At 43.5% G+C, this 72,089-nt stretch overlaps 3 protein-coding genes across 10 annotated transcripts in view; 2 read left to right on the top strand and 1 right to left on the bottom strand.

The window, feature by feature from the left end:
• Nucleotides 1-1,578, top strand: part of sash1a (SAM and SH3 domain containing 1a) — a 179,118-nt gene extending 177,540 nt beyond the window's left edge. For all 7 annotated transcript variants that reach the window (XM_056582070.1, XM_056582071.1, XM_056582072.1 and 4 more), the window contains one exon: nt 1-1,578. This exon is cut by the window's left edge and continues 1,363 nt beyond it. The gene's annotated coding sequence lies outside the window, so the exon portion shown is untranslated.
• A 14,767-nt stretch (nt 1,579-16,345) lies between these two features.
• On the top strand, nt 16,346-58,788 carry LOC130374966 (uronyl 2-sulfotransferase-like). 2 transcript variants are annotated; one of them, XM_056581947.1, is made up of 9 exons: nt 16,346-16,880; nt 31,159-31,254; nt 37,947-37,990; nt 41,699-41,854; nt 47,752-47,831; nt 48,566-48,719; nt 57,412-57,509; nt 57,748-57,905; nt 58,217-58,788. In XM_056581947.1, exons 1-9 carry the CDS (start codon nt 16,646-16,648, stop codon nt 58,540-58,542), a joined length of 1,347 nt encoding a protein of 448 aa, XP_056437922.1. In that variant the 5' UTR covers nt 16,346-16,645; the 3' UTR covers nt 58,543-58,788. The 2 variants fall into 2 exon arrangements, with proteins under 2 accessions (XP_056437922.1, XP_056437923.1); XM_056581948.1 differs by lacking the exon at nt 31,159-31,254 and having other exon boundaries at nt 58,217-58,782.
• Nucleotides 58,789-63,191: 4,403 nt separating this feature from the next.
• Nucleotides 63,192-72,089, bottom strand: part of LOC130374967 (solute carrier family 22 member 16-like) — a 9,991-nt gene continuing 1,093 nt past the window's right edge. Inside the window, exons 2-8 of the mRNA XM_056581949.1 lie at nt 72,005-72,089; nt 71,142-71,259; nt 69,302-69,914; nt 68,278-68,405; nt 66,907-67,016; nt 66,423-66,522; nt 63,192-64,381 (exon numbers count right to left, since the gene is read on the bottom strand). The exon at nt 72,005-72,089 is cut by the window's right edge and continues 395 nt beyond it. Of these exons, the coding sequence (XP_056437924.1) occupies nt 64,193-64,381; nt 66,423-66,522; nt 66,907-67,016; nt 68,278-68,405; nt 69,302-69,914; nt 71,142-71,259; nt 72,005-72,089 (1,343 nt within the window). The 3' untranslated portion in view covers nt 63,192-64,192. The remainder of the gene's footprint in view (nt 64,382-66,422; nt 66,523-66,906; nt 67,017-68,277; nt 68,406-69,301; nt 69,915-71,141; nt 71,260-72,004) is intronic.

Consider the following 72,089-nt stretch of genomic DNA (forward strand, 5'->3'; position numbering starts at 1 on the left):
ATCTCCACGGGTCTTCAGCTTCTTTCTTCTTCTATTTAAATCCAGGATATTAAATATTGTGTTCTAACACTAAGTCGCCTGACCGTTACATTACAAAAGAAAACGACATTTGTAGCCCAGTTCAGATCAAACGTTTGCAACGGGAGATTGGCATCACATCAAATTTCCGTCACAACCCTCCCCCCACGCCCACGAGTCGGGGGGAGGGTCATAGGGATGTCCACAATTAATATATATTGCATAAGTGACCACAACAATTATTCCACTTCAAAACATCCAGAGTAGAACTGACTCAACAAATGTCGGTCTTGTGCGTACAGTACAGAGGACATAGTCTACCGTGTACAATAAAGACAGTCTACCGTGTACAGCCCACATTCTACCGTGTACAGTACAGACTGTCTGCTCAAGGATTTGTGCTCGCACACACACAAACACAATGTTTATGATCATGGATAATGGTAAGAAATGATTGGAACCTTGTGGAAAAGCCTGCCAACATTTCTAAACACTTGCCTAAAAAAGAAAGAATACTTTTGGTTACTTTTTGGACATTCCTTTCAAATAATCTTTGCATCGACGTATCGAAGTATAGAAATACAAAACATCCTGACGATTCTTACCTTAGTGAGTCCTTATGTTTAACACAGCCAGGTCGTCTTAAGTCTTATTATTTTTCATAATCTCAATCTATCTCATGACACATGAGACAAATGTATTTATACAAGTTGTCTCTGTTGACGTTTCGTAAAATTCTATTATAAGTTTGTACTATCTTTAAATAATCTTTGTTGCAGTGTTTTTGAAGGTGGGGAAAACCCTCCATGAATCTTACTGAACTTGAAGAGGGTATTCTTTGGTGGACACACACAGATGTTTGATGCCTTTTGTCCCTCCTCAATCAAAGTGGTGCTCGGGGGTAGCTAGAATGACAGTAACTTCAACTAAAAGCCCAACCTGAAAAAATGTATTTTGTAAAGAACAGAGAAAGAAAAATGTATAGACACTGTACATGCACTTTAGAAGGTAAACCTAGCTGATTTATTGGCAAAATTGGCTACATTTTGGTCAGATGCCAATAAAAGAAATTGTGTCAGGTATTGTAAAGTGAAAGGTCTTGAGTGGGTGTTTCTGAGTGATACTTTAGTACTGACTTTTCAATTCCAAGTCGATGTACACATGTTGATAGTCACTCTCAAATTAACCCCCTTCAAGATTTGTTTGCAGTTTTACAAAGAAAAGTTTGATTACATATATGAAATGCTTAACACCATGTTTCACATTCTGTATATGTAATTGATATTTAAATAACTTATTTTCTTTTTTGATGCTTATCTTCCCCCTATCAACTGTAAGTAGCTGTACTATAAAAAAAAACATAGCAATACCTTCCTGCATAATGCTTATTGCTTTCGTCAGTAAAAGCTACATTATGTATTGTAAAATATAAGTGTACAAATTATTTTATTTCGTTTCATCTATCTAACGATTGTCCATAAAAATTTGCTTGTGTATTGAAACAAAAAAAGTTAATGTCCATAACTATTTGTCATTCTGAAATATAATAAAAACCTTTTCCTTGCCACATGCTGCCCCCTCTATCTCACACACACACACACACACACACACACACACACACACACACACACACACACACACACACACACACACACACACACACACAAAATAACTCTTCTGGCTGTCCTCAAATATATAATACTACTATACGATAATACAATAATACGACTACTATAATACCCACCACCTCCCCAAAAAATGTTTTGGCTAATTTCATGAGTCATGAATAAATGTTGTGAACCTCTGTCTCTTGGACTTAGTCATGGAGATGGACTTATTAACTATTTAAGTTATGTAATTATTAATCCCAGACAGGAAATTAAGAAAGAGCCTTATCTTATTGCCGCATGTATCAGATTCCCTGAGGGCCACTGGAGAGCTGACTGCTGACACAGACTTTTAGCTACTATGAACACTTACAATTGGAGCTCACAACATGATCACTCACTTGGCCTATCTCAATGGAACAGGCTAATCAAAACAGGTTGTGACAGTGAATAGCAGACATGATGGACGACAGGTGTGGAGGAAGAAGATAGAACCATGAGAGCTGTTCAGAATTAAAAAAGCACCACAGGGAATTTCAAAATAAATAGTCCAAAAAGTGTGGAAAAACAGAACCCGGATTAATCATGATTCATGAAATGAACAAAGAGAGACTTTGCAAAGAGAATTTGGAATTGAGAAAAGCAGGACGATCTTTATTTCCAACCGTAACCATTAAACCTTTCCCGAGGTTTTGCAGCGTCTGAAAACTAACTCATTAAAAGGTTGTTTTCAAAAGACTCAACACCTCTAAGATGGGAAACCAATGCAGCCGACATCTTCTTCTTATAGACAGACAGACAGACAGACAGACAGACAGACAGACAGACAGACAGACAGACAGACAGACATACATGTGGACAGACAGACAGGCAGACAGGTAGACAGACATGTGGACAGACAGACAGGCAGGCAGGTAGACAGACAGACAGACAGGTTCAGACCAATGGCATAGAACCCTGCAGGACAGACAGACGTGGAGACAGACGTGGAGACAAACTTACTGGATAAACATAGCGATAGACAGACAGACAAACGGACAAAACACTGGCATAGAACTATGCTGGAAAGAGACAGACAGACAGACTGGTAGAATAGACGGTATGGAAATCAAAACTCACCGGCTCTTCCTTTAGATTTATATTCCTCCAGGCAACAAATCACCTTTTAGTGGTTAGAGCTGATTGCACAGACACACACACACACGCGCACGCACGCACACACACACACACACACACACACACACACACACACACACACACACACACACACACACACACACACACACACACACACACACACACACACACACACACACACACACACACACACACATATGCCCTTCATCACACATTGGCATTTCAGTCTGGACATTATTAATTCCCTCTTAAAAACAGATGACAATTTAATTATTTTTCCAATAAAATGCATAATGTTAACAGATTAGATATGATTAATGCCGCACTGCATCATATCGTTTCATTCAACCCGCCGCCATGCGTGGAAACGCAAGCTGATAAACGGCACTGATAAAAATTGGGGTCACAGGTTGACGTTAATAAAAGTTGCTATGGCGATCAGAATATTGTTGAGTGGTTTGACAGACACAGAGCCCAGACACAACAGACAGAGAGAGACACACACACAACTCCACGACACATTCTGCTTTATTCCAATATCATCCCACTGCAGACGCAAATGGGCGTTCTCGTGTGGTGGGGGTTCCCGTTTACGCAGACTGGAACGCCCCCTTCTTATTCTTCGTCGCCTTTCTCGCTGAACTGTATTAAAATGTCAAATTGTACTACTCCGAAACCATGTGAATAGTGTTGTAAATAAACTTCCAAAGCTTTTCAAATCTTATTTGGAAAATAACTTCACATGGTGTGTCTTTTTACAATTTATTCGTTACCAGCATTCGTAGTGTTGTTTTAAGACGTTGACGTCGCTTAGCAACCGAAGACGCTGGAGTTGACAAGTTACCGGACTACTACCCATGCAAGTGAATGGAGCGTTCCACGTCATTGAGAAGACTTGTGTAATAAAGGCCTATAAAATGTCTGTTTATGGCATAGATTTCTCCTCAAATTAGGCCAATAAAGCAATAATAACAAAAACAAAAAAAACACAAACGCTCGATCAAAGGCCCGGCCCGCAAAACCCTCATTGTTTAACATGAATAGGCTAAACAAATGACTACTGAAGCATATTTAAACACAATTCAAATTGTGCAGAGAATTATTTCCATTGGTCATTCTCAGTGGCGGCTGGCGATCAAACATGTTGGTGGGGCACAGTAAGACAGGGGGTCTGGGGTCTGCCATATATATATATATTTTTAATTGAATAGATTTGATTTCCTGTATTCTGGTGCATTTTGGGGATGGCCACTACCTATTTACCTACTTTTCATTCAGATTCATAGCCTACATCCTGACTTGCAGGGCCTGGACAAGCTTACCCTGCATATACAGACCTACTTCATGGCCATTCCACCAGCCATTGCAATTTGACCCATTGTTGTTATTCTGATATTGAGACAAATCATGATCACTGTCCTATAGCATCCATTTTTTGTGAGTCTCAATGTCTACTTCAAATGCAGTTAGAAATATGGGACAGTTGCTTCATTTTGTTTATATGCTACAGGCCGAAAGACTAAATTAATATGTAACTTACTTGCTCCTTTTAAGTATAACATTGCTTGGGGAGTCCAATTCCTCCACTGAAAAGGGTGGAAAGTGCTTACAACTCTCTGCTAGTTAGCGTTCTATGACACTGTTGTTTTTTATGGGTTGTCATGAAAAAAAACATAAGGGGTAACAGTGTTGTTTTTTATTGGTTGTCATGAAAAAAACAAAAGGGGTAACACTGTTGATATTTATCAAATGAGACATGAGGGGTAACACTGTCATTTTTCTTTGGTTGCCATGAAAAAACCCATAAGGGGCAACACTGTTGTTTTTTATTGGTCGTCATGAAGAAAAACATAAGGGGTAACACTGTTGTCTTTGTCAAATAAAATATAAGGGGTAACAGTGTCGTTTTTTATCAGTCGTCATGAAAAAAACATAAGGGAAATAATAGAAATACACACATACATTTTAATGTCATGTATATCCTCTTTATTGATGATTGATTATTGGGTTTTGTCATCGCCTCAGTGGTGCAGTGGTGTGCACTCTGCCTAACCCACTGGAGACCGTGGCTCAATTTCTGTGGAAAACACAATATCTTTAATTTTAAACGTAATGCTATCATGTCTATTGCACTGCCATATATGATCTCGGACATAATTATATTATGTCTTTTTAGTTTTTTATTGGTCGTCATGAAAAAAAACATAAGGGGTAACACTGTTGTTTTTTATTGGTCGTCATGAAAAGAAACACAAGGGGTAACACTGTTGTTTTTTATTGGTCGTCATGAAAAAAAACATAAAGGGTAACACTGTTGTCTTTGTCAAATAAAATATAAGGGGTAACAGTGTCGTTTTTTATTGGTCGTCATGAAAAAAAACTAAAGGGAAATAATAGAAATACACACATACATTTTAATGTCATGTATATCCTCTTTATTGATGATTGATTATTGTGTATTTTCATCGCCTCAGTGGTGCAGTGGTGTGCACTCTGCCTAACCCACTGGAGACCATGGCTCAATATCTGAGGAAGACACAATATCTTTAATTTTAAACATACTGCTATCATGTCTATTGCACTGCCATATATAATCTCGGACATTATTATATTAAAAATCTCATTGGGAAGTGGAGAGCGCTGTGAGCTAACCCCCTGGAGACCGGGGTTCAAGTCCGGTTGATGTCCTCTGTTGGAAGTCTCTTATTTCTATTTCATGCGAATTATAAAGTCAAGTATAACCATTGTGATGACTTTATTCGGTGTCTTGTTGGTGCATTGATAAGTTCGGAGGTTATTACTCTAAACAGCTCAGGTTCGGATCCCCGCAAAAATGTCGACAGGCGTACCGCTGTTTGTTATTGGTCAACATGGAAAAAACATGAGGGGTATCTCTGTCGTTTTTTATCGGCCGTCATGGAATGAACATAAGGGGTAACACTGTCGATATTTATCAAATAAAACATAGGGGGTAACACTGTTGTTTTTCTTTGGTCATCATGAAAAAAAACACAAGGGGTAACACTGTCGACATTTATCCATTAAAACATATGGGGTAACACTGTCGTTTTTATCAAATGAAACATGAGGGGTGACACTGTCGTTTTTCTTTGGTCGTCATGAAAAAACCATAAGGGGTAACACTGTTGTTTTTTATTGGTCGTCATGAAAAAAAACATAAGGTGTAACACTGTCATTTTTTATTGGTCGTCATGAAAAAAAACATAAGGGGTAACACTGTCGATATTTATCAATTAGTACATAGGGGGTAACACTGTCGTTTTTATGAAATGAAACATGAGGGGTGACACTGTCGTTTTTCTTTGGTCGTCATGAAAAAAACCATAAGGGGTAACACTGTTGTTTTTTATTGGTCGTCATGAAAAAAAACATAAGGGGTAACACTGTTGTTTTTTTATTGGTCGTCGTGATAAAAAACATAAGGGGTAACACTGTCATATTTTATTGGTCGTCATGATAAAAAACATATATAAAAAAAAAAAAGATTGTCCTTGTCAAATAAAATATAAGGGGTAACACTGTTGTTTTTATCAAAAGATACGTAAAGGGTAACACTGTCGTTCTTTATCTGTCGTCATGAAAAACCCATAAGGGGTAACACTGTCGAAATGTATTGAATAAAACATAGGGGGTAACACTGTCGTTTTTATCAAATGAAACATGAGGGGTGACACTGTTGTTTTTTATTGGTCTAAATTAAAAAAAGAATAAGGGGTAACACTGTTGTTTTCTATTGGTCGTCATGAAAAAAAACATAAAGGGTAACACTGTTGTCTGTCAAATAAAATATAAGGGGTAACACTGTCGTTTTTTATTGGTCGTCATGAAAAAAAACATAAGGGGTAACACTGTCGATATTTATCAATTAGTACATAGGGGGTAACACTGTCGTTTTTATGAAATGAAACATGAGGGGTGACACTGTCGTTTTTCTTTGGTCGTCATGAAAAAAACCATAAGGGGTAACACTGTTGTTTTTTATTGGTCGTCATGAAAAAAAACATAAGGGGTAACACTGTTGTTTTTTTATTGGTCGTCGTGATAAAAAACATAAGGGGTAACACTGTCGTATTTTATTGGTCGTCATGATAAAAAACATATAAAAAAAAAAAGATTGTCCTTGTCAAATAAAATATAAGGGGTAACACTGTTGTTTTTATCAAAAGATACGTAAAGGGTAACACTGTCGTTCTTTATCTGTCGTCATGAAAAACCCATAAGGGGTAACACTGTCGAAATGTATTGAATAAAACATAGGGGGTAACACTGTCGTTTTATCAAATGAAACATGAGGGGTGACACTGTTGTTTTTTATTGGTCTCAATGAAAAAAAACATAAGGGGTGACCCTGTTGTTTTTTATTGGTCGTCATGAAAAACACATAGGGGGTAACACTGTTGTTTTTCTTTGGTCATCATGAAAAAAAACACAAGGGGTAACACTGTCGACATTTATCCATTAAAACATATGGGGTAACACTGTCGTTTTTATCAAATGAAACATGAGGGGTGACACTGTCGTTTTTCTTTGGTCGTCATGAAAAAACCATAAGGGGTAACACTGTTGTTTTTTATTGGTCATCATGAAAGAAAACATAAGGTGTAACACTGTCATTTTTTATTGGTCGTCATGAAAAAAAACATAAGGGGTAACACTGTCGATATTTATCAATTAGTACATAGGGGGTAACACTGTCGTTTTTATGAAATGAAACATGAGGGGTGACACTGTCGTTTTTCTTTGGTCGTCATGAAAAAAACCATAAGGGGTAACACTGTTGTTTTTTATTGGTCGTCATGAAAAAAAACATAAGGGGTAACACTGTTGTTTTTTTATTGGTCGTCGTGATAAAAAACATAAGGGATAACACTGTCGTATTTTATTGGTCGTCATGATAAAAAACATATAAAAAAAAAAAAGATTGTCCTTGTCAAATAAAATATAAGGGGTAACACTGTTGTTTTTATCAAAAGATACGTAAAGGGTAACACTGTCGTTCTTTATCTGTCGTCATGAAAAACCCATAAGGGGTAACACTGTCGAAATGTATTGATTAAAACATAGGGGGTAACACTGTCGTTTTTATCAAATGAAACATGAGGGGTGACACTGTTGTTTTTTATTGGTCTAAATGAAAAAAAACATAAGGGGTGACCCTGTTGTTTTTTATTGGTCGTCATGAAAAAGACATAAGGGGTAACACTGTTGTTTTCTATTGGTCGTCATGAAAAAAAACATAAAGGGTAACACTGTTGTCTGTCAAATAAAATATAAGGGGTAACACTGTCGTTTTTTATTGGTCGTCATGAAAAAAAACATAAGGGGTAACACTGTCGATATTTATCAATTAGTACATAGGGGGTAACACTGTCGTTTTTATGAAATGAAACATGAGGGGTGACACTGTCGTTTTTCTTTGGTCGTCATGAAAAAAACCATAAGGGGTAACACTGTTGTTTTTTATTGGTCGTCATGAAAAAAAACATAAGGGGTAACACTGTTGTTTTTTTATTGGTCGTCGTGATAAAAAACATAAGGGGTAACACTGTCGTATTTTATTGGTCGTCATGATAAAAAACATATAAAAAAAAAAAAGATTGTCCTTGTCAAATAAAATATAAGGGGTAACACTGTTGTTTTTATCAAAAGATACGTAAAGGGTAACACTGTCGTTCTTTATCTGTCGTCATGAAAAACCCATAAGGGGTAACACTGTCGAAATGTATTGAATAAAACATAGGGGGTAACACTGTCGTTTTATCAAATGAAACATGAGGGGTGACACTGTTGTTTTTTATTGGTCTAAATGAAAAAAAACATAAGGGGTGACCCTGTTGTTTTCTATTGGTCGTCATGAAAAACACATAGGGGGTAACACTGTTGTTTTTCTTTGGTCATCATGAAAAAAAACACAAGGGGTAACACTGTCGACATTTATCCATCAAAACATATGGGGTAACACTGTCGTTTTTATGAAATGAAACATGAGGGGTGACACTGTCGTTTTTCTTTGATCGTCATTAAAAAAACCATAAGGGGTAACACTGTTGTTTTTTATTTGTCGTCATGAAAAAAAACATAAGGGGTAACACTGTTGTTTTTTTATTGGTCGTCGTGATAAAAAACATAAGGGGTAACACTGTCGTATTTTATTGGTCGTCATGATAAAAAACATATAAAAAAAAAAAGATTGTCCTTGTCAAATAAATATAAGGGGTAACACTGTTGTTTTTATCAAAAGATACGTAAAGGGTAACACTGTCGTTCTTTATCTGTCGTCATGAAAAACCCATAAGGGGTAACACTGTCGAAATGTATTGAATAAAACATAGGGGGTAACACTGTCGTTTTTATCAAATGAACCATGAGGGGTGACACTGTTGTTTTTTATTGGTCTAAATGAAAAAAAACATAAGGGGTGACCCTGTTGTTTTTTATTGGTCGTCATGAAAAACACATAAGGGGTAACACTGTTGTTTTCTATTGGTCGTCATGAAAAAAAACATAGAGGGTAACACTGTTGTCTGCCAAATAAAATATAAGGGGTAACACTGTCGTTTTTTATTGGTCGTCATGAAAAAAAACATAAGGGGTAACACTGTCGATATTTATCAATTAGTACATAGGGGGTAACACTGTCGTTTTTATGAAATGAAACATGAGGGGTGACACTGTCGTTTTTCTTTGGTCGTCATGAAAAAAAACATAAGGGGTAACACTGTTGTTTTTATTGGTCGTCATGAAAAAAAACATAAGGGGTAACACTGTTGTTTTTTTATTGGTCGTCGTGATAAAAAACATAAGGGGTAACACTGTCATATTTTATTGGTCGTCATGATAAAAAACATATAAAAAAAAAAAGATTGTCCTTGTCAAATAAAATATAAGGGGTAACACTGTTGTTTTTATCAAAAGATACGTAAAGGGTAACACTGTCGTTCTTTATCTGTCGTCATGAAAAACCCATAAGGGGTAACACTGTCGAAATGTATTGAATAAAACATAGGGGGTAACACTGTCGTTTTATCAAATGAAACATGAGGGGTGACACTGTTGTTTTTTATTGGTCTAAATGAAAAAAAACATAAGGGGTGACCCTGTTGTTTTTTATTGGTCGTCATGAAAAACACATAAGGGGTAACACTGTTGTTTTCTATTGGTCGTCATGAAAAAAACCATAAAGGGTAACACTGTTGTCTTTGTCAAATAAAATATAAGGGGTAACACTGTCGTTTTTTATTGGTCGTCATGAAAAAAGACATGAGGGAAATAATGGAAATACACACATACATTTTAATGTCATGTATATCCTCTTTATTGATGATTGATGATTGTGTATTGTCATCGCCTCAGTGGTGCAGTGGAGTGCACTCTGCCTAACCCACTGGAGACCGTGGCTCAATTTCTGTGGAAAACGCAATATCTTTAATTTTAAACGTAATGCTATCATGTCTATTGCACTGTCATATATAACCTCAGACATAATTAAAATAAAAATCTCAGTGGGAAGTGGAGAAAGCTGTGAGCTAACCCCCTGGAGACCGTGGTTCAAGTCCGGTTGAGGTACTCTGTTGGAAGGCTCTTATTTCTATTTCATGCGAATTATAAAGTCAAGTATAACCATTGTGTTGACTTTATTCGGTGTCTTGATGGTGCATTGATAAGTTTGGAGGTTAATACTCTAAACAGCTCAGGTTCGGATCCCCGCAAAAACGTTGACAGGGGTACCACTGAGCTATTCTTTTATCTGCTGGTTTCACAGCCTCACAGTAAAAGACAGAAACAGTATAGTCAACATCTGTTCTAAGATCACCAGAGTTAAACAAAGGGACTTGAGTTCTTTTTGCAATCGGCAAATCGTTAAGAAAGCAGCATGTATTTTGGCTTCTTCTGGTCATGTTCTTAAAAGTGAATTCTCTGTGTTGCCATCAGGGCGTCGCTACGCTTTACCTGCTTGCAGAACAAACCGCCATTCCAAGTCGTTCATCCCCTCTGCAATTCGACTACTAAATGCTCCGTAGTTGTGTATTTGTTGTTTGATTGTTACTGTGTCTGTATACAAGCTGCTCAAACTAATTGCCCCTAGTGGGATTAATAAAGTTGTATTGTATTGTAATGTATACCACTGTTGTCATTTATTGGTCGTCATGAAAAAAAACACAAGGGGTAACACTGTTGTTTTCTATTGGTCGTCATGAAAAAACATAAGGGGTAACAGTGTCCCTTTTTTATTGGACGTCAGGAAAAAAAAGTATAAGGGGTAAAACTGTTGTTTTTCATCAGTCATCATGGGAAAATAACATAAGGGGTAACACTGTCGTTTTTATCAAATGAAACGTAAAGGGTAACACTGTCGTTCTTTATCTGTCGTCATGAAAAACCCATAAGGGGTAACACTGTCGAAATGTATCGAATAAAACATAGGGGGTAACGCTGTCGTTTTTACCAAATTAAACATGAGGGGTGACACTGTCGTCTTTCTTTGGTCGTCATGAAAAAAAACATAAGGGGTAACACTGTCGTTTTTTATTGGTCGTCATGAAAAACACATAAGGGGTAACACTGTTGTTTTTTTATTGGTCGTCAAGAAAAAAAACATAAGGGGTAACACTTGTTTTCTATTGGTCGTCATGAAATAAAACACAAGGGGTAACACTGTCGTTTTTTATTGGTCGTCATGAAAAAAAATATAAGGGGTAACACTGTTGTTTTTCATCAGTCATCATGGGAAAATAACATAAGGGGTAACACTTTCGTTTTTATCAAATGAAACGTAAAGGGTAACACTGTTGTTTTTTATCTGTCGTCATGAAAAACCCATAAGGGGTAACACTGTCGAAATGTATCGAATAAAACATAGGGGGTAACACTGTCGTTTTCACCAAATGAAACATGAGGGGTGACACTGTCGTTTTAATTGGTCGCCATAAAAAAAACCACAAGGGGTAACACTGTTGTTTTTTATTTGTCGTCATGAAAAAAACATAAGGGGTAACACTGTCGTTTTTTATTGGTCGTCATGAAAAACACATAAGGGGTAACACTGTTGTTTTTTTATTGGTCGTCAAGAAAAAAAAACATAAGGGATAACACTTGATTTCTATTGGTCGTCATGAAAAAAAAAACAAGGGGTAACACTGTCGTTTTTTATTGGTCGTCAAAAAAAAATATATAAGGGGTAACACTGTTGTTTTTCATCAGTCATCATGGGAAAATAACATAAGGGGTAACACTTTCGTTTTTATCAAATGAAACGTAAAGGGTAACACTGTCGTTTTTTATCTGTCGTCATGAAAAACCCATAAGGGGTAACACTGTCGAAATGTATCGAATAAAACATAGGGGGTAACACTGTCGTTTTCACCAAATGAAACATGAGGGGTGACACTGTCGTTTTTAATTGGTCGCCATAAAAAAAAACACAAGGGGTAACACTGTTGTTTTTTATTTGTCGTCATGAAAAAAACATAAGGGGTAACACTGTCGTTTTTTATTGGTCGTCATGAAAAACACATAAGGGGTAACACTGTTGTTTTTTTATTGGTCGTCAAGAAAAAAAACATAAGGGATAACACTTGATTTCTATTGGTCGTCATGAAAAAAAACACAAGGGGTAACACTGTCGTTTTTTATTGGTCGTCAAAAAAAATATATAAGGGGTAACACTGTTGTTTTTCATCAGTCATCATGGGAAAATAACATAAGGGGTAACACTTTCGTTTTTATCAAATGAAAGGTAAAGGGTAACACTGTCGTTTTTAATCTGTCGTCATGAAAAACCCATAAGGGGTAACACTGTCGAAATGTATCGGATAAAACATAGGGGGTAACACTGTCGTTTTCGCCAAATGAAACATGAGGGGTGACACTGTCGTTTTTATTGGTCGCCATGAAAAAAAACATAACGGGTAACACTGTTGTTTTTTATTGGTCGTCATGAAAAAAAACACAAGGGGTAAAACTGTTGTTTTTTATTGGTCGTCATGAAAAAAAAGTATAAGGGGTAAAACTGTTGTTTTTCATCAGTCATCATGGGAAAATAACATAAGGGGTAACACTGTCGTTTTTATCACATGAAACGTAAAGGGTAACACTGCCGTTCTTTATCTGTCGTCATGAAAAACCCATAAGGGGTAACACTGTCGAAATGTATCGAATAAAACATAGGGGGTAACGCTGTCGTTTTTACCAAATGAAACATGAGAGGTCAGAGGTGACACTGTCGTCTTTCTTTGGTCGTTATGAAAAAAAACATAAGGGGTAACACTGATGTTTTTTATTGGTCGTCATGAAAAAAAACATAAGGGGTAACACTGTCGTTTTTTATTGGTCGTCATAAAAAAAAACATAAGGGGTAACACTGTAGTTTTTTATTGGTCGTCAAGAAAAAAAACATAAGGGGCAACACTTGTTTTTTATTGGTCGTCATGAAAAAAAACACAAGGGGTACCACTGTCGTTTTTCATTGGTCGTCATGAAAAAAAATATAAGGGGTAAAACTTTCGTTTTTATCAAATGAAACGTAAAGGGTAAAACTGTCGTTTTTTATCTGTCGTCATGAAAAACCCATAAGGGGTAACACTGTCGAAATGTATCAAATAAAACATAGGGGTAACACTGTCGTTTTCACCAAATGAAACATGAGGGGTGACACTGTCGTTTTTCTTTGGTCGTCATGAAAAAAAACATAAGGGGTAACACTGTCGTTTTTTATTGGTCTTCATGAAAAAGAAAATAAGGGGTAACACTGTTGTTTTTTATTGGTCGTCATAAAAAAAAACACAAGGGGTAACACTGTTGTTTTTTATTTTTATTTTTATTTTTTTTATTTATTGGGCTGGTGGGGCTAGAGCCCCTCTTGCCCCTCCAGACGAACTCAGCCGTAAGAAGCAAGCCAGGGTCGACTAAAAATTAAATAAAAGCGCCAAACTTATTATTTTATAGTACTTTCTGGGGAGATTCTTTTTTAAAAATATATATATATATAAAAATATATATATATTCTATTTTTTTAATATATTTCCTTTTTTTCATTTTCTTTTTTTCTTGTGAGAGTATAGCGACTTGCCCCTAATGACCAGTCGCCAGCCACTGGTCATTCTGACCTGGGACATTTAGAATAGTCGGTCCTCCTCATTTTTTTCCGGTCATTAACCGGTAATAACCGAAAACTGAAAACCGGCCTAACTTTCACCGTCAACACCGAATCCCTTCTTCTTCGCACGGCTGTCAACATCCGAAACATACGCTAGTTAGATTTTCTCAAACAGCAGTTTCAAGTACGGGAAGCATAGAACTAACGTTAGCCAAGTGGGGGCTCCATGATTGCTAAATCTAATGAGAGAGGTAAAATTGCCATTAAGGAAGGAAAGCATAGTAGGCTATGCCTTGCGACTGTGCTTCGTAGTATGCCTTTGCGTAACCCAGTATGCCTTTCGAAACACCTCGTGACTGGTCGATGAAACGCTACCAGGAACGCCTAAAGGGCGTTCTTGTGTCATGACCGAAACGCCCAAGCCTGCAGCTGGAAAAAAATGTGCTTATACACATCTCAAGCCTGTTGACTGATTCATCCCCCTAGCATCCTTCTCCTCTTCTGCTGTTAATAAATGCCATTCAGGTGCGTTTCTGACACAGCTGTAGTTGTTGTTTTCTTTAACAACTGTTCTGAATGTAGGTTAACTGTTTTCTCTATGAAACACCGACACACAAACACACATGCGAGCCACAGGGTCTAAGAGGAGAGGCTACCTTGAACAGCTTAGGCCTACTGTGCCTTTCACAATATTATTTTTAACTGTGCTGTTCGTTTCTCCAAAGCTCTCTATGGTTAGACCCCCTTAAGGGAAAACAAACATAGTATTGACGTTTATTTTCATATAATTATGCATCTGTCCATATTTTTACTATCCTTATTACACTGAGCATAATACTCTGTATAATGACTGGTGGGAATAAGATGTTACGTGTTTCTCATCTTCCATTGTGTAACTAAATCCAACTTTTTGAGGTTGACTTAGTCTTGAGGACGAATCCAGTGTAAACGTTCCCCTTGCGCCACACGTTTACTCTCACTCTCCTGAGCAAATGCACTCCGTTGTCCTTCATTCTTGAGGGGCATTGCGTGTCCAAACACTGCGGGACCTTAGGAGCGGTTTGTCAAATAAAAGTGAAACCTGCCGATGGTTTGCCCTCTAAACGAGAGCTGTCATCATCGCTGTCTGTCCTCGCCCGATGTTGACAGGAGCCTCACTGAAGAAGGCCAACTCGTGCTCTGATGATGAGTTTTTTTATTTTTGGGGAATGCGTGAATCGTTTCAGTATGAGGCAGATTTGACCACATGGTGGTGGTTAACAGCCAATCAGACGCTGAGTCATGTCTAGAAGGGGATATGTAATGATTGGCTGTGCTGGGCTCAGCGTTCAGGCTGGTGGATAGTTATGTGGTAGGGCTGTCATATCAGGATCTGAAATGCCTCTGATCAAGGCTGGATTAGCCTCACTAGAACAGGTGCCCATCAGAGGGCCTGGTCCACAGGGGGGCCAGTTAAGCCCCTCTGGGGGGGGCTTAGCTGGGGGCTTTTTTACTGTATTTGTTTATAAAGTTGTTGATGACTTCAGCAGGAGTGATTCCCTTCCCAGGTCGTTCTGTTTTGAGTGAAGCTCTAGACGAGGTGCCCTGGTAATACATACTTGATGCTTCTGAAAATCTCTGTTTATAACCAACACCCTGTGACGCTACAACAGCAATAACAATAATAATAATAGTAATAAAAAATAATAATGCTACATTAAAAGACTAAACATGGACATCATCAAATCAGTGTTGTGATGGGGTGATTCTCAATGTAATTAAGGTAAGAGCAACAGCTTTGAAATAGAGAACAAGCTGCCATTATCAACTGCTGGGGAGAAGAAGATAACTACCCTCCACAGGCCTGTATTTTGTGAGCTAATTAATGTTTTGTTTAACACGATTGTGATTTTCAGGTTGAATACTTTGTTGACCAAGTACTTAGAGAAAAAGGAAAGCCCCTGTGTAGGGCTTGAAAGGATTTAGGGACTTCATGGACGGACTGAGTGCAGCAGGCCTCCTTCAATTGTAGGGTTGAGTCTGATTTAGCGACATGAAGATAAAATGCACACTTAAGGGCGTATAGAAAGTAAAAGGCATCCTCAAATGCAAACTTTTTTGTGGGACAACCTACCGGGGACCCAACATTTTAGTCCATAATAAAAAAAGTAGCCATCAATGTAGTTTGTATCTGTAATAGAGATGATGATGATCCAGAATAAGGATGAGGTTGAACAGACCTGGCCGATGCCACACTGCAAACAACTACAAATGTACTAATTTGTAGTTGTTTGCAGATCTCAACAACACTCCGATGGAATGTCTTTATCCAATGAAGCCAAATTGCACTGCTGCCTTCAAGACTCAAGGCCACAGCCTCCAACAACGGTTGTGTCGCGCCCGCGGGGGGGCGCTGTTTCACACATTAACACTACAAAAACGAAAATATCCCATAAAGTGGAAGTTCTTTCCTCCACGTTTAGTAATCTGACACTTTGGCCGACCCCCCTAAAGAAAATCCCCAAGCAGGACGATGGTCTCGTAATAACTCGAGTTGTATCAGTAGTCGTCCCGAGCGCAGACGAGAAGAACCGAGCCGAAGCGGAAAAACGGCGAGAGCGCAAACAACTCGTGGCGGCTAAGCGGGGGGGGGGGAACCCTGCCTGGCGTTTCATAAAGAGGTGTCCTTCAGTGGCTCAGATGATACCAGAGCAACGAGAAGAAGTTTTACTTTCCGCAAGCGGATGGGTGACTACCGCTTCCAGCGCCGGCGCTTTGTGAGGAGGAGATGATGATGAAGAATTTCCCCAGCAGTCCCCTTAACAACAACCAGACTCAGAACCACATCAGAGATCGGAACAACAAAAAGTATAGTAGCTGGCTCTCCGCTGTGCCCCTGCGATTCTCCCTGAGAGGCTATGGTTTCTGCATGGCCACGCTGTTCCTCTTCTGTTTCGGGTCACTGGTCTACCAGCTGAACGGAGGACCCCCTACAATCCTGCTGGACATCCGACAGTATCTAGGTGAGAAACTTATCCTGGCTGCCATTCAGTGGATGTGTCAATATTAATGGTGGATGCACATGAGACCTGCGTGTGTACAGGTACTCGTATTGGTGAACGAGAAATCTAATAAGCCCTTATTAGACTCTTTGCACTGACGGCCAAGGCTACTGTCACACCGAAAGTAATGGGTGGGATATGATACTGGTTACGTGCATTCTTCTTCCTGTCTACTTGGAGTAGGGCTACTTATCACGTGTTATTAGTTCAAACAATGCCATTGAATTAGCCGCGTAAATGCTTCGATCTAACCATCTATTCAGCAGCACTGTGGTTTACCATGTAAAATAAACTGCAAAACTCGTTGTGAGACCTGTTTCTGTTGCTTATGAATGACATCTCCACTCTGTGTGGTGCGTGCGCGTACGTGTGAGTGCGTGGGTGCGCGTGTTCTTAAGTGCCTGCGTGTGCATGCGTGCATGTGCCAAGTCGTTGTTGTACTGTAATCTACAAGGGAATCGAGCAATTTGCTGAAGATTTGCTGACCGTGACAAAATTCAGAATGTAAAAGGGTCTACATTTTGGATAATGTACTGCTCAAATTGAACTTGGTGCAACAGACGCAGGCGTGTGAACCGGATTAATGTGGGTGCAAGCAGGCCTATGTGATTTAAAGCTGGAAGTTCCAAGCTGGGTCTCTCTGTTCTCTGGAGGCACGCACGCACGCGCACACACACAGACACACAGGTCTAAATGCAGTATCAAGTGTGGAGGTGATTTCCTATCCACATGGCTGACACAGCTGGAATTAAGTTGGCAGCTAGAAAGAGCATGCGTGTGTGTGTGTGTGTGTCGTTGAAAGAGCTGTGTTCTTACCTACTTCTTACAGGGTTTCTGAGGCCTTTATGACGTGATAAACATCTGGAACAGAATGAGTCACTCACCAAGTCTGTCACTAATCCCTCGGGTCGGTGTGTGTTTCCTGCACACACACGCACGAACACGCACACACACTCAAGCACTCACACAGGCGCACACACAGTTCATAATATTGACCAAAAAGGGTAAAATATTCAATTTGATTTAGTCCAATGTCCCTTGACAGCTTGCATCAAGATTTCTTCAGTTCGCTAAATTATCCGCTTGAATATGACGCTGGTATTTTCCATATTGAACTTGCGATTTGATTCCTGAAAGAAAACCTTGTGTGAAAAAAAAAAATTGGCTCGGGCTTTGGTGATAGAGAACGTGTACAGTGTTGCCGCGGAGACACTGTACTGCACTGTTGAGCCCCCCATAATCTGTGAACACACGGCCCAACGCACGCAAGGAAATCTGTTTGGTCCGTGACTCTGATTCTCACAACTCAAACACCTTGGCTAAGCGCTCTGCTCCTCAATCGCTCTCTGACACACACACACACACACACACACACACACACACACACACACACACACACACACACACACACACACACACACACACACACACACACACACACACACACACACACACACACACACACACACACATACACATATATACACACGTACTGTACACACAGACACATACTATACACACACAAACCCTGAGCGTGTTGGAGAGGCAAACTTTACACTTCTAACATTTACAGACCCAACCACACACACGCACACAAACACACACACAGACAAACACACTCATCCACTCAGCAAATATGGTCAGTATAATAGGGAAATGGAATACAAATATGAGGCGTCTCTTCTCCGGGGGAGAACACAGTTCAGCGCTTTCTTCCCGTCACTCTTGGCTCTTCAGGCGGATCCTTCAGTGGTCTTCCATCAGTGTCTGTCTGCTCTACTTAAAGTGGAGCAGAACGTGTGCACGGCTGAACCCGTCTCCCAAAATGGCGGTCAGAGTGGACTTTGATGGTTCTCGTGTACAACAGCCCAGTTCAGACCAAAGATTGGTCTCGCAACGAGACTGTTTTGGAACGTCGCAAGGGAAAAGTTCTAGCACTGTGTGAACTGGTCGTTGCAGCGCAGCTGATGCCGTTGCAAGGAGTCGCCAGAGATTGAACATGTCAAATCACCAGCAAATTTTGAAAATAAAAAGTGCATTGAGACATACTGACGGGAATTGAACTCAGAACTCCAGGGCCTAGAGCCGTGTGCTCTCTCCGCTGCACCACGGGGTCTCAGGCCTGGGTGGAGTTGAAAGTTATAGTTGACCTTATTAATAACTTCACATTGTTAGGCTCATGATATCGTCGGGTTCCCGTGGAGACCGCCCAACGTTGGGCTTTTACATGATTTGATGTCATAAAGAGGTTACATATGACGTTAAATACACATGGTAGTAAGCTTAATCTTCAGACTTCACTCTGTCACTCACTCAATCTTGGTCTGGATGATGTTTGTCACTCAGAACACATGACATCGCTCAGGCCGAATGATCGAGTGTGCCAGGACTTGGCCTGTCTTGGTTTAAAGCCCACTCCACCACGACAAGGCGCAGGCCAGCAGTGGGAAGACTGGAAAAACATAAATAGACTGAAGAGCACAAGACATAAGTTGTTTTACCTCTAATTTTTCCTCCAGACTAAGGGTCTCAAATCTGTGCTCCAATAGATGATCTACCACATTCATGTTGTCGATTCGTTTTCGTTTGTGTGCCTCTGGCATGTATGTTAGCAAATGTATCCTTCTCCTTCTCTTCTTCGCTACCGGACTTCTTGCGCGCGGCACGTGAGGTGAGGTGAGAGGTCACTCGAGTCATGACTCATCACGTGCCTCACCCTACAGCCAATGAACTGTGAAAAACGAAATTACGATGTAGTGGAACGAACCATATATGTCCATGGCGGTCTCGGTGGGGCTAGCCCCACCAGGAAGTAAAATATTCTCCGTCCACTTCAACAGAGAAACACTCTGAGCATGCGCATTTCAATGTTTCAAGTCCAATACACATTGCATTGGGCTGGTGGGGCTAGAGCCCCTCTTGCCCCTCCAGAAGAACTCAGCCGGAAGAAGCAGGCCTAAAAATTAAATAAAAGCGCCGAACTTATTATTTTATAGTACTTTCTGGGGAGATTATTTTTTAAATATATTTATATTTATATATATAAAAAAATATATATTATATTTTTTATATATATATATTTTTTCATTTTCATTTTCTCTTCATTTTTTCTTGTGAGAGTAGGTGGGGCCGAGCCCCACTTGCCCCTAATGACCAGTTGCCACTGGTTATTTCAGATCATCACAACCAGAATTTGGAATTAATCAAATAAATTACAGATAAATAATACTGAAATAGCTACTTTTTGGTTGACACATTTGAACGAAATATTTATGACCCCCAATGTTGACCTGAAGTTGGCGCCACTGATTGGTAGACTATCAGAACCTATATTCTAAAGCCTTAAGGTGTTTCACTCTCCTCTGTCCTCAAGTGATGGAAAGGAAAGGATCTGTGAAAAGGTTTTAGAGGCAATACTAGTATTGTTTTAATTGATGTTCACTGTGATGAAGCTGTTGGTAAATGACATTACTAAATTGTGATTTGGCAATAGTGTGTTCTCTCAAGGGTATCCCAATGAAAAGATATTGATAAAGAGTCTGAATAGAATAGACCTCGCTCTCCTTCCCTCGCTCTCCGTTCCTCGCTCTCCCTCTTTCGCTCTATCTCTGGATATTGAGACTAAATCGGCCAGGTATGTCTGGTAGAGTAGTTGGAAAGCTTCTCCTCCGGACTCTAATAAAAAGTTTAATTAACTACTGGGACCCCTGCATATAGTGTGTGTGTGTTTGTGTGTGTGTTCAGTGTGTGTGTGTGTGTGTGTGTGTGTGTGTGTGTGTGTGTGTGTTTGTTTGATGGGCAAGCTTGTGGTTCTTGACGAACGTCTATTGGTCAGGGAATCTATTGACTTTGCGTCGCCGTTTTGCGTCTGGCTGCTCTGGGGTGGGGGGGTGGGGGGGTGGCGGGGACGACAGAAGGTGAGAATTTCTGCCGGCGTTTAGGGTGTCTTTGTGTGTTAGTGAACTTAACGGGTGGATTTTGTGTGTGTGTGTGTGTGTGTGTGTGTGTGTGTGTGTGTGTGTGTGTGTGTGTGTGTGTGTGTGTGTGTGTGTGTGTGTGTGTGTGTGTGTGTGTGTGTGTGTGTGTGTGTGTGTGTGTGTGTGTGTGTGTGTGTGTGTGTGTGTGTGTGTGTGTGTGTGTGTGTGTGTGTGTGTGTGTGTGTGTGTGTGTGTGTGTGTGTCAGACGGTAGGCCTACTGTGGAGTGGAACAGAGCCTGTTTTGTTACGGCCAGCGGGGAGGTGAGGGTGTTTGAGGGTGTCACTCAACAAATCGCCGCGTTAACCAGAACTGCACTGGAGGAGGCTTTTAGGCCAGCTCCACCCTGTCAGGTGGGGGTAGGGGGGCACCTGTGAAATATGTGTTTATAAATACAACAAATAACATTTGCGGCGCCGAATGCATTGGCACTAGTATTCCTGCAGGGGCGCTCTACCACTGCTGGATGAAACTCGGGGAATAAACAAGATAAGAAATATAAGAAATACCTTTGAATGAATGAATTTGTGGCCCTCGCAGCAGGGAAGACTAATCAGGTCAGCAAAGGGGGCGCGTGGCATGTGACCCTGCCGCAATTAGTGATTCGCTTATATGTTGTGTTGCTGCCAACCACTCGCCAGTAAAAACATTGAATTCTTCCATGCTTATGTAAGTCTTACTCAGGGTGTGTGTGTGGTGGTGTCTGTTTGTGTGTGTTTTAGTGCAGGTCGGCATGCTGTGAGAACCATATCTCTTCCTCCACTATACATCTCAAAAGATTGAATAAACCATTGTCCAGTCTCTCACTTCAACACGCACAGACCTCTGTACATGCACACACACACACATACACACATGACCACAAACACACACAAACACATGGACAAGCACATACTGCAAAGTTGCTTTAGGGATTAGATAAGGATGCTTGTTTTTTGTTTTAAGATAGGTATATCACACTTTTCTCATTCAAAAACACTTTCTCCATAATGTTAACACTTTAACTTCCATATTGACGGCCTGGAATGCAGAGAGTTATTTATAGATTCAGACTTAAGAGTCATTTTATGGACAAAGGTGTTTTAGGGTTGCTTTATTGCCGTTTTACTAGACAAACATAAAGATGAATATTGGGAAATTGAAAGCCCAGATTTAGCTTGAAATTGAGGTCAAGAAAAAAAAAACATTTAAAGGAAATGGGAAGCAGACATGGCCAACCGGTTTGTTAGGTGGGACTTGTGTCTTGGCCCCAGACATTGTAACACTATGAAAAGTGACAGCATCAAGGCCCATCGGTCACTAAATACCCAAGTTATCTATGATCACTGTGTGAGATCACTGTGACCATGTACCGTAGTGATCTGTGATCACTGTGTGAGATCACTGTGACCATGTACCGTAGTCAATCACTACTGGCAAGCCTTACAAAAAGTAACTAAAATGTTTCGCTCCAAAAGTGAATCCAACATTGATGAGCTCAAATAGTGATCTGCTATCCAGGTGTGATCTGTAATCCGAATATATATTAAGTTTCTAAAAGGATCAGCTGAAGTTATGCCTGCAATTTACCTGGCCGTCCTCCTGAGTTTACTTTAAGTAAACTCAGGAGGTTTAAAGGAAGTTTAAATAAACGGCCCCTCAGTGGCGGGTTCAGCAGCGAGGCCAGCCCACGTTGTTTTAGGACCCAGGCTATTTAGATGGAGTGGAAAATTACATTTTGGGGGTCTTCATAAACCATGACTTTACATGGTCCCTCAGACAATAAGGGAGCACTTTACCGCTATAAAGGAACTGGAGACCCTCTTTGACCCGAGCCATGGTGACCGCGGGGCCATAAATGTCAACTTGGTGACGGCACACAGCCTCTCTGGGGGCCGGGTCGGCCCCTCGGAGGACCCCACCCGTGATTGTTGGGTCCAATATGGGGCTCCAATAAATATTGACCCTTAATTAGACACGTGAACGTGCACGAGCTTACTTGCTACCAGACAGAATACACACAAACACACATGCATACACGCATGCACACACACACGCACACGCGCACGCACGCGCACGCACACGCACACACACACACACACACACACACACACACACACACACACACACACACACACACACACACACACACACACACACACACACACACACACACACACAGTGCTTGTGCCAAGCTTCCTGTTGGAGGATATTAAGACGCACATGCTTTTATTTAATCCAGTCATACTTTGTGAATCAATCCGACACATTTAGCGTTGGACACCGCTGGGTCAGGGACATGGACTTCATTGCTGAGGGTGCAGGGTTACCATGGAAATAAGGCTGCTTCCACTCAAACTGTCCCTCCATATATTTGAAAATCCCTCACAGGGTTGCCAGTATCGAGGGCTGTTTTGACACATGGAAAAATACCGGTTCCATTCTACCCAATACCGCCTTTCAGCATCATCCATTTATGCAGAGCTGGCAACCCTGACACAAAGTCAATCCAATGTTTTGCTCCCAGTGAATCACAAGTTTCAAATCTCAAATAGAAAACACATTGCTTCAGGACTTCCCATTGTGTTCGTGAGAATTTTCTTTAGGTAGTATTTTTATTTGTTTGTTTTAATAGATGTTTCGGCATCTAGGCATTGCATAAAAATGAACCAACAACTCAGAGGAAGGAAAGCCAGTCCTCCAGCTGACATCACTTCCTGTCCCAAAAGCCAAAGCAATCAGTTTAGTTGGTAGCTATCCCTGGACCAGGATAGCATATAACCCCCCCTTCTGTGCCGTGGCAAAACCACATGAAAGCTGTTTACCTGGTGTTTTTTGGCCGACTAACTAATTGGGTGTCAGGGTCATAAAGCTAAATTTAAAACAATAGAAAGCAGCACGTTTGTGGTCGGCATCAAATTTGGCAGAAAGAAATTAAGTTTCTGCCAAATTATCACATAATTAATTAATAATAAACTTAATATTAAAGAGCTTTCGTTAAAATGATTACATTGAGTATCCAAGACGCTGGATAGATAGCTATCGTAATAAATTATAGGATGCAATCGGTGCAACTTTTGAATGCCTTGATTATGCAACATATTTCCTCCTTGTCTTCATACAGCATAGAGTTGGAAGGTACTGTAAGACATTTTCAGTCTGATGGAGCTCAACAGAGGGGGAATTACATCTGTCATTTCTCAGTGGGCTACATGCTTTCCTCCAGAAGTTCACTGCCTTTGCCCGCTCAAATGAGCTGGAATCATTCATCTCATGACAACCCTTTGATTAGCTAATAGCCGTGGTTAGCCTCACCAGGGAACATTGTTATGCCTAATAGATCCCTTATGCCCCCCAGGGGGAAAAGCCAAAGCCAGCATTTAAACAACACACCCCAATCATCTATATTAGGTGTTTGGTTTCCATCACTTTCGCCAGCCTGTCCCCCTGCCCCTCCCTACATTAAGTTAAATATTTACGCTGCACCATTCACCACATTAAACCGGAAAATGTCTAATATAAAGTGGTAAGGATATCATTCAAATCCTTAAAAAAACAAAAAACGTGTATTATCAACGCAAGATCATGCATAGCCATGCCAATATCCCAGTGTTAACTGGTTTGGAATATTATGTTTTTGGTTAGGTGTACTAACTAAAAACATATTCCAAACCAGTTAACACTGGGATATTGGCAACACGTGTTTTACAAGCAATAACGCACAAGTGTCATTTTCAACAATTGGCCATTTCCTTGTTCCTTTTTCTCATGCAGTCAGACTATGAACTCCTATGGGCTATGGTATCTAATGTGTCTTGGTTTAACAAGGGCTCCATCTGAATGATAAGGAGGACGACAACTATTTTATCGTTTCAATTACTTTTATGGGTGTTTTCTTGATACATGATAGAAAGAATTACGCACATCCCATAAATGAATACTTTTGTTGCCAGGGTGAGCAAGACTTCCCTCTAGCACACAAATGTTCCCATTTAGCAGACGCTTCCCTAAAGTCCAAAGCCACTTCCAAGTGAGGCTGAGAACAACCCAGCACAATCAATAGTGGATCAGCTACACCCCAGAAGAGAGCTGCTTGCCAAAACGTATTCAATACTGCACTTTTCCTCCTGCTGCTTTGACCGGATCATTTTATAGAAACCACTGAATCCCAGACAAAAGGCCATTCTGTGCGAGTCGGACCAGTCCACAGGCGGTGCAGCTTTAGTGTGTGGCGGCTGCTGAGCCTACCCTGTCGCTCTCCTCTCTCAATGAATTCCTCCTTCTAGAGCCGTGGTGCAGTTTGGCGCGCTGGGGGCCGTTTGTTTACCGAGGAGGGTATTAAAATGCTCCGCATTCCGCTGTTTACTGACAGGATCACGTCCCAGAAACGCCGTCTGCGAGCGTGTGTTTCCTTGCTACTGGCGGAGGAGGCAGTCCTCGAGGCAGTCTTGTTTTTGCCAAAATTAAGACGGTTTCCATTTGGGTTCATTATGTTTCACTTTGGGAGATTGGCACTCTCTTCCTAGCAAGACTACCAGCCGCAGTTTCCTCAGCCTACCCGTCGACAATGTGTTTTATTTGCAAGATGCCTCGCACCCTATACCTGCCCCTTAAGTCTAACTCCCGGGCAGAGGCAGTGAATATCTAAACTTGAACACGGTGTGTCAATTTCCCAATCCCTATTCAGTGTATCACTTAAGAGATACAGGTGTATGCTAAAGGACTGAAGTAGTAATCTACACAGAGTGCTGAATGACACACCACAACCATGGCTGCTTGCCTCATTTCAAGTCTATGAAGAGAACATAGAGTGGTTTTCAAAATAGAAGCCCCCACAGGGCCTTAAATATACAGTGGCCAGCCCATGCCGTTAAAACCGCTAGTTGCTAGTTTTGTAATATGCATTGTGGCCGACTTTAAAGTTTTATATAGCATAAGCCGCCGGGAGTTGCTCTCCAGTTGAACGCGATGGTCAGAGGCTCGCTGCCAGGAAAGACATCTGCCATTCTTCTTCGGTCCAACTTTATCTGTGCACTGAGTTAATGCGTTACACATCCACTTTGCTGCAGATCCTCTTGTCTTTGATTCGCCATGCATCACCTCAAGAGTTTATTAGAGTTTATTAGATAGTTTTGTTTATCGAGTAGACAACAACCCAATGTATAAAGAAGTACACAGCCATTGGGCTTGGGATTGAGTGGAAAGGATCTCTGGTGTGGTATGAACAGCTCTGGGTTTAAAGGGGCCTTCTAGGAAACAGAAAGAGAGGAGGAAGAGGAGGAGACTGTCTATGAAGTGTTCTGTTTCCATAGCTGCTCTACTGTTGTACTTATGGCGGAGATTCCATGTTCTAAGTGAAAGCTGCAAATCTTTTGCAGATTTAAAACAGAGGAGAATGTGTGTGTGTGTGTGTGTGTGTGTGTGTGTGTGTGTGTGTGTGTGTGTGTGTGTGTGTGTGTGTGTGTGTGTGTGTGTGTGTGTGTGTGTGTGTGTGTGTGTGTGTGTGTGTGTGTGTGTGTGTGTGTGTGTGTGTGTGTGTGTGTGTGTGTGTGTGTGTGTGTGTGTGTGTGTGTGTGTGTGTGTGTGTGTGTGTGTGTGTGTGTGTGTGTGTGTGTGTGTGTGTGTGTGTGTGTGTGTGTGTGTGTGTGTGGGGGGGGGGGGGGGGGAAGTGCTTAAACTGCACTTCCCAGCATCTTTCCTGGTGTATCTCGTCTCTCTCTCTCTCTGTCAGCCATCTTTGTGTTCATTCAAATTTGGTTGTGGCCCTATTTATTAACATACAATTACCTCCACCTGCTTACAATGACTCCCCTTCCCAACACAATGCAACCCCATTATACATGTCTATAATCCATCGTGTCAGAGCAATGGGAGGAAGAGCAGAGAGATGTCAGCACTGCTCGTTGTTGTGTTAGAACTGAACAAAGCTTGACATGGAGTGTAACAAGACCTTGCAGTACTAGAGAGAGTGTGTGTGTGCGTGCGTGGGTGCGTGTGTGTGTGTGTGTACATGTGTATCTGTGCATTTGTGTGAGAGAGAGAGTAGCGCATGTGTGTGTGCGTGTGCGCGCGTGCACGCGTTCCTGTGCCTTTGTGTGAGAGAGTTAGCGCGAGAGCATGTGTGTTTCTGTGTGTGATAATTGTGACATGATAAAGAGGGCTATTAGCCTGAATTAATGACCAATCTAGTCTCTATGCCTCGCATATTTAAACAGTTGCTTACATCCCATGTATAAGAAAGTGGTATTCTGTGATAGATGTTTTGTTCTTGTTCAACTTGAGGGTATGATAATAATTCGAAACTAAATGTCATGTTAACAGTCCTACAGCCAGATGTTTGATCAATTACCTCGTCCAAGCGGCAACAACAAAATTCCTCAATATTCCACTTTCCGGCTAAGAAGGGTTTTGGGGAGTTTCTCGGAAGAGATTGGGAGAAAGTGTAGTCACTAGAGAGGGCAATGAGAAGGCGATCTCCCTCTCCCTCTCTCCCTCTCCCTCTCCCTCTCCCTCTCTCTCTCTCTCTCTCTCTCTCTCTCTCTCTCTCTCTCTCTCTCTCTCTCTCTCTTTTTCTCTCTCTCTCGCTCTCTCTCTTTCTCTCTCTCTCTCGCTCTTGCTCTCTCTCGCCCTCCCCCACGTGTGACTCAGCCTCAGAATGTAGATTCACAATAGATTTAAGTGTGTGCAAGCCAAATGCTCTGCACGTTGCACTGTCTGCGGTCCCTGTTAGTGATCAGGGGTCTCTCCCAGCCGCCTACTCCCACATGTGCTTAACACATGACCTGTAGACGATTTAATTGGCTTGGCACCTCAATAAGCAAGAATTGAAAATAAAAGTCTAGTGCGGAAAACAATGAGCTATCTGTGCGTGTAAGTGTTGATGTACATCTGTGTGTGTGTGTGTGTGTGTGTGTGTGTGTGTTTGTGTGTGTGTGTGTGTGTGTGTGTGTGTGTATATCATAACCAAAAATTCTCTACGAAAATAACACCCACACATAGACCCACATCCATACACACACACACAAACACTTTCCGCGTTTGTGTTTTCTTTTCCCCAACACACCCTACACAGCTTATTCTCCAACAGGCTCTGTGACTGCATGCCTGCACAATAGCGTGGTCACGGTCCCCACCCGCCCCCCCCCCCCAGCCCAGTGGTGGCTCCGCCTGGCCGCAGCCTCTGGAGCTCCAGCTACAGATGGACTGCGGGGAGACAAGTGCAGCCAGCGACCGGCTCCTGTCACACGTGTATTTATGTAGCAGGCCAGCCGCGCACAGAAGCTAGATGGCCACCCCCATCCACCATGTAATTAGAGGTTTTTTTTGCCTGTGCATTCAAATACGCCCATGCACACGCACATTCACACAGACTAGGTACACGGATAAGTAAGTCACATCTAAATTCTGTTCTATTAAATCTATGCTTTGAATTTTTACAGAAGAGGCATGTGTTCTTCCCACACAATATATATTTACGCATGCATGCACGCACACATATATACACACACACACAGACACACACACACACACACACACACACACACACACACACACACACACACACACACAAATACGCAGGCGTGCCGACCCATACACAGGCAGGCATGCAGACACACAGACACACACACACGCACAAACATTGTTCGCCCGGGTTTATGTTGACAGTACCGCTGAGTATGGAAACATTGGGGAAAGGGCAGACAGGATTCATGGTTTGGAAAGAATACGATGTCTGCCCAACATGGTGATTAGAAATAACTCTGAATAAATACTTTCCTAAATGTGATCATAATGATGATGCATTAGCTGAATTAGAGGTATACGGGCAAACCTTTTATGGAACCAATTAGCTTTTGACAAAGTTGCGGAAAGATTTCCTTTGGCTTTCTAGTCACAGTCACTATAAAATCCTTTTAAACAAAATGGTTTCCATGACAACATGGTCACCCCTCCCATGCTTATATTAACTCCCTGCTACGAGTAGCGGTGTTGAACTACAATGTGTGGCCTCTGCCTGCCCTAGTTGAATCATCATCAGGAGAGTTGTGGTTTGTGTGTGTGTGTGTGTGTGTGTGTGTGTGTGTGTGTGTGTGTGTGTGTGTGTGTGTGTGTGTGTGTGTGTGTGTGTGTGTGTGTGTGTGTGTGTGTGTGTGTGTGTGTGTGTGACTCAAAGCTAGCTGTAAGTGTCCGTTTAAGTCCTCTTCCCTCCAATTAGTGTATGCTTGTGGTTACAGTCAAAACAAAATTAAATTAACTTTGTATTTAACCAATATTCAACCATAATTGTATCCTAGGGCCGGTGTATTCTCGGGTGAGGAGGGGGGGGGGTCTTTTCAATGAGATGTATAGAAGGCTACTAGATTCTAGTCGTTCTCAGTAAATTCGGTTATAGTCATCTATTTATTGGATGAGACTCACTGTATGAATAAAGTATTGGTCCGCGTGCTTGTGCTTGTGTGTGCGTGTACGTGTGTCTACCTGCTTGTGTGTGTGTGCGTGTGTGTGTGTGTGTGCTTCCTGCTAAAATCATTGCCCAGCCAGTGGGGACCCGGCCAATGGCAGATATTGCAGAGCCTCATGTTCTCGGGGAGCCTGGAGAGCCTGATTGATATCAATGTGTTCCCCACACCACTCTCTGCTCTCTCTCTCTGTCCCCCCCCCCCCCTCCTCCTCCACCTTTATCTATGTTAACCAGATGTGTTCCCCTCCATCTCTCCCACTCTATCTCTTCATCGTTACATAATTAGAGCCACTCGGGATGACCTGCGTATCGCTCACGCGTCCCCCCGGACAGCCCCCCCCCCAAGAGCCCCCCACCCAGCTGCTTAATGGATGAAGGGCTCTCCTCTTCCCTCCTTTTAACTTCTCCTCCCTCCTTCTCCGCCTCCTTACTCTCTCTCATTCAGGAGCGTGACCAGCTCCTAACACTGGAATTGGCAGCAGGAGTTAGTGTGTGTGTGTGTGTGTGTGTGTGTGTGTGTGTGTGTGTGTGTGTGTGTGTGTGTGTGTGTGTGTGTGTGTGGTGTGTGTGTGTGTGTGTGTGTGTGTGTGTGTGTGTGTGTGTGTGTGTGTGTGTGTGTGTGTGTGTGTGTGTGTGTGTGTGTCCCTGCTGCTGCACTTTTTCTGGTCTAGTTGTTTGTATATATTTTGAGTTTTTGTGTGTGTCTGTGTGTGCGTGCGTGTGTGTCTGTGTGTGCTATATTTAGGGAGAGTGTGTGCGTCTCTGCGTGTGTGTGTGTGGGTGGGCGAGTGGGGGGACCCCTGACTATTTGCAACCATTTTCAATCAGCTTCAAGATGCTGGAAGGTAATGTAGTGGCAGCAGAGAAGGTCAGACATGCATTATGAATCTAACCCAACAGTGAGCAGCCATGAGCCACGCCCATCGGACCAGACAGCGGTGATAGCAGAAAACTGTCTGTGGGGACTCTATCATCGCCCAGAATGTGTTAACCGACAGGCAGGTGTGACAACCCCGGGCGCCATGGAGAACGCCATGGCACCAATAGGTTTTATTCAACTCGCCGCCATCTTGGTTCTGAACGCCAGTTGGCTGGAAAAAGTGAAGGCTGGAAGTGAAGATGGATGTCAATGAAAGGGAAGACAGAATGGAAAAGCTCCGGGCAGCCCATTGAGAAACCAAATGGAACTTGTGTTGTGGACAACTAAAAGCAACATTTTCAGTGAGCGGGGGAATAAGGCTCGGGGGGTTAGGGCTCGGGGCCAGCGGAGTGGCACTGTTGATAGAGGCTCAGCGCTAAGTGAGGACGTCTATGCTGCCCCTTTCCACTCAATGACAGGCTGGACGTTTATGACGTTGGTTCATGCTCTCAGGAAAAAACATACTTTTGAAAAGTAAGAAAACGCAATAATAACTTAACTTCATCTTCTTTCAACCGTACATCTCGTTATAGCAACATCTCAGACGTTTGGTGAGTGATCAGAAGAGGACATTATGTCAAGGCGATGTCTGCTTATTGAACTGCAGTCTCACGTGCATGCTGTGCCTTATTAGTCGCATTCAAAATGGAAAGCATGCAATGCCGTCAAAACTGAAAATAACCGCGTCTTGTAATTTTCACCATGCATGTGTGAGGCCTGGTGAGACTTGGCTGCACATCTGGGCTGGTGTTTAGCATCAGGGGAGAGGTGTGTGGATTCATACGGTTCATGGGAGATTTTGATGGCAGCTGCTTTTCAAGATTTTCACTGTTAGCATTCATTGAAGTCTCAGTGATGAACATTAACCTGTGTGGTGACTGTTGTACTCTTTTTGTCGTTGAAGACTCAATGGTTGCCTGGCCGGGAAGGTCTTTGGTCAGTCAGAACGGACAGCCGCAGCAAGTTAAAAAGAAGCACCCGCCACACTGTGCGACTTCAGGTAACTACCCAGGCAGAGGAAGCTTACAGCCTCCGTTCAAACGGGTTAGGGTTTGGGTTAACCTCCTTAACTGGTTTCTTAAGGAGGCTTAGGGGTTTGCATGGTAGATAAGGAAATGGGTTATTTAAACAAAGCACTATGATAAAGTATGTTATTATTATACTCATTGTAAGTGTGGTTGCAAAAGCAAGCCACTCTTATTGTAATTATTATTTGCAAATAATAATAATTAGTGTGGTTGCAATGCAAGCAACACTTATTATAATGATCATTATTTATTGTTGTAATAAGCGTGGGTCTTTTTATTATTATTTTGCACTGGTCTCCTACAGTTTCCCATGTATCAACCTCAAGGGCAATATGTCTGGAGAAATGCATATGGCAAATATGTACTTTTTAAGATATATTTTCCCTCATTATATTGTATATGGAAGTCAATAAGAAGACTGCAGAGCAGTATTATAGATTTAAAAAACATTACCAAAATCCAGCTTTTTAATATATTTTATACCTTTTCTACTTTCATGCCATTTCCCCTAAAAAAGTCCTTCTCTAGGAAATGATAACGAGGAATGAAACTGTGGAGCCTAAATGGTCTTTCTGACCCTTGTTTCACTGGCGTTGGAATATCTAAGGAGTCATTATTTTTGAGCAGCGTTTGTGTTTGACCCCTGCCGTTTCTGGTCCTGCACGTTGAGCCCCCTCCGTCATAGTGCAACAGATCCCAGGAAACAAAAATTGTGGATCCGTTTCAATGGAAAAATTTGTGCTAAAAAGAGTGAGAGAGAGCCTGAGAGAGAGAGAGCACGCATTGGAATAGAGCTGGAAGCAGTACAGTGTGTACCCCCCTAAACTATATGGATTACGCACAAACCCCCTCACACACACACACACACACACACACACACACACACACACACACACACACGTACAGACACAAAAAAGGGAAAGTGTCTCACAATGTGGTCCTTCTCCGGCTGGCTGGCAGCAGCCCCGACCGTAGAGACCGTGGGGGGGGGGGGGGGCTGGACCCTGCGCTGGACCCAGCCCTGAGTCTAACTCCACCTCTGTGGGCTGCTCTTCCAGGCCAGGGCTTTTATGGAATTCATTTTTTTTTTTACATTTTTGGTTTTTGGTTCCTGTCGGAGGGGTGACAGAGTTCACCAGACCTCACGTGGCTTGGCCGGCCCTGGCCTCATCCGGGCTCGCTCCGTGTGATCCGTTTGATCTCGCTCAATTCAATTTTCCCGACCGCTGATTTTGCTCAGCAGCTCATCCTGTCTGAGCGTCAGGCGACCTGAGAGAGAGAGAGAGAGAGAGAGAGAGAGAGAGAGAGAGAGAGAGAGAGAGAGAGAGAGAGAGAGAGAGAGAGAGAGAGAGAGAGAGAGAGAGAGAGAGAGAGAGAGAGAGAGAGAGAGAGAGAGAGAGAGAGAGAGAGAGAGAGAGAGAGAGAGAGAGAGAGAGAGAGAGAGAGAGAGAGAAGAGAGAGAGAGAGAGAGAGAGAGAGAGAGAGAGAGAGAGAGAGAGAGAGAGAGAGACGCCTTCCACCGTTTTTCAAACCGTCGTTTCTGCTAGTTACGGTGGTTGTTGTTGTTGCCGCTGGTATTTTCCGGCGTTTCCAAACGGGTTTTTCCAGGGAACTCAAAGTAGATTTAGTTTATTTTGCTGACACCCCAAACGGTATTTATATTTGCCTGCATCATTCAGGGATGGGAATCACACTCTACAACTTTAAACAGTGAGGTACTCGGTCGACCAGCTCCTGTCAACATCCGTGTCTCTTCCACCCCCCCTCCCTCCATCCCTGCCTTTCCTCCAGACAGCCTTTGCTTATTCTCTCCCTTCTGCGAGCCACAGAGTGTTTCCCTCCAACACCTCCTCTGCACTTTATAGCCCCTTCAATACTGCCCCCCCCCACCGGGCTTCTGCGAGCAACACAGGCTCACACACCTCATCGTTTACTCACCGGCTCCACATGTTTCTATTTGTGTGCGCACCGTGGTTTCGCCGCCACTCTCTTCGCATTTTATTCACACCATTTCATTCACGCGGAGAATTGATGGAATGGGCTCCGGAGTCTGCGTGTGTCGCTGAGCCGTCCGGCCCTGCGTCCCCCCGGGGCCCTCAGGGCACCTGCAATAACAGAGCGCCAGGCCGGAGGCTTGTATTTATATCCCCCCGGGGGAGGGCCGACCCTGGAGACCGCTACTGCAGCAGGGTGGCTGCAGGGAAGCGTGGAGCAGAACACAGTGGGTGGATACCCTGACCCTTAGCCTGGCTCCCCCTCTGTAATTAGTGAAATGGTTCGAGCCACCAGTCTTAATAGAAGGGGGCCACTCCCGCACTTGGAATCAAAGGCTTTTGGTTGGCCACACACGTGTGCCCCACACATGTGCACGACACACGCACACACACACGCGCGCTCACACACACATGTGCAAGACACACAACAAATGTGCATGCACACATGCTCACACACAAAGGTGTGCACGGCGATCGTGCACACACGCGCATGGGCTCACACAAGTGTGCACACGTGTGCACGAAACACAAACGTGCACCCACACACGCTCACACACGCATGTGCACGACACACAAACACACATGCACACACACACACACACACACAAACTCATGCACAAAAACACACAAACTCATGCACATAAACACATACACATGCACACACATTGTCACACTCTCACACGCACACACACATACACATACACACACGAACACACACACAGACGTACACACTCATGCAAAGCTACGTGCACACAGCGTCCACAAAAAATGTATACATATATCCATATACTCATGGTCACACAGACACACACACACACACACAGAACCACATCAAATGTTTATGCTCACCGACTACCTCATTTGCATATGGCCTCTATTTTAGTAGAGCCAGGCTTGTAATATAGCACGGTCAGATGTTAAACTATAGGCTTGGGTTGATGTGTGACTGGGTGTGTTACACACAGCTGGGGCGGGCTGCACTTGTATCGTTTACAAACACGGCTAAGAATATGTGATCCCACTCACATCCTCACACACGCACACCGTGGCGTGGCACGCATGCAAACGATAAAGATATATGGTTAACAAACGAATCATCAGAGAGGTGAAGAGAAACCCTATCATCTCATTGCACTTGTCCACAATGCTCTGAATCTGCCACCTCGCGCTGGGCCATAGAAACCACAGTGCTTTTCTCTGCCTCTCAGCCCTGCAGCCCTCACAGCTACTCCTGTATGTGTGTGTGTGTTTTATTGTCTGCAGCATCTCAAACCTATTCTGGGATACGTCTCTTCCTTGACCCTCGCTCAGCCCAGACAGTCACCAATTTCATACGGCGTATGAAACGCCACGTTCTAAATACATGTTTACGAACGTAATGTAGCATTCCTGACTGGGGAGTCCACTGCCAACAAGGAGAAATAAATCCACTGAAGAATGTTTTGAGGCCTTAAATAGGAGTTTCACCGCACTCGCGTTGAATCAAAGTATGTGTTTCTCTCTCTGCCTCGGTGTATCATGTAATCATAATTAAATGTCTCCCTTTGTTTAGTATTAAGATGGAACATATTGGATGTTGTTGGTTCTAGCAATTTTTTTAGGACCTCTGAATTTCTTATGTCAAGGGATAAAACATCACTTTTGTTAAAAAGTGTAACCTTGTTAAACATTTTGGCAGGTCATGCATTGGGTGAATTGAACAAACTGTGCCAAGACCTTTGCCAGTGGCTGGTCGGTAGATCTTGTGACACACTAATCCAATTAACTAATTAGCTACATGTGTATGCACACCTCATGACTCCAATTAGCAGTACCCTCACACACAAGGCACGTTACATCCGCAGAAACACACACACACACACACACACACACACGCACACAAACACACAAACACCCATTTCGCACAAAATAAATCATCAGATATATAAAATACTGGGTTGTATTTGACATTCCGTGAAGTCTCATTAGTCAATTGCAGATCAACTTTCACAAATCAACTACAACTACAAGAGGATTGAACATTTCCTTAATTTCTAGAAGGTTGGAACACTGAAGACGGTTAATCCAAAGTATTCTATCAGTTCCTCACCTATTTATTGTCCAGTAGGTAAGAGACAGTATCAATTCTTTGTTCAGTTTAATCATGTTGTCAAATCATGTGCTAAACCACTCGGAACAGATTTGAAGACCGATCAGACTTGATACTGGGTGTAAAACCCCACACTCACACGCACGTGCACACACACAGTAAGTTGGAACCATCCTCTGTTGGAGGCCATAGTGAGCAATCCCTCATCCGGGATTGGCCATTACAGTCGCATACTTTTCCATTAGGGTCAACAATGAACCGTCTCATGGGAGTGGGATGAGTTGGTTTGGCCATAAACTTTAATTCACACCAGGTCACTGCTGTGGATTTGTCTTTGTCTCCGTTAAATCCAAGGCAACACTGGAGGAGTTCATGGACAGCACACCATGTCCCGATAAAGTGAAACTATTCTTTCTGCTTCAAACTGTTTTTTCTGTTTCACCGGTCATAAGCAGTTCATCCACGTATCCCCTGCTGTCTATTCTTTTAACAGGCCAATGTATTCAGTAATGGAATTAATCCGATCCCCTTGAAAGCCTATGGGGGCACCTACAGGGGTTGCATATGAAACGTCGATAAAGCCATGTGATGCCTTTATTCACATTCTAAAACAGAGAAGAAGGACGTTAAGTGAAAAACAAACAGTAATGAACACTTAACTCCCCCCCCTCCTCCTCCTCCAAGGTGCAACAGTCTAAGAGGGGTGGGGTTTGGGGGGGGGGGGGGGGGGGGGTGTTTGTATGCAGAAAGTAAGGGGTCTTCCATTATGGATGAAGAGCCAGGAGCACGAGGAAAAGGTGGAGGGGAGGAGAAGGGGAGGGAGCAAGGGTCCCCGTCCTGCCACGACCTCAAACGCTTGGCCGCAATCTGCACGCCAGAGCCGCCCTCGGCATTCCTCCTCCGGAAGACTGGCCCCAGTTCGCTCGCGCGCGCGCGTGTGTGTGTGTGTGTGTGTGTGTGTGTGTGTGTGTGTGTGTGTGTGTGTGTGTGTGTGTGTGTGTGTGTGTGTGTGTGTGTGTGTGTGTGTGTGTGTGTGTGTGTGTGTGTGTGTGTGTGTGTGTGTGTGTGTGTGTGTGTGTGTGTGTGTGTGTGTGTGTGTGTGTGTGTGTGTGTGTGTGTGTGTGTACACCTAAGGGGGTGTTTGCAGTGCAGCTGGCTCCATTCATCGACACTCAACACCTGTTGAATTAATCAGCATCGGCGTGTCAACTTTTTATATATTGCACTTGACCCTCATTATGCACGACGCACTTGCTCCGTTCACTTACTGTAGACGTATAGAGTGTCTGTGTGTGTGTGACGCTGATAGCAGGCCAAACCGCCGCAGATTGGCTCAGAGTGCAAGACTAATTGCCTAAAGGCCAAAGCCGCAACTATGGAGTCGGGGAGCATAAACAGTGCTTTGAAAGTCTTACAATGTGCTACCAGAACGGTCATATATCAGCTCCCCTCGGCCATGCGGCGCAAGGAAAGCTCTCTCTGCCAGAGAAGGGAAGCAATTCGTCTGGTAATATATATGTGTGTGTGATGTTTATCTCGCACTTTCCCTCTGGCAGGACCTATTTCTGCTCCTCAATGATACATTCTCTTCTGATGTGTTCATTCAATCTCTCTCTCTCTCTCTCTCTCTCTCTCTCTCTCTCTCTCTCTCTCTCTCTCTCTCTCTCTCTCTCTCTCTCTCTCTCTCTCTCTCTCTCTCTCTCTCTCTCTCTCTCTCTCTCTCTCTCTCTCTCTCTGCATTCCTAGTGGTGGTGAGAAGTATAGCGTGTCAGTGTGTCTGGACAGGCTTAGCGTTGAAAAGAAAGGGCCTGCATGCTTGGAGTCCACACACACGCACACACACATTTGACTCAAATGGAAAAGGCGCAGGCTTGAAAAGAACGCCCAGATCCTCTGGTGGGAGCCGAGGGGGGGGGGGGGGGTTCTCGGTCCTTGAAAGAGACCCATTGTTTCCCGCTCCCCCCACAGTGGTGGATGGATATACTGTATAAATGCACCGTAACTCGTTCTCCATTCACATCCACAGCAGCGCTGTGTGCAGCTGTACAGAGAGAGTGGCACTGTGTGTGTGTGTGTGTGTGTGTGTGTGTGTGTGTGTGTGTGTGTGTGTGTGTGTGTGTGTGTGGGCGAGGGGGGGGGGGGTTGGGGTGAGGTTCAGCATTGGGTGATTGTGAAATAAAGCCCAGTGGGAAGTAGGATGTGATGCGGGGGGCAGGGGGAGGAGGAGGAGGGGGCGGCTATCTGCTTACAGCTGGAAGGGGCTCGGATCTTAAAGTGAACCGTGGAGTCTGGTCCGGTTCAGCCACCCCCCTGTGCGGGGTCCCGAGGGGTCTGATAGTCCCGCTGTGTGGATTGACACATCCGTGCTCTGTGTCACACCCGTACATCGATTTGCAGGGGTGCGGTGGAAGACCACAGTTTGATATCTGTTGACCGTTTGTTGGGCTATTGTTGAAGCTAGAAGTTCAATGAACCGCATTTGAGCAGCACTACCAATCAAACTAGTTTTACTAAAGAATGTATTTAGCTAGAATTGTACTGCAAGGTCTTTGATACCATGTTCCTTTCTGTTCCTTTGCAGGTGAATCCACGTTCCAGGATGACCATGGACCGCCAGTAGCCAGAGTGAGTATCTGTTTCCCCCCCCCAGTCCCCATACACTCTTCTTCCTTAGCTTTAAATGCTACGGCTGTCCTTTATCCACATATATTATCTATCTGCTCTCCTCCGAGCCCCCTCCCCTTCCCAACGCACAACCCAGGTCACTTCTGACCAAAGATGACAGGAGTTTGCTGTGTGAAGGAACTTTGTACGAACTTGCTCTCAATCTCTACCAGACATGGATTCAGAGCGCCAGTGAAAAAAAAACACACACACACACACACACACACACACACACACACACACACACACACACACACACACACACACACACACACACACACACACACACACACACACACACACACACACACACACACACACACACACACACACACACACACACGCAGGGGGCTGACACAGGATCCTTGTATTCAGCCAGCTGCATGTCTCTGCTCTCTTTAATGCTTTCTTTCTTTCGATACTTTGTTTGGGCCTGCTTGAATCTTGATCTATTTGAAGCCAGTGTTTAACTCTTCTTATTAAATCATTGTGTTTAATCCACCGTTTCCTTCAGGCTCTTTGAGTTTTGATAGATTGACTGAAGCAGTAGTTTACATTTCGGGGAGAAACGTTTGCCGACAATTGGTTTGTTGACGGTCTGTGGGGCTGCCTGGAGTGGGTTTGCTCACGAGTGCCTATTGTCTGCAGCTACGTTGGCCGACTCGCCTGGAACAGTAGCCATAGGCTCACCGCTTGACAAGGGGAAATGGCTGGAATTCCAAGCAGGTGCCATCTGAATGAAATATCACAGCTATGGAACTGTTCATGGCCACATAGAAGCCAAATAAGAAAATGGACTCTCACTAGATGTTTAATGCCTCAATAGCTGCTTATTAACTTGAGGCCCCGTCACCTCCTCCGGACACCTAGGCTCATGCCTTAGCTGAAAGCGCTAACTTCTTTTTAAAAGTTAAAAGACAAACCAAAAACTTGAGCAGATGTGTGTAAAAGCCCATTATATTTATAGGAACAACTTTTTATGTCCCACAGCTATTAGATGTTGAGAGAATCCTGGGGTCAAACAGCACATTGTGCAACAGAACCCTAATCACAGAAATGAATACAGAACACACACACACACACACACACACACACACACACACACACACACACACACACACACACACACACACACACACACACACACACACACACACACACACACACACACACACACACACACACACACACACACACAGACAAATGCACACAAAAGAAAATGACATAGAAACTTCAGTTAACGTAAGGCCAGAGAGAGAGTGAGAGAGTTTTTTTTTTACTCTACAACACACAGCGGGCTGAATTTAGAGTTTTTAACTTTTATCATCAGCAGGAAGTGCTATCCTGCGAACACGGTATGTTTATCATCAGCCTGCTTTATTGTGATTGGCCGAGGAGTCTGTGGAGACTTGGCAGGCCGCGCAGCAATCAGACTGCTAGGCAAACAAACAGCTCACTGTCTGCTACGCTTTTCCCAGCATTCAACTCATTAACTTAACAAACTACAAAGTAAAACAAGCAAAAAACATGATCTAATATGGTTGTGTGTTGGTTTATTCACCCTTTGGTTGATAGTGTTCTCCCCCATTAGGACATCACAGGGGGTGGGGTTGGGGAGGGCCGAGAATGACAAATTCCTGGTCAAGTTAGGACACACGTACACAGAGACCCGTACACACAAACACGCACTCTAGGAAATCTGTGATGACATAAAGATAGCACGCCCTCATCAGAATAGTTTGGTGTTTGTTCTTCAGCTTTCTCTTTTCATTGCTAAAAGAATGTCCTATCTTCATGCATAAGTTTCCCCAACTTCCGCTAAGACTTCAGCGAGATGTGCACTTTGTTTTAGCAAGCTGGGATTGCTGCGAGGGTGGGATAGAAAGTTTGAACGTAGCTCCTCAAACACTGACTTGTAAGCTACGAGCAATCACAGCAAACGCCTGAAAGCCAATTCGGCTACGACCCGTCTGCTAAATACATTACATGTCAATGTGAAAAACACATGCAAATACTAGGATGGCATAAAATGGTTCCCTCCCACTAGCAGGGACACACACATCGATTCAGGGCCCCAGCCGAGGTCAGGATCAGATACATGGGAGATAATGACACACCTGTCTGAAAGGGTCAAGCACAGGCCCCCTAACCCCTGGCCTTCCCAGCCTCTCCTTCCCGAAAGCAGTTAAACTGTCAAGAGTGTAAGCAGTCTGTAAATCTACTGCCAGTCGGTTAAAGCCACCCATTCCGGGTCTCCCCAAAGATTGGTTGCTATTAATATCGTCGCTGCAAGAGACTTTACTTTTTGAATGATTGCTGTCCCAGACCATTTGTTTCTTATGTATTTAATGATAGGCCTACTTCCAAACGTCTGATGTTTTTCTTGTCAGTGCGGTTGACCACATTGGCAAGGCGTTGGCGCGCCGGGTCAAAGTCTGACAAACGTTTTGCATCCGTTTTTTTTATTTTGTCGGCGCTTGATTGGCTATAGGGAACATGTCATTGATAACTATATCTTGGTCCAACAACGGTTTTTGGTGGATTCCAAATGTGACGTGCTGAAACGGTGCAGACAGAATTTCTCTGTTATCCATCATCAAACAGTCCCATAGAGAAAGCATTGGCTCATTCTGATGCAGAGTTACATGTTACATAAATCTCATTCAGGTCCGTCAATAGCAAAAACACAATCAGCTCATCATATAGCAGTAATCCAGGCACAAAAACATCAAAACACATGCATACAGCTCTATTCCTCTGCCCAAGGCATCCTACTTCTCATGGCTCAACTAACCTCCTTGGTCCACACTGAAAGCAGACAGTGCGGGTCATTCTAAGAAGCGGCTTAGGGCTGGTTGGCCAACCTCCATGTGTTCAACACACCTGTTCCCACACATTCTCTCCTCCTCCTTTTCAAACATGTAGAATCAGCCCTGCCTTCCTAAGTCGACAGCAATAACACACATGCTTTGAATGGTGAAACACTATGTGTGTGTGTGTGTGTGGGGGGGGGTGTTTGATGACTCCAAAACAAAGGCATTCGTCAAGGCTAAAATCTATTCAGCGCAAACATTGAGTCATATCGTCTCATTAACGACATAGGGATGTGTGTGTGTGTGTGTGTGTGATGCCCCTCGGGCTGAATGCACGACAACAGATCAGAGGTTAACGGCAGATTAGGCAGGTTAGAACTGGAAATAAGTTGGAGAAAGAAGGTCATAGTTATATTCTTACACAATTTAAATCGCTGTTATCGTCCTCAAACTCATTCCTCTGTGTTTGCCTCCATCGCGCTATTTGTCGTTCCATTGGTTCCAAAAGGCTCACACTATTTAGACTTCATCGCTGGGTGGCCTGCACAACAAAACACAAAGAAAGTGTTTTGCCGAACAAAATGAAATTAATTAAAAAATCCAATGTGTTCTGTATTATATATCATTGTATGACACATTCATCTCACAAGCTTGCAGGGATTAAAGGTAACAGATACAAAGTGATTTCATTTGGTGGAGCTCTCATTTTCCCTCCTTTTATCTCTCTGTTTGTCTGGTGTTGTGTGATTGATATTTGTGTGTGTGCGTGTGCGTGCGTGCGTGCGTGCATCTGCGTGCATGTGTGTGTGTGCATGTGTGTGTGTGTGTGCGTGTGCGTGTGTGTGCGTGCGTCCAGGTGCTGCCGTTCCCGAGTCAGGTGGTGTATAACCGGGTGGGGAAGTGTGGCAGCCGGACAGTGCTGATCCTGCTGCGGCTGCTGTCGGAGAAGCACCAGTTCAACCTGGTCTCCTCGGAGATCCACAACCGGACCCGCCTCACCAAGCACGAACAGGTGGGTGTGGCCCCCCGCTGTAACGTTACTGTGACTCGCCTCAACATCTTCTCACCTTGTTGTTCTGATTCCCGATCGTTTTAACCCAATCAAACAAAAGCCTTCTTTGGTTTGTGGCTGTGGATCACTAGACAGCCAGACCAGGACAAAGAGTGCGTTTGGCCTTTAAACATGTTGGACTTGAAAAAAAAACAGGCCCAGAAATATCTGCAGCTCATAAGCCAGCAATCTCTAGTTCCAAGTGGGGTCCCCACCCCAGGGTTAGAAATCAATGTCCTCACTCAGCGGAAATGTATACACTTCAGCTCGTCCCACATATCACCCACGCCGGTGAGTCAGTAAGGCTTAAGTACAGTGACTGGAGGCAGTTATTGCGCTTCCAAACTACTTTGCGCAAGGTGTGGTGGGAAATCGACCTTGTGAGATTTATGATGAGATTGTAGTACATGCATCAATCATAAGTGCAAAAGTGCAACGGTTCCCATAATAAAGTTCTTAAAACCTTTGACAAAATAAGTGAATTACAAAATAGTCAATGTGGCCTTCAACTTCGATGGTATTATTTGTTGTGTGTAAGCAAATAAGTAACAGATTGGATCCATTTGGCCCTAGCTACTTGCTTCTCTATTTTGGGCTGGGCCAGCCCATGTAGAATCTCAGTTTTATTGCTTCCTTGAGCATCAGAGGGATCTCAGCGTAAGGCTTTATAGAGGGGGGAGCTGCCTTCGTTTAAAGCTCTCAAAGAACAATGAAGGGAAGCACCGGGGCCTTATGCAGTGGCACGGTGCTCACTGCCAGGGTTACAGGTCAGCTGGGGGGGGGGGGGGGTGAAGGGTTTCAAAACACGTGGAATGATTTAAAGGGATTAGAACGATAATCATAACCGTCTGTATGCTCTGATGCCGTCCCCAATGGGGATGTTTTCTGTAAACAATGTTTTCCAAAAACATGTTTCCAATAAGCCATTAAAAGTAATAATAGACCATGGGAACCGATTGTCATTTGTCATTCAACCCCGGAGGCACCAGTGCAACATTAATCCGTGTTTGACTGACATTTATGACAGACACGCGCTAGGTAGCTAGCTAGCCAGCCATAAATGTCTGCGGATCCCCGTTAGATGGATGTATATGCATAGCCACCGCTGGGCCAACGGGTGTGATGTGAATAGTCAGAGCTAATATTGGAACAGCTTGTTGTTTACCCATTCATCAAACCATGAAGAGCTGGCTCTCATGCACCGCATCGGAATGCTATTACACCGTATTTATCCTCAGAACGTCACCGTCGCGATGAAATCAGCCCTGGGATCCTTACAGACTGTGTGTGTGATAGAGTGAGTGTGTGTTGAGCATATGTATGCATGTGTGCTTGTGCTTGTGTGTGTGTGTGTGTGCGCGCGCATGTAAGCATTTGTGTCTGTATCGAGTCGACACATGTTTACAAGTTAGGATCATGTGCTGTGGAGTGCTTGTATGGAACCCTGGGGGTCTTTTGTCTCTGTGTTTCAAATGGTCCTTCGAGTGCTTGTTTACCCTATCTGCGGTGTGTGTGTGTGTGTGTGTGTGTGTGTGTGTGTGTGTGTGTGTGTGTGTGTGTGTGTGTGTGTGTGTGTGTGTGTGTGTGTGTGTGTGTGTGTGTGTGTGTGTGTGTGTGTGTGTGTGTGTGTGTGTGTGTGTGTGTGTGTGTGTGTGTGTGTGTGTGTGTGTGTGTTGATTTATGCAGATCCCTACACAATATTGGCTAACTATAGAGCCAGGGGATCTCATTTGCCTCTAGCCGCTGTCTATGGCGTGACGTGGGTTTTCTCCCTGCTGGCTGGCCCAGCCATCTGCTAATGAGTTGGCCCAGAGTTGGTGCCTTCTGCTGGGGCTACATCAGACGAACAGTGGAGCTCCCTCATTCAGCTGGAACGCTGCGTCGAGACGTGGAAGAGTCCCGCCGCCATCTTGGGGGCCACTGATAGTGTCAGGACCCTGAGACTCTTTTTTCTTTCGAAAACAGGCCGTCTTTGTGTGTTTCGGTGGTGCATCCACACAATTGGTTTGGTGTTTTTAAATCGCTTCCCCTTTCAGTAAAAGGGGTTAGAATGTACATCCTTATTGGTGGACAGATGCAGTGCCGCAACGGGCCCCTGTGAACCAGGGAGCCTGAGTCACTGGCCCTGGGGGCCAACTGCTTCAAACATAGTTTGCCCGTCCTCAAGCACTCAATGAGTCACTAGTGAACAACACACAGCTCAGATCTACTGTTAGTGGCATGTGTCTGACATATCAGTGGCATGTGAAATGACATGGCCGTGTTGTTTATAGTGTCCGTTTGGCCCCAACACGGGCGTGGACACGCAGTTCGTACACTCTGTGCGAACTTCTGCACTGTGCGTATTTCAGAGGGGCCCGACATGCAACAAATCACTGCATGACCTGCGCGCAAGGGCCCTGATGAAGTCATTCTGGTTTTCACAGTCAATAGCAGTCAGGTGTAAGGAGATACAGAGAAGAACATAGAAGAATAAGGGGCCCAATCTTGCATCCGGCGCAATTTACTTTCTACACTGACACATGTGTCGTTGCTAGTTTGCAACTGGCGCAGAGTGTTCTATTCCCTCCACCACCATGCGTCGGTAAATTAGGGAATGATCTTGCGCCCCAAGGGCCGGTTCGGCGAAAGGAGGAGACGTGTTCTGGCGCAAACGTTCCCTGGTGCTATTTTGCAGTTTCAGAAAACAATTGCGCCACAAACCAGGAAATACCCGGTTTAAAGTCAGTGGCGCGTTGTTCAGATGCTATTTTAAGGGCCCATGCATAATGTTTCTTGTGCACCTCGCGCATACACTTTGCTTCTCTAATCTCCCTAGCCACACATTCTTGGTCAATTATTTGGGAAAGAACAGCTGATACAGCGGTGATAAGTTGTACTTTTAAATCAATGCATCTGCAAACACCGTACAGCAAACACATATTTTCTTGACACACACATTGTATACAAGCCCATAACTTTTAGGATTGATGAGTATTGGATCGTTTGAAAACATTTTTTTACCACGAGTGAGTGTTACGAAGAATGAATGATTGCGGGCGCGCGTGTGTGTATGTGTAAAATAATTAATGAATGCGGGCGCGCGTGTGTGCGTCCATCTGTTTTAACACACGCAAACTACACGTAACGCATAATACAGTCCATGGAAATGTATGTTAACAGGGGGGACACATGCATATTAGGAACACAAGTCGATAACGATAATGCATACATTACTGGTAAGAAACAATGTTTGTTAATTTATTGCCTACATCATTGAATCGAACCACAGTTACCGCACATCATATGTGTGTTGAGTTTTCTTTGAAATTTATTTGAGGACTGAAGTTGTGGAAGAAAACGCTATTCCATGTGTGAATTAGGCCATATTACTTGGCCATAAACAGAGCCATTTGAAGTTTGAAATTCATGTTGTCATGCATCTGTCTCATCGGAGACTGCAAACGCGCAAACTGCAAGAAAAAACGTCATAATATCAACTCGTCAGGTTCAAATGCGCTCATGGCTCTTAAAGGGGATGGGAGATGGCACTCTCATTGGTTTATTGCACGTCACGCCCAAACCACACCTACCGGTAATTAGGCTACTTCAGACCAACCCTTTTTAGATTTGCACCGGGCGCAAGTCATTTATGAGCCGGTAAAATATCGCCATAGAACCGCCCACAAAGCTACTTGCGCTTGGCGCTTCTCACTTTGGTTCTAGTTCTGGGTTTGTTGTTTCGTTTTGATATATCTGTATTTATTTTAGCTTTGTTTGTCAAGTGTATTTATTTTTTAGGATGTTTTTTTTCGTTCAATTAGTTTCAAACCATTTCGGTTGTAGCTTCTTTGGCCGCGTTTGGGTTTGGTCGTGTTACCCCGCTTCACATGAGAGCGACAGTTGAAGGCGAGGGCAGCAGCCAGGAGCTTCCCCTGGGCTCAGCTCCGTCTCCCCCCCCTCCGTCTCCCCTTTGATGAGCCTCTGTGTGTGTGGAGCTAGAGCGGTGGGCTGGGGGCTCGGCGGTGGGGAGGTGGAGGTGGAGGTGGGGCTGGAGGGGGCGTAGCGCTGGTATGCTAGGAATCCCAGACCGTCCTTCACTTTCCCTCAGTCCCTTGAGCCGCCGCTCCGCCCCCCCACCCCCACCATTTTCCAGACGGACTGAAAAGGGAAAGGAGGGGAGGTGCAACCGCGCTGGAACACGCACATACACACACACACACACGGATATATACACACATGCACGTGGTACCGGTATGTGAATGGCAGAGGCACAACGGTTGTGGTCTGTGTGATAAATGAAAAAAAGCCCGAAAAGGATTTCAAAGGACAAACAACAAAAACTAAATCAAACCACGCACTGAGAAACTATTCATTGATTTCATCGGTTTTTCATTCAGTTATTTGGAGAAACATCTCCCTCAGTAAGTGAGTTTGTGGAAATGTACTGAGTTTGGAGAGGTGGGGGGGGGGGGGGGGGGGGGGAGCTGGTGGGGCAGGGGGTCGCGTTAAGCCCAAATCTGACTGGGAGCCATAGATGCACCGGGCTGTGTACATAAACACGCTCAAATATCAGAGTTTCTTTCTGAATAGTCCTGCTATGACGTAAGAGTGACCCGCACACATTATAAAGTACAAAAATGCTCCTGATCAGTACAGCAGTGCCAGTAACGCTCTTGGAAATAATATGCATCCAAAGTGACTCAGCTTCTGGTTGGTGACTTGTGGGGACTTAAAGACAGGGCCTGTGTGTGTCATCTTTGTGATTGAGTGTGTCACTCATGAATGTCGGAAATAAACTAAATGAATGAATTGCTTGGCGCCCAGACAATGTCTTGTGGTGGCAAAATAGGCCAGACTGTTCATTATATGGCCTTTGCCATTATTTTAGCCTTTGTGGACATGCTTGCTGTGATTATGAATACCACGGTTGATGTCATCCGCAAACAGTGTTCGAGCATTTGTCTTTGTGGTGATAGTCATGAGTTGTAGGGGCCTTGGATACAATAGGGCAAAATTGAAATTACATTGGGTAGAAATGTATATTCGGCTTTGCTACGTCAAACAGCTACGTAGTATCTTTTCCAAGGACTCACCTGATTGGCTAACTGGGTGGCGCCAGGTCCCGCCTCCCAAACCTGGAAAACCGGGATAGCTTTGTCTTCCATAAGAGTTTCCTGGAATTGTCGGCGGAAAAAACTGGGAAGAAAAGACGTAGAATGTTAGATGTGGAGTTATTTCAGACTGTGTGACCTTTCATGAGGCTGGGATATTTACAGTGTGTAAAATCTGAAACTATAGCAAAAAAAAAAATCTAGACTTCTTTGTAATTGCTCCTAAATATTTTAGAGGAACTAAAAACTGTTAGGGACCATTTCTGCAAAATTCTCAGAAATAGTCGTGACCACAATCAAAGAACCTGTCAGACACAATATTTTACAACGATCATTCTGACATCTGAAATTGAATCAGACGGCGTCTTTTGACATGGATGGTGTGTTTCTAAATGTTTTCAGTAAGCCCTCCTCAGCCTCCACATCCCCATATCCCCTCAGTGCTGAAAGGAGACACATGGTCTGAGTTACATTCTATCACTGCAGTGCTGCAGCCAGAGCCTCCTGATTTTCCACCATGACGTGTCCTACTGGCCCCTACAATGGAGATAGATCTGCTGCTGCTCACTCGACATTTGAAGAAAAAAAAACGAAATGAAGATAAATAACAAGTGATGGATTCACCAAAACATTTCCCACTAAGACCCTTTCCACAGAAGCCTACTGAATATTCAGTCCTGCACTGTGTTTGGTAGCTGGCTTGGTTCCCAAATACACTGTTGAATGTCGAATATAAATTGTGTATGTGTGTGTGTGTATTTATAGGTGGATCTCATAAAGAACATCAGCAACATGCCACAGCCGTTCCTCTACACGCGGCACGTTCACTTCCTCAACTTCACCAGGTAATGGTTTTCTTTGTGCCATTAATTTCATCCTTCAGATCTCCTCAAATCTAGAGTTCAAACCCCAAGTTCTCCATTTATCTAACCAAATTCCCAACGGTATTATAGCCTGGGTATACCCATGCTGCCTTGTGCGCGATTTTCATTTCACGCTGAATTTCATTTCACGCCGAGTTCTTTAACATTCTATATTTATTTAAAAAAAAACAAAAAACTTTTCTCATTTAGTTTTTGTTTTAAAAGCACTTATTTTGAGAGCCTCTACCCCAATTTCATTGCACTTTGTGCAATGACAATAAAGAGATTCTGATTCTGATTCTGATTCTAAACAGCCTGGATTCCATGGATCCGATTTTCGCCTGAGATAGGGAACCAATCACAGAACGGGGAGGGACGGCGAGACGATGACGACGTCTATGCATATACGATGACAACCTTAATGCATATACATGCATTAAGGTTCACCTTGTATTTAGCGTAAAAAATGCCTAAGCCAAATAAATGTTAGAGATGCTAGTGATTATGGAATAATGTTAGTGATTATGGAATGTAAAAAGCACTCAGATTGGCTTAGGATATAGCCAATGAGGCGAAGTGAATCAGCAAAGTTAGGAGAGCAGAATTAGTTTAATTTGGCCCAAATATGATAGATATATTTATGTATGTAAACAGATATATGTATGTATAATGTATGAGGCTAGCGATATCGAACACCGAACGTCCTCTGCCACCAGGTTTCGGGTGGAGGAGCCCGTCTACATCAACATAATCCGGGACCCGATCAACCGCTTCCTGTCCAACTACTTCTTCCGGCGGTTCGGGGACTGGAGGGGGGAGCAGAACCACCTCATCCGCACGCCGGGGATGAAGGACGACGAGAGATACCTGGTGAGGCGCTCGGTCCCGCTGTCTCTCTCCATCTCTCTCTGCAGGAGCTAAAGGTAGCTCTGGGTGGAGGTGTCTGACACATGACTGGACCCTATCTCTCTGGATGATCTGGTCCATCTGACTGTCGCTCGGTCTGCCGCGGTGACTATCACTCTGTGGGGCTGCTGCCTGTCTGGCCTTGTTCGCTACGTGTGTCAGTTTAATTAAAAGGAACAAGTTTGTGTTTTTGTCTTCAAACGAGCTAAAGGAAACGGGGGAGGATGAAACCCGTTACGGCTTGTTTAGAAACCACACCCGTGAAAACGGGGATAAACAAAGACAAGTGTTAAATGCTAAATCAAATACAAACAGTGTTTACCATATTTCTATATGAATATGTACTAAAAGAAGTAGCGATGCTGCTGATATTCAACATCTTCAAGGGAAATAATACATTTGTATCTTAAGGGAAGACAAGTGAAATAAAACGTTTTTACAAGCCTATCCTAATACATAGATAAAGATATTATAGGATCCAGCTTATACCCTATGCTTATAATTTATAAGCCAATATCTGCCTGTCTGCCTGGTGTATAGTGCTGGTTACTAAGTCTTTAAATAAGATGTAATTATCTTTACATATGGCATCCTCTGAAGACAGACTGTAAATTGATAGTAAGATCCTGTCGGGCATCGAGACTGGAGTCTAACCACATCACAATCTCATCCCCGGAATACCCCGCCACGCAGTCTGCCTGTGTGCTCTCCAGAATACCCTGGCTCAGAGTGAGGAGACCACTGCCAATAAGTGTCTCGCCGTTTCATTTTGACGCGGTTTTATGGCTCCGTCTGTTTCAGTTTGAAGCCCCTGTTCCGTTTAATTGCTGTGTTTTGTGTGTGTTTTGTGTGTGTGTGTGTGTGTGTGTGTGTGTGTGTGTGTGTGTGTGTGTGTGTGTGTGTGTGTGTGTGTGTGTGTGTGTGTGTGTGTGTGTGTGTGTGTGTGTGTGTGTGTGTGTGTGTGTGTGTGTGTGATGGAGTGCAGCTGGTGCTTAAAGGTGCGTTAGGGCGACATCTAGCAAGTGATAAGAATGGGATGAGATGGGCAGAGTGCCAGCTCACGTACCTGTGGCCAAGGCATAACAAAGCCCAGGGAGACATGAGAAACCTTCCTGACGTTTGGAATGCTTTTGGTCAAGAAAGGTTAACTGTTTGTTTGTATTCACTCCCTCCCTAACAATTAATCAGTTGGATTTCCGGCCTGCGCGTTAATAACAGGCACATGGCTGATCTCTGGGAAAGAGGGGAGGGGGGGGGGATTCTGAGTTTTGACAGGCCTTCGCAATTAGGTACAGCAATAATTGGCCCAGAGTTTGAGACCATGTAAGTTGTGTCCTTTTTGTAGAAGGGACCCTCACAGCCTTTCCAGAGTCCGTAGAAATGCCTGGCTCACCTTCCCTATGGGGGATATTGTCACATCATAAACATGGCATGTGATTCTACCTGTGTTTGTTTGTTACCTATCGTGTGTGTGTGTGTGTGTGTGTGTGTGTGTGTGTGTGTGTGTGTGTGTGTGTGTGTGTGTGTGTGTGTGTGTGTGTGTGTGTGTGTGTGTGTGTGTGTGTGTGTGTGTGTGTGTGTGTGTGTGTGTGTGTGTGTGTGTGTGGACTTGCTATTCTCTCTTTGCCTCTCTTATTGCATGTTTGCCGAGGCTTCAGTCCAAAACAATTATAATATTAATATTATATTAATGTCAGGAGCTCTTGATTAACACCTACCTATGCAAGTGTTGATGTGCTCTGATTGCCTGGTGCAATGCAGTCTTGGCAGCCGAGCCAGAAGGCAGGTCAGGGCAACTCTAACCCTAAACAAGTCTGATGTGTCTTGACGCAGCAGTGTTGAGCCAACATCAATCACCCACTCAATAAGTGATTGATTATGGTTTCGAACAATGATCGGAACAAGAGTGCCGAAGCATCACACAAGAGAAGCAAAGCACGGCATTTCGGGCCTGCAGACAGAAAATAAACCAGCCAAGTACAAATGCAGAATAAAGTCGACACATGTTTTCTATGGACTCTAATGGAGAAGATGAAAAAGGTTAGAACTATGAACTGTAAACTTGGTCATTGGCTTGACTTATCGCACGGTAGAAGATGTTTCTTGGGAGTGGGACGTTTGGGGAGTTGATTATTTTCAACTCAAACTAGTGAAGTTTAGGTAGATAACATGTGTTGCCATGGTTTCTGGACCAACTTCTGGAGCTGCGAGGGGCCCTTTTTCGAAAAACGACATAACTCAGAAGGTCACAAACTCCGGGGAAAACGTTACTGAACCCAATTGCGAGGGCCTTTCGGAACTCCTGTCAGAAGGACACCAAAATCCCCTCTTTCCCAGAGGTCACCTGACAGCCATATGCCTGATATTAAGCCCGCAGGCGGGTTGGCCCACTGTGTGATCGTGAGTGAGTGAGCGACTACAAGGACAAATAGCTGTCCTTGACCCAGGACATTCCCAATGTCGGGAAAGTTTTCACCCTTCACTCCAGGATATTCTATTGACACTATGATGGAATAAATTGACCTCCCTGTAAGCTTTCTTCTGCCTTAGTTACAGGTTTGTGAGCTCCGCCCACCACACTTCATTCCTATCTGGACCTGCTATGTCACCTGACGCATCTTTATGTTCCAGCTGCAGTCCAGACACACACCGCAATTAAGACAACTGGAGGCTTCCAGCCAGAAAAGACAGAGCCATAAAACCTAGTCAAAAAGCAAACAACACCTTGTAGCATAAAAGAACATGACCAAGAAGAACAACGGGGTCATTGTCTCTATCAATCACACGTAAGGTAGGAGATGGTAATTTGGAGGAGGTGGGAGGAGTTCAACTGAAACTGGTTCTGTGGAGAACATGGGTTGTCATGTTATCAGGACAAACTTGTGCACCTGGAACCAATTATAGTTCATTAGACTGACTGGACATATTCGGCCGACATTGAAATCCAGCATTCTGAACCGGGTCTCTTGTGCCTACCGTGGGCACTGCTGTACCTAAGAGGGGGGGGGGTCAATGAACAAACTGTGTTCCAGATTTTTCCATTTGCCCCCTCCCCTCCCCCCTCCCACCTCCCACATCTCTCTCTCCATAGCTCCCTCCCTGTACAAACAGAACTTTTTTTTTTTTCTGTACAACACACATGTATGCCACAATACGCAGATGCAATGGCATGTCCGCTCAAAAACTCTCAGGAACCCTCAGAGACACGCACCTACATGCATGCACATACACATTCATATGCACACACACATGCAGCAACGTACACATCCATTCATACACGCACACAAGCACACACGTACACACACATTCACCCTGTTTGAACACTCCACTTTCTTGGAATCTCTACGGTGGGAATTCAAGACGTTGCGGTGCAAAAAGTATTGTGTGCGCGATACATTTTTATACTGGGATCAAATTAATTCCAAATAGATGAAAGAGAGCAGGAGAACAGTCGCTCCAAACAGAAGTTAGTACATGGCTACTTTTTTATTTGTTGTTATATTTTTGGTCAAATCATTGTTTTCTTTAGTAAGTAGCCGTGTAATAAGCAGACTTATGTGCAGCGAGCCGGACCTTATCGCAAAATAAACCCCTTCAGTCATGCGGCACAGTGTCAGGGTTTATTTAGTGTAATGGCCGGCCAGCTGTACATTACGTTACCCTGAACACACTACGTGCATTTACCCCTCTGTGAGGTGTTAAATAGCTGTAAAGATATGTGTGGTCAATGATGTGAAGGAATGTCAAGGCCCGTTGGAGGCTCGCTTGTGGATTCATCCATCAACAGTGTGCCCTGACACACTCTGTGTCATCATCAACCAGTCTATTGGTACAGTTTTACCCGTATGCATGGTCTATATTATGAGAGGCTGTTGGAGCCTTGGAGTGCTGCCTCCAGTTACCGGTCATCTTCACACACACCTTTAAGTAAATGCAAAATCCTCCATTGCCACGTACACAAACAGACACACTCACACAAACTCACACACACAAACACACCAGAAGCCTCTGATCGGGGGCTGTTCTATTTATAGTGTAAGTAAAGATTTATTTAGACTGGGCTGCATTTCATTTGACCAAACAAAAAATAACTTAAAAGGGGTATTTGTGGTATAAGGGGTCCGTCTGGTGTTATAGTTGATTTGCCTCGGGTGTACTGTGGAGTGGGTGAGACTGTTTTATTAGCAGGCTAGTATTGCCCGTTGCCGTGCGCTAGCCTAGCACGAGCAAACTCTCCAACTAGAAGGACTAAATTAAATGTGTTGAAAACTGTCTCCAATGATAAAGAACACCAAGGGCTAACTTGGGAATCAGGCCCTATGTCCAAAATTCCGAACTACCCCTTTAATACCCAACCGTTTTTCTGCAAACCAATAAAGCTAATGTTAATGTCAAGTTAGTTAACATAGACATCAATACCAGCGAAATTATTTAGGCTGAAAGCCCACTGTAAACACAGTAAACAACACATATTATAGGCCCACACACAGCCACTAAAGATAAAAAAAATATTTGTTTTTCACTCACCGTTTGACTTCTTTACGGGAAAAGTATTAGTCCTTGTATAACGTGCGCTTCATAAATTCACCTCTTGTGACCGTTCAAGCTCACAGCAACAGTCTGGCTTGGTGAAGTGCACTGCTGGAACTTAGCCTGCATCGTCTTTTATTTTTGGTTTCATAATCACACATGTGGAATTGCGCCTTGGCCTATTCGGCATATTGAACCGTCTGCCTAATGCGCCTCCTTTTTGAAAAGTCGGACAAACGGACCTTCGGAACAATGGGTTCCGTTTTCGGAACATTGAACCGTCGGCATAGTGGCATGTCGATAATGCGAAATATTTCGGACCATTGAGACGTCGGAACAATGAGGCGTCGTAATTAAGGCATGGCACCACAGCCAAACGATTGTTTCATTGCAACATACAAATCAAGTTCATGTTTTGCAATATTCCTATAAGTACATGGTCGTCATTTCATTTGAGATGTTTACTGAACTATAAAACAGAATATAATTAAAAATATTTACAACAGCTATAAACTCACCAAACTCAAATAAACAGCTTGTTTTTTGTTTTTTGATCAACCATCCACGCAAGCAAAAAGAATTCCCTAGTGAACAGTAAGACACTGTGCGAACCCTAAAGCAAAGATTGTTGTGCACACAATGGCGACAGAGTCAGTTTATGGCGCTGTTAACGAATGAATTTCTCCTGGCAGGCCAATTATTGCTCAGACTAGCAGAGAACTATTGAACCAAAGTGTTGCAAAAGGTCGTGCAATAATAACTGAAATTATCAGAAAATATAATCAACAAATTATGGTTTAAATAAGGTGTAAAAGACGTTCCAGGTGTTAAAGAGTTGAAAATGCTAGTTAATCTATAAAAGTGTTAATAAAACACTAAGATTTGTAATCCGAGCCACATCCCAACCAACCCATTGCTAACTTTCTTTCAATGCAACATTCAAATCAAGTCCTCAAGTACATGTTCTGCATGACTTTTGAACCAACCTATGTGTGGAATAAATGACTCAACTGAGTGAGCAGATCTCTTTTGCAAGCATATTGGAAATAATTTGTCCTAACAAATTTACCCAGAGGTTTGCTGCTATGCTGTCCCTTAGTTCAGTTCAGCTGTATGCCAAAGAGCTCGCCAAGCCCAACATCACAGATAGGAACTAGAGATATTTGTAGCGATTCATTTCACTGTAGTTCAACAGTGAACGTTTTGTTTAACGACTATTCTCAAAATAAGAAAACACTCAGAAGACAGCTGTGTGTTACTAGCCAATAACATCGTTTACTGAGCACAATTGTCAACAAACAAAACAAAAATCCCTCAATCGCAGCGCCAACAGCAATGTTGCGGAGAAAGATCAGGTTGTGCTCCAGCCCTTTGATTGATCGGTGGACTCTCCGTAGACATCCCAAAGGAAGAATTTAGGTACGTTTTCTGGCGTTTTGGTTGAGTGGAGCCCTCAGTTTGGTCTTTCTTTTCTTCATCCCCATTGTTACCTTCCTCGTCCCCATTTCGCTGGGAAGCTGTGATACGGCACAGCAGGATTCAATCTCACCGCTGTGCCGTTGACTGTCCATCTGGGGAAAGTGGAGGTGCTTGTGACGGGGACCCAGAGCAGAGGCCTGTACTGCCGCACTCCCAGGTTTATCTGTCGGTTGGGGGTATCTGTCACTCCAATGAAACTGCCAAATTTTCTTGAACTCTGTTACCCTCCTGAGCTTGCCTGCTGAGTTGGGATGCCTAGTGGAGATCAGTTAAAGGATGGAAATAGTAAAACAATTGAACGATGATCCCATTATAAATGTTTTTGTTTTTGTTTCTATTATTATTAATTATATAATACTACTCAATTAAAGTTAACTTGTATATTAAATTTATTTATTTATTTTTTCCACAATGTCTTGTTTTTTTTTAAAAAATGTATGATGAATATATGCTCTGTAAGGTGACCTTGGGTGTTTTGAAAGGCGCCTCTAAATTAAATGTATTATTATTATTATTATTATATTAGCCTATTACATTACCTGTTCAGCGAAGTCATGGTAACGGGGAACGCCATTGAAACTGACACGTACGTCTCACCACTCAGAGCAGGGCACTCTTAAGGGGCTCCGGAGTGGGGAGAATAGATTGGGTTGTTTTTTGTCACTGTTCGCTCAGACAGAACATCGGTGAAGGCCCACCTTTGTTCATGCACTCAAACATGGCGCTAACTGAAGTCCAGTGTGTCTTTCAGGACTGTATGTGTTTCAGGCAGGCCCTGTTTTCTCCTGTTTCATTTGCCATCAAGGAGTGCGTCAGCACTGTGATGGAAATGCCTCATCAGTCTTTTGGATGAACCGATCAGCAGGCTCATGGCGTTCGCCTTTAATCCATCATTGATGGCTGATGGCAGCACAGCCAAATTCTCTGTGTGTCTCTTCTTCTTTCTCTTTAATTTCGTTATGGTCGGGCTCAAATGTGGAAGCTACCATTTTACTTCCTGGCACAATGTATTCTCGTTTGATATATTCTAATAACTTATTGAGGCCTTTGCCTTCAACAAAGCTGAGTGGAAGAATGTCTTGGGCAGCCATGCGCCGATGAGCTGAGTTAGTTTTTTTAAATGACCAGGATCACATTGTCTACGGATTGCGACGGTTAACAATGTTAGTTTGACGGTTTAATGTCCACAGGCCTGTGCTTAATGTGTTTTACACACATTGCTCCATTCTAGTGGTTGTACCAGATTATTCTTAGACAGCCAACGTACAACCTGATTTCCATTTTATAGCATATCAAAATACTGCCAAACTGCTCATAGTTTTTGAGATGTCATCTTAAATTGTTCTAATTTCTACTGATTTACCTCGAGGGTCAACAGGCCAATGTTTATGTATGCATCACAAATTGTTAACATTAGTAGTTTTTTTTTTTATAGCTACATTTTGCCAGGAATACAGTACGTTTCAGTGTAACTTTGGTCAATATACGCTAAAGGCCCAAATGCATATGTCTACATAGAAAATATATATAATTTCTTCCGACTAGTGGGCTATATTTGGTGCCGACTTGCGAAGGTAGCAACATTAAGCCGTCTATTCGATTAAAACTGCACATCTCTAGCACTAACCAAACCAGCCAAACCAAAGTCGCTCCATTATGTTTGATCGTTGGTGGACGCCTGGGCTTGCTGGCTGACAAGCATGGTTTTGTCCCCTGTGATGCTTGCATTGATTAGTTTAGGCCCATAAAACCATCATCACTCCTCAAAGCGACAGCCAACTGCAGTTACAAAGGTATAAAAGTGTTCAGAATTTTGAATAGCCTCAATCTTCTCTCGAACTGTCATCATTGATTTCAGATGCCTGTAATAAAAAAGTTAATACGGGCAAAAAAGTTCCTGTTGAGTAATGTTGATAATTTCATGAGGCTCAAAGGTTCAAGATCTCTTGCTTGCATGGGAGTCATTTAACAAGGAAACATGAAAAAGTGCATCAAATTGTTCATATTAAACAGCCTAAAACTTTTCTCCAGGCACAGAAGAAAGAAGTGTGACTAATTGTAAAGAATTGCATACTTTGAATTAATCATTTGAAATGTTATCTCAAACATAATGATACAGTGTGTTTGTGTTTGAAATTCATTTCAATCTAGTCAGTATTTGAATCTTATAGTATAGTGTGAATGATGCAAGAATAAATGGGCTATCACTCTCTCACTGAACATGATGTGGGCCTAATTTTGTCTAATAGATTTGCTTTAACAATCTTCCACTGAATCTCCTTAAAGTGATATCTTGATTGTCATGTCTTGATAAGAAGTGCAATGAGTTCATCAAACTCATTTGACCAAGCTATGTTTTGTGTAAACCTGCAGGTCTTGACATGACCGTAATCATGAGATCGTTAAACTCAGAACATACGGGACAGGGTGCCCTCTGGTGGCCACCTCTGGCGTGAGCGGATACATTACATTTTCTGACTAAGCCTAGTGACTACTGTGTTGTTCAAGAGCTCCACCTACTGAAGTTAGAAAGCAATTACAATCGAAATACAGTCGTGAAACGAGTTAACTACACGTGCTCATCCTACCACTACTGCTGGGCCTGATCCTAATCTTTCTGTGTCTTCGATTGTGTCTTTTTGTTCAGGATATCAATGTGTGCATCTTAGAAAACTACCCAGAGTGCTCCAACCCCAGGATGTTCTACATCATCCCCTACTTTTGTGGTCAGCATCCACAATGCAGGTAATGCACAGCAAGCCAGGATGCAGTAGATCCTACGGTGGTCACATGATTTTGTTCTCAATTATTTGCAGAATTACGAAGTCAACCCTTTATTTTTTGACTGTTGGTGGTTACGTGTTATTGTTCTCAATTATATGCAGCATTAGGCGGTCAACCCCCCCCCCCCCCCCCCCCATCTGTTTACTATTCTTTCTATCGTCCCCTCTCCCTCTGTGGTCCCTCCGCCTCTCTGGACCAGGGAGCCAGGAGTGTGGGCCTTGGAGAGGGCCAAGCAGAACGTGTTGGAGAACTACCTCCTGGTGGGGATCCTGGAGGAGCTGGAGGACGTGCTGCTCCTGCTGGAGAGGCTTCTGCCCCACTTCTTCTCAGGGGTCCTCAACATCTACAAGAGCCCTGGTACGCACCGCTGCTGTTCTTCACACTGGATCGCTTCACTTGTCTCATTGTGATAGATAATATGTGACACATTTACATTTAAGTTCTTATTTTTATTATTATTAGTCACTAGTATATACTAATTACTTTTCACAGTGGTTAGATGAGCTTTAAAATGACACGAAGCATTAAAATGAACCCAAAAGCAGCGAATACACAAGAAAAAGTGTTGTCTTTAAAAAAGAGTAGAGTTTAAAAAAATGTCTAAAGTATAAATATTTAGTCTGGTCTATCTCCTGATTACGACACTGACCGGCCCTCCCCCCCCCCAGACTACAAGAAGGCGGGCAACATGACGGGCACGGTGCGCAAGCACACGCCCACGCTGGAGGCCCTGCAGGTGCTCTACCACCGCATGCGCTACGAGTACGACTTCTACGGCTTCGTCCGCGACCAGTTCCACCTGGCCAAGAAGAAGATCGGCCTCAAGTCGGCCTCACGCCCCTCCGCCTACTCCCACGACTTCCTGCGGGACCTAGTCCTCCGCACCCCCGAGCCCATGGCGGAGGAGGACGACGAAGAGGAGGAGGAGGAGGAGGAGGAGGAGGCGCAGGACACCACCCTCGAGGACGCCGCCAGCTGGCTGGTGAACCCCTGAGGACGCCCGCGCCGTGGCGGACTAAGGCCCGGGGTGTGGGGGCCTGTACTGGACTAGTGGGACAGGGGCCGGAACACCAGGGTGGAGGGGGTTCTCCCCCCTTAATGGATCACCCTGGTGGTGGGTGGGTTGGTCGGTTGCTCAGTGTTGGTGTGTGTGTGTGTGTGTGTGTGTGTGTGTGTGTGTGTGTGTGTGTGTGTGTGTGTGTGTGTGTGTGTGTGTGTGTGTGTGTGTGTGTGTGTGTGTGTGTGTGTGTGTGTGTGTGTGTGTGTGTGTGTGTGTGTGTGTGTGTGTGGGGAAAAAGACTCTTTCTATGGCGAGGACTGGACGTGTGGAGTGAATAGATCGGGGTAGGGGGAGGGGGGTTGCAGTTTCTCATGAACTGCCGGGGGGACCATGGAAATGGACTTGGAAGGCTCGACGCCATTTTGAAGTTCCTTCAAGCTCACTGAGCGAGATTCGTTGGATTTGAGGCAGATGCGGTTTCTATTATCTCCAGGAGAGATGAATGCTGGATGGGGACAAATCTGTTGAGAAATATTCTAAATTACAGGATGATTGCGACCATTGCGAGATAAGAGGGTTGGTTGAATATTTGCATTTTCTTGTTTTGATATTGGTACTTTTTTTAATGGTTCTCCCTCTCGACTCTGGTCTGTAAAGCTTCTAATTTTATGTCATCAAAAGTGCCATCAAACTATTCATCATCCAGGACAGTTCAAGACACATGGAGTCAGTTTGTGATGAAAATCCCAAGACACATCCTACAGTGTTTTCTGAAAACTGTCGTGACACCACCTGTGGATGATGGTATTTGATTCAGTGGGAGGCGGAACGATAAGCACGCATTTATGAATTCAGAGAATTCCAATTGTGTGCGGCAGTATCATTACACTCGACCAAACCAACATTGTGTTTTACATGTATTTAAGATAGGTCACGGTGTATAAGTGTTTGAAATTTTTCCATTTTTGGGGGAATAATTATAGGGATGAATGCGAAGAAAGTGCATGAAGCCCAATTCAGTTCAATCCAAAGTTTTAAATATCAGTAAAAGAACTTGCCAAAACTATTGCCAACTTCTCTACAATGCAATGCTATGACCCATTTTGGGATGTATTTATTATATCTGTGTTTATCATGACATTAATTAGCAGCTCGTCCATTTCCCTCTTGCGTAGAATTGCTCTGGAAAGTTCTGTTTAAATTAAGGTACGTATTTGTTTGTCATATTTTTCTGTTGGTGGGCAGAGACTGCTTGTGGGGCGGTTGGATGGATTTTTCAAGTTTAACAGTAATAATCTACCATCGGTCCCATGATATGAAAACTAATTGAAGCATATCAAAGATTTTAAGGAATTGTATTTAAGTTGTTTTATGTACAAATGCCTTTAAATGCCAAAAAACTAAAAAAACAGGAAATAAAGAAATCCTGGTGGACAAGCTGGAGACGAGAGGGGTTCATTTTGGTTCTCACCATCTAGTGGTCAGCGTAGCGATGCTGAATCCTGCTCCACTAATGGCCACTCAACCTCCATTCAAGCCTGAAACACTCCATCCAAGTCAACACTCCCTTCAAGACACACTTACAGAGACTGAGGCTGGGAACAGGAAGCTACAAATGAAGGACATTTGAAGTCCTTGAGCACCAGCTTTTGGTCGCCAAATAACACAGTCCCCAACTCTCCAAGTGGTTTCTAGGACGACTTTTTAAGTAGGAACATTTTGCATTTCAGGGACCGATTGAGATGGATTCATACGTGACGAGTTTGAGCTCAATCTCTCCCCTGGTCCAAGAGACGTCTGGTCCAATACCTCACTGTAACTAAGTAGGTGTAGCCCAATAATGTGGGCTAAAGGCTTGTCCATTATGCTGAGTCGTCATTCTGAAACTGTGAACACCACCACTTTACGTGTGAGTGAGTGTGAATTTAGTGCCTGAAGCAAACCGGAACAATAAAATACACTTTGAGTTTGATCAGGAGAGGGGAGCACTCTGAGATAAATCGTTTCAGGGCCAGTAAGGTAGATGATTTTGAGCAGATGCATGAGCATACTTTGTCAAAAGAACATTTCTACCTTAAATAATCCGTAAGAAGAACAATCTGTTAGAAGCTTATGTCCTATAGCAGATTAATCTGCATTGACATTCAGTTGACATCAATTTTATTGTCGATTGGGCAGATTTCACAGCAAAGTAAAAAATAAATGGCTTAAACCTGAACTATGTAACTTTTCTACTCTAGCTACCTACTCCATTTAATAAATATCCGAACTATACAGTTTATAAAGAGTTAAAACAGCATATCCCCCACCCCCAACCCTTCCAACTCTAGAGGCTGCTAAAGGGCAGAAACATATTGCAGGATTAACATCAGTTATGTTTTTACTTTGGTTGAACTTAGTCTTCATGATCCGTTGTGTGTTTTCCGATCAAATAAAAAACATCTAAAAAGGCCAAATGTCTGTCAGAGACTTTGGTCGTATGGGGATTAAAAAATATTTCCTAAGGTTTCAGAAGGCTTTGTGAATTGGGCATACCACAGCCCTAATTCCCATTTCAGTTCTGACTTTATGCAGTGTGAAATCACTGTGGTGTGGGGAGGTGGAGGGAGATGAGTGTGTACCCTTACACAATATCCAACAATGCTCGTCCCTCCCTTAGTATGCTCTCATTTCTGTACGCAGTATCTCTAGGGTCGGTCTCATTCTTTACTTCATTGATCCACTTTGTTTTGGTGTGCCGTTCCACTGCTTGCTGATTTTATTTAAGAGTGCGTTAGATTGAACCGCTAAGCCTCTGTTTGGGCCATCCTAACTGTGGCCCACCTCTGCTTAACCGAAGACACGATAAGGTTTTGCGTTAGGTCATGGTACCCTGGGAGTGGGGAGCCGATATATTAATGATGGACATTTCATCCAATCAGACTACAGCCACAACCAATGGCAGATATTGAATGTTCATGTATGTTACAATAACTATTTTGACATAATTACTTACAAATCACAAAGTATAAGTAAAACCTTACATTGATGTGTTAAGCAGCCACTTCTTGTCTAATAAACTGCTTTGTCCCCCTCCAAATTGGCCAAGAGGCCATTCCAAAACTCCTTGTGCGTTTGGGAACGGCACTGTTTACTGGTAATTATCAAGTAGGTACTATCAAATTAAAATTAAATGTAGCTTTTTTTGTTCAGCTATCTGTCCTGCCAACTTGTCATATTCACCTAGCATCCATCTTGACCAAGATGGTCTGCTAGGTAAATAAGGCCCAGGGTCACCTGACAGGAAGTGTTTGACCCTGAGCGTGTTGATCATCTTGATCATCAAGTGTAATGTCAATGGTGGATCATTTATTCAACATGTGCTGTTTTGTGTGTTAATGCTTAAGCTGCAGGTGATGTGCTTTGATTTGTTGATGTAGCCATTGCATAGGCTGACCCTGGCTGCTGATTGGCTATTGGCGTGGGTAGTTGCCCCCAGTTCTCCATCTCTCTCTCAGTCCTCTTTCCTAGCGCCCGTGACCAGACCTTGTTTAGAGTGCAGTCACTTACTTTTGTTCATCCCCTTAGTTTTGATTTGTCAACTATATCTCTCCGATCAAAACTAAGGGAATGTAGCTATTTTTTTCAGACTGGTAAGGTGTTTGGATATCTGTGAAGTGGGTTACGCCTCAACCCTTTTTTGTTAGTTTTATTGGAAACGTATATTTTCCAGCTCTTCTATTGACGAACAGTAACCTGATCAAACCCCTTAGGGATCGCTATTACGCTATTGATTGCTTTGGCTGGTGCCTCAGCTGGGGGTCAGTTGAGAAGGCCTGGGAGTCAGCTGAGAAGGGTCAGCTGAGACCCTTCCTGTTGCACCTGTTTCCCCAGTCAACTCATTTGCCATTGTAAGTCACATCTGTTGCACTTTCTCTGTTTTTTATATAATGATCATTTTGCAGTTAAGCAGAGGTTTTGATGGTACATTTGAATTGCTGAACATCTTATCTCCTCCTCAATTATAAAATGCAAACATTGTTAAAGTGTAAGGGTACTATATTTGTACTCTTATATTATTTTGTATGTTGGTCAGTGTTAGCCAGCTCATGCATTGAATCTCCAACTTAGCCAACTTCTATTTACAGTACAGCATCATTATTAGAGATCACAGTCACAATAAGCTATTTTTTCTACAAAAATACATATCTATGACTTTTACCTTTATGTTTAACGTAATCTTCCATATCTCAGTTTGTGTAGTTTTTATTATCCTGCCAAGTGTTCAGTGTTTGCTTTCTGCCAGTTTAATTTATTATTTTCCTTTGCTTTCCATATAAGAATCTCAGGAAGGAAGACATGTAATGTATTGCCTCAATCATGTGTACGATTGGTTGCTTTCAGCTTTGATTTAACTCTTGGCATGTACCGATTGAAATATGTCCCGAATAAAATGGACAGATATCTCGATTGAATAATCAAACAACTACGTTGAGGCAAAATAAACAAATTAAGTCTTCAAAATGAATGTCTTTGTTTTGATTTGAATAATATTGTGGTTAATGTCTTAAACAGGTTCCTGCGTTCAAGAAAGAAAGCTGTTATTTGTACTTGTCATTAGGTCATTTAGCAAATACAAAATGCACACATTGACATAACCAGGCTATATTGTTTTTTTTATTTTTTTCACAAAGTTGTTGAAATGAACAAAATTATGTCATAACAATGTTCCTGCCATGATCAAATATGAACATGAATGTTCATACAGAGTATCGTTAATACTATAGGTCCTCATAAGAAACAATGTAAACTGTCTTAATAATTCCTATAATTACAAAATAATATTACTACCGGTCAATATATCTGTACAAACAATAAAAACCATAAGTCAATTATTGGCCTTTGGGCTGTCAATGTAAATACTTCATCATACTTATTAGGACATATGTGTTGCAATTGTCTCTTGTGGTGTTACCAGGTCTTTTAAAAAAACACTTTAAATAAGCCTCTTGAGAAATGCCCTTTTTTGTCTTTGGTCCAAAACATCAAAGACTATCGCAAATCTAATACTTAACTAAGCTAAGCTCTAGCACCTGAATTGCTCATAAGGAACAGTATTAATTTAGAGCCAGCCTCAAGACTTAGCTTGTTTTCTTGTACAATGTCACAGAGGCATGCGCACACACACAAACACACACATGCAGAAACACACATTTGTAGACACACGCACACAAAGGGGAAATTTACAGATTTATGAGGCTATAGCGAATGGTTTTCACAGTGATTTCAAAGAGAATTCCCTGAGACGAAAACAATTATTATCATTAAATTATTTGATGTAATATATAGAATATGATATATGTACACAGTGATGTACAAAGTATGAGAAAATTATACTTCATTAAAAAGTACAGATAGCTTTGTTGAAGATGACTGCTAAAAGTAAGTAAACCGTCACAAAATCACAAGAGTAGAGTCATAAAGTAGCTCAGATAAAATGTTAGTATCTAACTGGATTAAAACGTACAAGTATCAAAAGTAAAGAAGTACATCATTTTCCTGTCTTTAGTTTTTGACAAGGGTCAAAATGTATCAACCCTTTCCCTTTTTATTTAGTTATGCTCCATAAGTCTGTCCCTGTGTGTGTATGGCCCAGACCCCCGTCCTAGAGACGCTGCTGCGCCATCTCCAGCCCATTCTCAGGGTCTTTGCTGCCCTTAGGTGAGCTCTTCTTCTTGGCGTTGACCCCCAGGTTCTGAGCCTCCTCCAGGCTGGTGGTAAGTGGCTGGCCAAGGGTCTCGGGCAACATCAGTGTCAACACACCAAAGATGAATGCCAGGATTCCCACTATCAACTGGGGGGGGGGGGGGGGGGGGGGGGGGGGAGGCGGAGGGACAGGATAATGAGATTGACACAGGACAAGATTGAACAGGCCCGAAAGAGTAACCACTCAATCTGACCCACACAGGTCATTCTTGTTCCTCTTGCAACGACTAGGGATCCAGAGGAGATTGTGCTATCAATGAAGTTGTTATTATTTAGTCTCTTTCACTTTACAGACTTTGTCCATGTGTGTCACTAAAGTATTAATTATTAAAATATTAATAGCAATTATCTTGAGTTGAACTGGACTTTGCATGCACAGACATGCATTCACCCATGAGTGGGTGTACACACACGCAGTATGTGCATGTACACGTGTGTGTCTATGTATATGTCTATGCTTGTGTGTCTGTTTGTGTGTGTGTGTGTGTGTGTGTGTGTGTGTGTGTGTGTGTGTGTGTGTGTGTGTGTGTGTGTGTGTGTGTGTGTGTGTGTGTGTGTGTGTGTGTGTGTGTGTGTGTGTGTGTGTGTGTGTGTGTGTGTGTGTGTTTCTATGCATGAATACTTGTGTATGCACTCACCGGGCCCTATTTTAACGGTCTGAAACGCAAGTGGGAAGCGCAAAGCGCAAGTAGCTTTGTGGGCGGTTCTACGGCGCTATCGCTATTTTACAGGCGGATAAATGACACTTGCGTCGCGGCGCAAGTGTCAAAAGGGTTGGTCTGAAGCAGCCTAATTACCCGTAGGTGTGGTTTGGGCGTAACGTCCAACAAACCAATGAGAGTGCCAGCTCCCATCCCCTTTAAGAGCCATGAGCGCATTTGAATCGGACGAGTTGATATTTTGACAGCGCGTCTGCAGTCTCCGATGAGACAGATGCACATGAATTTCAAACTGCAAATGGCTCAGTTTATTGCCAAATAATATGGCCTAATTCACACATGGAATAAGGGGTTTTCTTCCACAACTTCAGAAATACTGAGTCTTCAAATAAATTTCGCCAAAGAAAACGTATATGATATAACATATGATATGCGGTAACTGGTTCTATTTAATGATATACGCAATACATTATAAACATTGTTTCTTATCAGTATTGTATGCTATCCTAATATGCATGCGTCCCCGCGGTAATAGACATTGCCATTGATTGTATTATGCGTTACGTGTTTAGTTTGTGTGTGTTTAAACAGAGCACACACGCGCGCCCGCATTCATTCATTCTTTTTAACACTCACTCGCGGTAAAACAATGTTTTTCACGATCAAATACTCATCAATCCTAAAAGTTATGTGCATGTAGGCCTACCTACACAATGTCTGTGTCAAGAAAATATGTTTTTGCTGTACGGTGTTTGCAGATGCATTGATTTAAAAGTACAACTTATTACCGCTGCATCAGCTGTTCTTTCCCAAATAATTTACCAAGAATGTGCGGCTAGGTAAATGAGAGAAGCAAAGTGTATGCGCGAGGTGCACAAGCAATCCGTATGCATCGCATGCGCATGTATGCATCCGCCCTTAAAATAGCATCTGAACAACGCGCCACTAACTTTAAACCAGGTATTTCCTGGTCAGTAGCGCAATGGTATTCAGCAACGGCAAAATAGCGTTTGCGCCAGAACACGCCTCCTCCTTCCGCCGAACCGCCCCTTGGGGCGCATGATCAATCCCTAATTTACCGGCGAGTGGCGCTGGTGGGAAAAGAACGCTCTGCGCCGGTTGTAAACTAGCAACGACACATGCGCCAGTGACTAAGTCACTTGCGCCGGATGCAGGATAGGGCCCACCGTGTCTAATGCGTGAGAACGCATCTGACACAGAAAGGGCAACCTTAGCCCGGATGTGATTCTCTGGACATTGTCTGGTTTGAAGTTCATATGGGAAAACGGCTTGTGTGTGTGTGTGTGTGTGTGTGTGTGTGTGTGTGTGTGTGTGTGTGTGTGTGTGTGTGTGTGTGTGTGTGTGTGTGTGTGTGTGTGTGGGCGTGCGCACGTGTGTGTGTGTGTGTGTGTGTGTGTGTGTGTGTGTGTGTGTGTGTGTGTGTGTGTGTGTGTGTGCAGGCGTATGTACCTGAGGAAGGTGGATCCAGTAGTCCGCCAGGTAGACGCAGTAGGGGGCCACCACACTGCCCACACGACACATCATGCTGCCGCTCCCCACTGCCAGGGACCTAGAGCATGAACACAGAGTCCATCACTGACCTCCTCACATCCTCATACACAGCATTGGTTCAACAGTGTATAAGCAAGCCTGCCAGCCTGGTGGAGCATGGCATTAACCATGCCAGGGTTAGGGTTTGATACCTCCTGGGGTGAGGATTGAAAAGAATTGACACACTCACATTAATGTAAGACGTTTTGGATAAGAGCATCCGCCAAATTGTGTGTCATGTGATAGCAATGTATCTATTACATGATACACTGGATCTGAACCAATGTTTTTATTGTTCTCTTAATGGTAAATGTTTAACTTCAAATCAACCAAAAGACAATTGACACTGGATACTATAGATATCACTATAATGTTTTATTTATTTCGTAGAGCTTCTTCCTACCTGATGATGGTCGGGTAAAGCTCACAGGTGTACAGGTAAATCAGACCAAAGGCGATGGCGATGGAAAACTTCCCGATCATACTGAGTAAGGTCACCAGCCAATGGATGTCCTGTAATGCAAAACAGAGCGATGAGAGTCAGAGGAAGGAATATTCCACCAGGGGAAATTACAATTATGTTACATTAAACTACATTAGATGTGTGTGTGTGTGTGTGTGTGTGTGTGTGTGTGTGTGTGTGTGTGTGTGTGTGTGTGTGTGTGTGTGTGTGTGTGTGTGTGTGTGTGTGTGTGTGTGTGCTGACTCTGAGGGACAGACCAGTGGGGTAATTGGGAGTTTACCGGCTCCCATTGAAGAAGACTTGACTGACTTATGCACTAAACTAAGGCTCGTCTAGGGAGCGTAGGCAACAGAAGATGACTCCCAAATAAGGTTTTTGAAACATTGGGTCGCACACAGTTCCTGCAGACAGCAACATTGTCATGCATAAAGAGTTGCTTGATTTCTTGCCAAACCACATTCAGTTGCGGTCATATACCTTTTCCTTGAGCTAAATTACAATTGAGACGAGTTAGCTTGACTTGGCCATCTCTTTGAGCTCATCTCTTTAATTTGTCTTCCCTAACCCCCACCTCCACTCTATTTGGAGGCACCCCCCCCCCCTCCTCCCCCACCCCCAAATGGAATGGGGGGGTAAAAGAAACACCGAAATGGGACACGCTCTTACTATGACTTGTAAACAGCTTGTACAGACCTAGTTAAACCTTGTCAACACATTTTAATTGCTTTGAGATATTGCTTCGATTGCTTTTTCTTTTTTTTTGTGTTGTTTACGTTGATTGACCGTTGTCAATTTAAAAAATCGTATGCATTCGTTCTGTTTCTTGGGCAGTCTGGGGGTCAAAGACGGCACTGCCACTCCATGTTTCGCTGAACTACACGACCCCGGGGAAGATCGGAGGGGTCGGGCGGCATGGGAGAGGTCGGGGGGCTTGTGGGGACAGCGCTTAGTAAGAAGGGAGAAGCAGTGATACCTGACCCTTAGGGGGTAAAATCCGATCTCCAAGCCACTCTATTTATGACCCTCGCATTCGCGGAAATTGGCTTTCTAATGACACAAGTTGTACGTGCATAGACATTAATTACTTGTCTTTTCTGGCAGTGTGAGTCCTTCAGGTCAACGCACAGACACACCGACTTGTGGTGCATATACACACACACACACACACACACACACACACACACACACACACACACACACACACACACACACACACACACACACACACACACACACACACACACACACACACACACACACACACACACACACACACACACATGGGATTGGTGTGCAAAGCTCAGTACGTACAGAAGGGACTACGATCATGAGCATGCAGGCTACCCCGGCCAGAATCAGGCCCGGGGCGCAGGTCTTCTTCCTGCCCACGCGGTCCATGGCGTAGCTCCCCACCAGGTACGACGGGATCTCCACGGCCCCTGGAACACAGCCAATCACGGCGCGGGTCAGAGTGACGGATACGTCAGAGGGCCTCAATGTTTGGCCGCTTTGTTTGACAAAGTAAGTGTGTATTCATGGATACCGCGGTGAGAGTTCAGCGGTTCGACTCTGTGGCCTTACAACACAGAGGAGCAAGGAGGAGGGTAGGCATTAAGGCCCTGTACTGCCTCCTCTCTCTGCTACACGCTTCATTTCCTGGGTTTTCCCACCGGGCACAGAGGTAAACATGAGCGGGATCGAGAACGTCAAGAACTAAATGTTCTTAGTATGGTAATACTGCTATATATTAAGGATAGCAGCATTATATGCATATATATGATATGGGTGATGTAATCAATTGCAGCAGGGATTGTAAACAGCGGAGGGCAAAATGTATAGTGCTTCTCTCCTTCACTCAAAGGGTCGCGTTGCACTTTGTAGGTGGGCGGCGCTTAGCTACGATTGGTTGACGTGGAGAGAGCAACTTCTGTTTTTTAGTTTTAAAGTAGGTCAACTGAGTGTACCATGAGCACCGTGGTTGGATTTTTCTTCATGGAAACCGACCCACCCACCCCATACAAACACAAATACACACACAGTCGGGATACATCCAGAATTTAGACTGCAACCCACAGGAATAAATACACATTGAGAGCAGAATTTGTCACAGCTCTCAATGTGTTACAATTCTCCTGCCCTTCAACATTTACATGTCGACAGAGGACTCAGTTGTAGGTTCTTTACTGGTTTAACTTGGATAACGCCATTACACATCGAATCGTGGGCATTGCCCAAACACACAAACACACACGCACGCACACACACACACACAAACACACACACACAAACACACACACACACACACGCACGCACACACGACAGCCCCCCCCCCTACCGGCGAGGAAGAGATTGAGGTACTGGTTGCCCCCCAGGTTGACGGAGCCCAGGGAGAAGACGTAGTATCCCAGGCTGCCGATGAACCAGATGGCCCACACGATGATGGTTCGGCCCGCCATCCTCCAGCTGCCAAACAGATCCAGGATGGACAGCTTCTTCTCCGCTGCCTTGGCCTGCCCCTCCTCTCCCTCCTTCTCCTCTGCCTCCTTCTCCCCTTCCTCCTGCTTCTCCCCGCCGTCCCTCTTCTCCAGCAGGTCGCTGGCGCCCTTGTCCTCGGGCTCCAGGAGGTCCTCCGCCCTCAGCCGGCACTCCAGGCCGTTGGTGCTGGCGATGCGCTCCAGCAGAGCCTGGGTCTCTCGCAGGCGGCCCTTGGCCATGAGGTAGAAGGGCGTCTCGGGGAACTTCCAGCAGAAGAAGAGGAAGGGCGAGGTGACGAGGGAGAGGATGATCTGGTAGATCCACCACGTGCGCACCAGGTAGCCGATCAGCGACACCACCATGATGCCCACGGCGAAGGCGGCGTGCACGTGCATGGAGGTCCACGTGCGCACCTTGGTGCCGGTGAACTCGGTCACGTAGACAAACACCACCACCAGGTAGCCACTGGACACCTGGGGAAGGGGGGAATGAGACTTCACAATGAGGGTACATTAATAACTATTGATCAAATGAATTAATAATGCAGTTATAAGCCTTATTATACAGCATTAGCAAAGGGGTTACGGTAAAGGTTATTGGTTTAAGGTTAACCCAAACCCTATTAAATATAAAAAAAACACAAACTTAGTCAATTATTACTAGACCCTTAGTTAACTGTTTACTAACTATTAATTTATGCTTATTACTGCATTATCACTGTATGAACTAATGTTAATTAATTAATAATTAATGTATCCTTATTGTAAATCATTATCAATTGAACTAATGTTAATTAATGGATTATTATGAATCCTTATTGTAAATTATTAACAATTGAATGATGAAGAGATGATCACACAAAATAGGAATACAGCCCATACAGTACAATACTTACAGTAGTACTGTAAACTCAACATTCTCAACTGGATATTTTTTCCCTTTCCATCTACCGCAACAATCCAATAACTACATTTTTTCATGTACCAAGTTGTTTGCTTTTCAAGCTTATGTGAAATGTTCCTGAGTGGTTCTCTGAGAGACATAATCCTCTAAATTCATAATCAAATTCTGAATTTATATTCATGAATAGAGCCAGGCTGACACATCGGAATGCTCAATTAGTAATGGCCCACGGAATATACTATAGAGCATTTGAGACAGTCCATATATGTGTGTGCATACCACACAACCATGTAGTGCAATAGTGCATTGCTGAGAATGTCCGCCTGTTCGAGTCTCTCTGCAAGAGCTATGGTCTATGGATAGCTTAGCTTGAGCCATAGTTTATGGCTATATGGCTCCAGAGGACTTGGAGAAGAATCGCCACTTTCAGCCCTCGCTGACCGGACAAGCCATATGGTGGAAATAAATCCTGTCTTCTGTGCTGATACGGATAGGCCAACAGCTGCATGCAAGACAGCCTCACTGGGGCAAACACACCGAACACACACACACACACACACACACACACACACACACACACACACACACACACACACACACACACACACACACACACACACACACACACACACACACACACACACACACACACACACACACACACACAAACACACACACACACACACACACACACACACACACACACACACACACAAAAAAACACACACACACACACACACACACACACACACACACACACACACACACACACACACACAAACACATGTTGAATTTACCATGGCAAGGACGAAGCGAATGGCTAGGAACCAGTAGTAGTTTGGGGAGAATGCAACCAGCACCCCTAACACAAACTGGCACGAGCTGGTGACCATGAGAATCTTTACACGGCCGACCCTGAGAAAGAGAGCAAGGGGTAGACAAAGAGACATGCAAACAGGGAGAAAGTGAAGATGAGCGGGTGGTAATAATCCTGATGCTATTGTTAGTTATGTGGCCCTTTCAAAGAACACAGTAAGCCCATTCAGGCTGACACAGACCTGAAAACGATTTACAAAAATGTTTAAAAGAAGGGTACTTCAAGTATATTTCTTCTCTAGTCTGACAGAAGCAATCTCAAATATTGCATGGATCTCAGCAAAGCAAATGTAACCACGCACTTTACAGACATCTTTGACTACAGAAGCGTGTCCTTGGAGGAAGAATAAAAAATGTAAACGTATATGGATCAGTCCAGCTCAGGAAACCGGGCACTACACAACCCCGAAGAATGTGACAGACAAAGAAAAGAACAAAAAGAATGTCTGTTTCTGCCAAAACAAATAATTAACAGATGTCCTTAGATGTTTGATGGAACCAAGATTTTGGAGGCAATGTGATTAGTATCTGCCTTGTATTAAACATAGCCCATGTGTTTTCCATAACACTGGTGTCCATGGAGTAACTCCGAGGCATGCATGATTCTTAATGACAAGGGAACTTCCACATTGCCTATACAACCAACGATCGACAAAATAGATATCCATTATTTTTCCATCGTAAATCCCCACATAATGAAATAATAATAACGTAATTTTCCTCTTCATTTACGGACCCTACAATTGGGCAGAAGAAGGCCATGGTGACGTCATGCTTAGCTTACCTATCGGCGATATCCCCAAACACGAGCGCGCCGATCATCACGCCGATCATGAAGGTGGGCTGGCACAGCTGTGCCAGCCATTCCT

This window comes from Gadus chalcogrammus, chromosome 21, assembly GCF_026213295.1.
Source record: "Gadus chalcogrammus isolate NIFS_2021 chromosome 21, NIFS_Gcha_1.0, whole genome shotgun sequence".
Taxonomy (NCBI): domain Eukaryota; kingdom Metazoa; phylum Chordata; class Actinopteri; order Gadiformes; family Gadidae; genus Gadus; species Gadus chalcogrammus.

Excerpts from the sequence above, each read along its gene's own strand:
- LOC130374966 (XM_056581947.1), top strand. The coding sequence starts at position 16,646 with ATGATGATGAAGAATTTCCCCAGCAGTCCCCTTAACAACAACCAGACT. Across the intron at positions 37,991-41,698 it reads ATGGACCGCCAGTAGCCAGA|GTGCTGCCGTTCCCGAGTCA; the intron begins GTGAGTATCTGT and ends GCGTGCGTCCAG. Across the intron at positions 57,510-57,747 it reads GGTCAGCATCCACAATGCAG|GGAGCCAGGAGTGTGGGCCT; the intron begins GTAATGCACAGC and ends TCTCTGGACCAG.